Consider the following 72,089-nt stretch of genomic DNA (forward strand, 5'->3'; position numbering starts at 1 on the left):
AACTGCACAAAAAAACTTTGTAGCCGCTCTGCGATCCTTTCGTTCGCACTTCTGCTAAGCTAAAATACACTCCCAGTGGGAGGCGGCATAGCGTTTGCACGGCTGCTAAAAACTGCTAGCGAGCGAACAACTCTGAATGACTACCAATGCTGGCTGAGAGACGGTCCAGTCATACAACACAGGCTCCTATAACCAAGGATAAGCTTCTTAGTACATATACTGCAAGACAGGCCCAGCGCTACTGGAAATCGTATGTGTGTGATCTGTGTGTATTTACAGAATATATCCCGTTGCTCAATGCTGTTCTTAGAAGTGGTTAAGAGATGATAAAAACAGAGAAAAAGTAAATAGTTTGAAAGGAACAGATGTATGTATGTATGTACCGCCTACTGGAAAGTTTTAATTTAACTTTATGAAATCAGCGATCATTATACAGCTTCCAGTACAAATATATTAAATGTAATGTAAAACGAGGGGAAGCTTAAAGCCACTGTGGTCTGGTGAATGTTCCCGCAAAGTTCTACCGCTAAAAAAAAAAATCTGTGTTTACTTTTATGCTTTACTTAACCAATTCCTTTTATGACATCAATCAGTTAGGCGCAGGCAGCACAGTGCAGGCCTGGAAAGGCGGGTTTCATTTGTCCTCGTAATACTACATTTTGCCTGTGGCCACGTCTCCGCTCAATGATTAGCACTGTGACCTCATGTTCTCATTTCCTGAAATTATGCCACATCCTTCTGTGACCAAAACGGAACTGTGCACCCCCCACCCTGCCTATTGGCCCCTACTTACTGCTGGTATTTAAGACTTGGGCTTAATTTCCTACCCTGTTTCTCTCCTGGCCCCAGAAAAAGTGTGGGTGTCTACTTGAAAACTATGGTGGATTTTTTAATTATTAATGTGGGTTTTTTTTAAGTTACTTAACTATTATATGTATAGGGGGACCACTTTTGTAACTCTCCTGCACCCTTAGAAAGCAGCTATGTATTGTTGCCTATTGCAAGCTGGATTAAACAGTTGTGGCAAGATCACTGGAATAGTGGTGTGAGGCAGGTATATTTGCCCCAGGTTTCTTACCTATGTGCTTTAAAACCTCAGAAATATTGTGTCGGTTCTGCTGAGAGCTTTTGGCTTATAGCAAGAACCGGATAAGGGTTCCTGGGGTTGGATGTGAGAAGAGAGGGCGGGTTCTCCATCCATTTAGGCCCAGTTCAGGTCTTTGGGATGTTAGCCTCACAGAAGGCTAATTAGGGCTTTCAGCTATAGGTGTGTGTTAAAAAGGCTGTCAGCCTCAATATCTGTCTCTCACACTGCCTGGGGAAAAGGAGAGAGTATGGAGTCTCTGTGAGAGAAACCTGCTCTTGAAATCCAGTGAGCTGTGCCTGGCAAAAAACGTTTTGTATTATGTTTTTAGTGAGTTGGGATTATCCTGTGTATAGTTAGCGCTGGACGGCAAGGTATTATTTATATTGATGTTTCTTTCTCTTTTTTCTGCACAATAAAACTGGTTGAGGCCAGTTGCACCAAACCAACGACTTGTGTGATCTCTCAGCTCCCCTGATAACCTGTCCCGTTTTCTTGAACGAGTAGGATGGGTTGAGTTTATCAGCACGGACAGATTCCTCCAGGCAAAACTGTAAAACTAGTATTGTGATCAAATTATAAATCTAAGCTAAGAAGTCATTTACTTTTGATTTGTTTAATACATAGGGTGGACCAAAAGTCTCCATACATAGGAAAAGTCAACACTTTTTAATGTAATGTAACTTAATTCACATAATGCAGAGACACTTTAAGAATGCCTTGTCAAATAAGACTCTGCCATTCACGGCGAACTTGCGTTAATACATTTGGTTTTATGTGGAAAATTGCGTTCTTATAAGAAATTCGTATTTCATATATATTCCTGGTACGCCGTTGCTTTCAACAGGTGAAAAATGAAGTGGGTTCATATCTGGGGACCTTGTAGGCTGATCCAGGGACTTGGAGACTGCTGAACCCACCACTGCGGCACGCAGATACCACAAGGAGGAGGAGCCTAGTTTTGCCATCTTCGCTTAGCTGGGACGGCATGATCCTGTAATGCAATATGTTCCGATACATTCCCGGATGTGCCCACGCCGTGTGTGTGATGATCTTGCCATGTTTCCTGTTATAGTCCATCACAACTTTGTGGCAGCTTCCTGATCCCACCGTCACAATGACGTCTATACGCTCATCACTGACAAACAGAGGCGTAGCGTGGAGACATGACACCCGGTCATGCCACGGCGCCCCCGCCCACCACCACACATACATACTGTACATACATAGATTCACACACATTTAGGCACAGACATACATGAACCCACAAATACAGTATCCATAGATTATATATATATATATATATATATATATATATACACACACACACACACACACACACACACACACACACATGCAAACACACAAATATACACACACATACACACAGACATACATGAACACACAAATACAGTATACACAGATAGATAGATATACACACACACACAAATATACACACACATACACACACACATACATAAACACACAAATACAGTATACACAGATATATATTATATACACACACACACACACACACACACACACACACACACACAATATACACACACATACACACAGACATACATGAACACACAAATACAGTATACACAGATATATATATATATATATATATATATATACACACAAACACTCAAATATGCACACACACATACATACATAAACACACACATACAGTATACTCACACATACTGTATACAAAGATATATGTATACAAACACACACATACATGTATACACATTAGCACACAGGCATATACACACACATTTACACACAAACATATATATATATATATATATATACACATAAACACACAGTACACACAGACATATACATACAGTAATTCTCACCAATAGGGCAGCAGCAAAAGAGCTCCTCGTTCCAGCCTAGAGGGGCGGAGCTTCTCTGTGATTGACAGGCTGGACCTCCATGGGTAGAAGGAAAGGACTGAGGAAAGGGAAGGGGTGGCCACCACACTGCCTGCATGTTCCAGATCACCGACTGCAGATCCCTGACAGCCAGGAAAGTTCTTCTGACAAGCCTTCAAACCTCCCCTCTTCCCTAACAACACACCACACTGCACTGCACTGCACTGCACTGGACTCTCTGCCAGGGCCGTAACTACGTGTGTGCCAAGGGGGCTTGGCACACAGCGCAGTTGCCCTGGGGGCGCAACGGCCAGCGGCATGTAATGAGTCAAATTGACTCATTACATGCCGCCTCTGTGTGCGCCGCGCTGTGTAGAAGAGAGCAGCGGAGAGAAGGAGGAGGAGGGAGGGGGATTGGAGCCGCAGCAGCGCTATTTGATTGGTAATAAGCGCCGCTGCAGTATCCCCCTCTCCTTCTGTATTGGCTGCCCGGCGCTGCTATGGATGCTGGGATGCGGTTCCTCCATCCCAGCATCCAAAGCAGCGCCAGGCAGCCAATACAGAAGGAGAGGGGGATACTGCAGCAGCGCTTACTACCAATCAAATAGCGCTGCTGCGGCTCCAATCCCCCTCCCTCCTCCTTCTTCTCAACTGCCTGCACACGCCACACTGCACAGAGAGGGAGATGCCTGCCAGCACGAGGAGCCTGTCAGCGGGAGAAGGTAAGTATCTCTCTCTCTCTCTCTCTCTCTCTCTAAAATAGGGGGGTCCTGGCTGCCGCAATGTGTAAAATAGGGGGGTCCTGGCTGCCGCAATGTGTAAAATAGGGGGGGTCCTGGCTGCCGCAATGTGTAAAATAGGGGGGGTCCTGGCTGCCGCAATGTGTAAAATAGGGGGGGTCCTGGCTGCCGCAATGTGTAAAATAGGGGGACACCCTGGCTGCCGCAATGTGTAAAATAGGGGGACGCCCTGGCTGCCGCAATGTGTAAAATAGGGGGACGCCCTGGCTGCCGCAATGTGTAAAATAGGGGGACGCCCTGGCTGCCGCAATGTGTAAAATAGGGGGACGCCCTGGCTGCCGCAATGTGTAAAATAGGGGGACGCCCTGGCTGCCACAATGTGTAAAAAAGGGGGACGCCCTGGCTGCCGTAATGTGTAAAAAAGGGGGACGCCCTGGCTGCCGTAATGTGTAAAAAAGGGGGACGCCCTGGCTGCCGTAATGTGTAAAAAAGGGGGACGCCCTGGCTGACGTAATGTGTAAAAAGGGGCTCTACCTGGTGTAGTGGCGCTACTGTGCAGCGTAATTTGAATAATGTAGACTACTGTGCACCGTAGTATGAATTGCTATTATTTTGTGGCCACGCCCCTTCCCCGTGAAGCCACGCCCCTATAAATTTTTCACGCGCCTGCGGCGCGCACTGCCCCTGTCTTACATGGGGGGGGGGCGCCACTGTCGTTTCTTGCACACAGCGCTAAAATTGCTAGTTACGGCACTGCTCTCTGCACTGTGCAATCAGTGATCTGCAACATGCAGGCAGTGTGGTGGCCACCCCTTCCCTCTCTTCTAGTCATTTCCTCCTACCGCTGCCCTAGATCCCGGCTCTCAGCTGTGCAGTGAGCCGGGGCCTCTTCAGTCCCCAGCGGCGCCTGGAGCTCGAGCTCCACTTGTTCCAGCCTCCCTACGCCCCTGCTGACAGAGGCATTTTAAAGGAGGTTCTCTGTATTTTCATACCTCCCAACTGTCCAGATTTTCGCGGGACAGTCCCGTTTTTTGAGGACTGTCCCGCTGTCCCACCCGCATGCCGCAGTGTCCCGCGGTGGGGGTGGGGTGGGGGGCTCCTGCACTCGCTGCTCTGCTTAGCATCCGCACAGCGTCTATTCAGTGCAAAGGGAGGGAGGGCATGACCCCCTCAGTGACGAAACCGGGGGCGTGGCTAGCGATAGCGGGTCCTCCCGTGAAGCCACGCCCCCTTTTCGGGAGCGCGCGCGGCTTCGCTGCACGTGTGTCCCTCTTTGAGACCGGACAAAGTTGGGAGCTATGTATTTTGGGAATAGTATTTTGTAAATAAAATGAAATATTCCCTTCTGAGATTTTCGGACCCCCCTGTGTATTAGTCAGCTGCTTTCCTAAAACCATGCAGGGGAATCCATTTTTTGGGGTGGGGACACACAGTTTAATAACCCGTCATAGACAGAGAAGTTGGCATACAGGTAGATGAAAAACGGGATCCGGTCTCTAGGTCGACAGTAACTAGCTCGACACTATCTAGGTCCACCACTATTGGTCGACAGTCACTAGGTCGACGAGGTTTCTAGGTCGACATGTTCTAGGTCCACAGGTCAAAAGGTCGAAATGAGTTTTTCGCGATTTTTTTACTTTTTTTGGAACCTTTTCATACTTAACGATCCATGGGGGTGATTCCGAGTTGTTCGCTCGCTAGCTGCTTTTAGCAGCATTGCACACGCTAAGCCGCCGCCCTCTGGGAGTGTATCTTAGCTTAGCAGAATTGCGAATAGAAACTTCTTAGCAGTTTCTGAGTAGCTCGAGACTTACTCCTACACTGCGATCAGCTCAGGCCGTTTTGTTCCTGGTTTGACGTCACAAACACGCCCTGCGTTCGGCCAGCCACTCCCGCGTTTTTCCCTGACACGCCTGCGTTTTTCTGCACACTCCCAGAAAACGGCCAGTTTCCGCCCAGAAACACCCACTTCCTGTCAATCACATTACGATCAGCAGAACGATGAAAAAACCTTGTTATGCCGTGAGGAAAATACCTAACTTTTGTGCTAATTTACTTGTCGCAGGCGCACTGCGAACATTGTGCATGCGCAGTTTGCGACTAATCGCTCCGTAGTGAAAAAAAATAACGAGCGAACAACTCGGAATGAGGGCCAAAGTGCACTAATTGGGGTTCGCGGTCACTCTACGAAAAAAACAACACAAAAAAACATTAAAAACTCAAGTCGACCTTTTGACCTGTCAACCTAAAGACTCTGTCGACCTAGAGATCCGGTCGACCTAGACACTATCTACCTTCCATACCACACCCATGAAAAACTGAGAGCGCAGATGGTTAACACGCTGTATAATTAATACACCGTCTGCCAAGCAACAACTGTGATTCAAATAGTGCGTAACCGACAAGTCAGCGTGGTTTTATAGTACAACGTGTTGCTGTATATTTATAGCTTATATATTCCACATGCAATAAAAGTACAGTTGAGTAAATATCCAGAAGCTGGGAACTATTGGAAAACCACCGTATGACCTGATATTTGCTTAGTGTGACTAATTTCTATTATATATACATACGTGTACTCTCTATTCTACTGTGCCGCTGTTCTTCTGAACGTCTGGAAGATGATGTTTAGAACTAAGGCCCTCATTCCGAGTTGTTCGCACGCTAGCTGCTTTTAGCAGCATTGCACACACTAAGCCGCCGCCCTCTGGGAGTGTATCTTAGCAGAATTGCGAATAGAAATTTCTTAGCAGTTTCACTTTCTGAGTAGCTCAAGACTTACTCCTACACTGCGATCAGTTCAGTCAGTTTCGTTCCTGGTTTGACGTCACAAACACACCCTGCGTTCGCCCAGCCACTCCCCCGTTTCTCCAGACACTCCTGCGTTTTTCCGCACACTCCCAGAAAACGGCCAGTTTCCGCCTATGAAACACCCACTTCCTGTCAATCACACTACGATCAGCAGAACGATGAAAAACCTTGTTAGGCCGTGAGTAAAATACCAAACTTTTGTGCAAATTTACTTGGCGCAGGCTCACTGCGAACATTGCGCATGTGCAGTTTGCGACTAATCGCTCCGTAGCGAAAAAAAATAACGAGCGAACAACTCGGAATGAGGGCCTAAATGCGCCATACGTGCGTTATAAGGAAACAGCTTGTACTGCTATTGGTTACAGCACTGAGGTTGCATTTCCTATGGAGAATCTCAAATTCGAGGGGTGTACTGCAGAGTGCCAATAGAGGTAGGCACAGTAAGCACCAGGAGCTGGCTGGGCAAGGGGGCACGATGCCATCTGCCCCCAGGGCCAGTGCAATGTAAGTGTTCCAGGGCCACCTGACTGCAGATTCCCTGTGAAAAGCTGGGCCGCTTGCTTGAGTTTGCCCCCCAGGCTAAGTTGGCAGCCAGCCCCTGGTAAACAAGCACGCTCTACAGCTTCCTGCCAAAGACTGACTTCTGTCTGATATCTCCTGAAATATTCTGTGCTGCTGTGACCATTCCAATGACGGCTGGACTTGCAGGAGATTAAAAGTGCCCAGACTCCAACACCCACCGACATAACATGACAGACTTTGGAAGTTTTATATATTAAAACATATAACAGGAGTGGGTGAAAAAAATAAAAATATTAGGGCTTCAGTGCGCACGTCTCAAGCATTCCTAAGGGGCCACCTCTTCTGAGAGCATAGTAGGGATCCAATTGTTAATACAATACCAGTAGGGTAGTAATAAGACCCTCGCTAACGCAGGGCGTACACTGACACACAAAATACATTGTATCTGACAGCCTGACACCCAGCAGATATCGTGGCCGTACACAGATGTTACAAGGAACAGGGGAAATATTGGACGGTCGGGTGCGGCAGCGCATACACTGCCTGATGCAGACAACCAATTATTGGATCTTATCAGGAGGAATGAGCAAACTGTAGGAGTACCAAAAATTGGTCTACATCTGTGAGCTTCACATTTGGTACGCCCAGGCCTCTCTCCTGCGCTCCTTGAGGCTGAATCCTTCTGCATCTTCCTGCCAAAGGGGTGTATTCAGTAAGTGTCGGAAGCTGCCGTCTTGTCGGAAAGACGTCAGTTTCAGAAAGGTTTAGATCGGAAGGGGTTCCGACCTATTCAATGCCGGCTGTTTTATACCCGATTTGTCGTAAAAAACACATGGATTGTCAGATTAGCCGCAGATCCACGTGTTCCGCGGCCAAACGCGACAGGTTTTGGCCCCGGTTCCAAGAATGTCAATCCGACTTTTTTTAAAGTTGGATTGACATTGTTGGAACCATGGAGATGGGGACAGGTCATGGGGGCGAGCGGAGACAGGTAGGAGTGGATGGGACCATGTGAGCCGAGCAGCGTGGACGGGTGATCCGAGCAGCGTGGACGTGTAATCTGAGCAGCGTGGACGGGTAATCTGAGCAGCATGGACGGGTGAGTCGAGCAGCGTGGACGGGTGAGCCGAGCAGCGTGGACGGGTAATCTGAGCAGTGTGGACGGGTAATATGAGCAGCGTGGACGGGTAATCTGAGCAGTGTGGACGGGTAATCTGAGCAGTGTGGACGGGTAATCTGAGCAGCGTGGACGGGTGAGTCGAGCAGCGTGGACGGGTAATATGAGCAGCGTGGACGGGTAATCTGAGCAGTGTGGACGGGTAATCTGAGCAGCGTGGACGGGTGGGTCAAACAGCGTGGACGGGTGAGTCGAGCAGCGTGGACGGGTGAGCCGAGCAGCGTGGACGGGTAATGTGATCAGCGTGGACAGGTGAGGAGCGGCAAACAGCAGCAGCACGGACAGGGTATGAGCGGCTGTGACAGCTGTTGGGAATGGCCAAATCCAACAGTCGGATTTGGCCACTCATTGAATACCCCCCTATATGGTATAAGGTAGAAATGGAAAGAGTATGCAGGTACACAAATAAGGAGAAGTCTAGGGAGAATGTGCATTTTAATGGCATTAAAGTGACCTATCCAGGATTTACACTAAAATTCCAGGAGTTGAGATGGGATTCAATTCAGGAATGTAACAGTGGGAAGTTGGCCTGAAAGAGGTGATATTGGCCCTCATTCCAAGTTGTTCGCTCGCTATCTGCTTTTAGCAGCATTGCACACGCTAGGCCGCCGCCCTCTGGGAGTGTATCTTCGCTTAGCAGAATAGCGAACGAAAGATTAGCAGAACTGCTACTAAATAATTCCCTGCAGTTTCTGAGTAGCTCCAGACCTACTCCTAGACTGCGATCAGCTCAGTCCGTTTAGTTCCTGGTTTGACGTCACAAACACGCCCTGCGTTCGGCCAGCCACTCCCCCGTTTCTCCAGTCACTCCTGCGTTTTTACCTGGCACGCCTGCGTTTTTTATCACACTCCATGAAAACGTCCAGTTGCCGCCCAGAAACACCCCTTTCCTGTCAATCACACTACGATCACTCGATCGTTGAAAAAACGTTGCTCGAGCTTGTGTAAATCTACAAAGTTTTGTGTTAAATTACTTAGCGCATGCGCTCTGCGTACCAGGCGCATGCGCATTTTCCACCTAATTGCTGTGTTGCAAATAAACGGCAACGAGCGAACAACTCGGAATGACCACCATTATTATTAGTATTATTATTAGTATTATTATTATTATTATCATAACTATTTAGTAATTTGGTACTAATATAATTAGGAATATGTCACCTTTTTGAAGTACTTTTGTTTCAGTGAAAACTCAGTGGCGAGAGTAGCTACATTTGTATTGTACCATTGGGGAATCAGGCGGAGGAGGGTGGATACAGCAGCTGTAGGAGAGTGGCCACAGGGCTGATAGATCGGCCACTTTGCTTAGTAGCCTGATTCAGGTGCGGTTGGAGTTGCTGTCACTTCCCTGGAAGCAGCAGTGACAGCGCTGTACGGTGATGCAGCAGGAGGCGGCTATTACAAGTGGACGCCGCCTGCTGCAGTAGTGATCTGACACGTGTCCTAGGACGAAACGGTGAAGCACAAGCCGCCCATCGCAGAGACGATGTCCGACAACGGAGATCCCTGACCTCGTCCTTCCCCCTAAACGGCGGTGACACGCCACCCCTCCTTGCCCCCTGAACAGCAACAGACTGTCAATCACTGATAGTCTGATGTCGGAGTGCGTGCTGCGTCACAGGTCCTGCGCCATACTTACCTACTTTCTTTTTATCCTCTCCAGAAGCCTGGAGACGTGATGCAGCAGAACACTTCGGGGGCGGACTGCATGTCATTAGGTCCCACCCCCAAGACAGGGAAATGCTCACGATTCGCGGGTCCACAGGTAGGGGTTGGGGCTAAATGACCCCATTCCCCACTTTAGCTCCACCCCCTTCACGCTGTAAGTGGATTTTCTGTGATTTTAACCCTCATCCTGCCCGCTTCACTAGGTAGTGGGCAGGTGCGGGCAGGATGCAGAAGAGGCACATACCCCCTCACAACACTGAGGTCATGGGTACGATTCCCACCATGGCCCTAACTGTGTGGAGTTTGTATATTCTCCCCATACTTGTGTGGGTTTCCTCCGGGTACTCCGGTTTCCTCCCACAATCCAAAAATATACTGGTAGGTTAATTGGCTTCCAACAAAATTAACCCTAATGTGTCTGTGTGTACATGTGATAGGGAATATAGGGGCAGATGTATTAACCTGAAGACAGCATAAGGAAGTGATAAACCAGTGAAAAGTACAAGGTGATAAACGCACCAGCCAATCAGCTCTTAACTGTCAATTTACATATTGGAGCTGATTGGCTGGTGCATTTATCACCTTGCAATATCACTGGTTTATCACTTCCTTATGCCGTCTTCAGGTTAATACATCTGCCCCATAGATTGTAAGCTCCACTGAGACAGGGACTGAAGTGAATGGTCAAATACTCTGTAAAGCGCTGCAGAGGGGGCTATCCTAAAAATTGTGAGCCTCCCGCAGCTTCTGGGACGGCACCGATAATCGATACTTCAAATTATGAGGCCTATTTTATTTATTAACATTATTTTAAAAAAAAGATTTTTTGAAAAAGGGTGTTTTTGTTTTCACATCCTTTTCACATTATTTTAGTATCATCTGAATGTATTAAGGGGCTTTTGGAGCAGTTTTAATGAAAAACTGCTCCAAACCCTTTAATTGTCATTTTTTTAGTAACCGACATCGTATTCCCCATACTTATAATGGGAAATGTGATGTGGCCGAATTTACACACAAAAAAAATGGCAAAAAACACTGCAGTGTGCCCTGTGATATAAACTCCATCTTAGGCTGGCAAAATCACAGAGAAGCACTGCGAAATCCCCACTTCTGCCCAGCTTTCTCTGCCCCCTGGGCAACAGGGGGTGAGGTAGATTCGGCAGCGGTGTTGTCGCCAGTGGCAGTGCATGCGCAGCAGGACATCGGTGAATTTTTCCTGAAAAATACCCCGATGATGCAGCGGATTGTCATCGCAGGGACAGATCTTGCTCGCAAGCTCTGACCATGCATGCGATAACTGATACATCCATGGGATGCAGATTTGGGGAATTGTGGTAAGTGAAACATTGTTACTACTTACATTATGTTACAGTGGCTCCAATTCCAGGCCCAATGTTCGTCATGAGATCAACAACGGAACAGGGTTTTGCACAATGACCGTGGTTCATTTATTTATTGCCAGATAGGCCAGGGATATGCAGTATATACCTCTGTAGCTACTGCAGAAGGAATAGTCCAAGGACACCCTTCCAGCCTCCCCTGGGACTTGTAGTTCCACAGCATGCGTTCCTCCAATTTGGAGTGACTCCCACCAGACACCGCAGCTGGGCAGAGTGTATGTCAGTGGGAAATCACGCTAGCTGGGTTGTATATTTAGGAATCATTTCTAACAAGTGACTCAGAGCTGCAATCCCACAGTCCTGTGTATGATAAATATTCATGCAGATACTAAAGAATTTCAGCTGTTCAAAAATGTTTGTTGTGAGACGCAGATTTAGTACCGCGCGACACTGTAACCGCCCAAGTGGCAGATTTATGGGAATATTTGTGTAGAAAACAGTGGGAGGCGAAAAAGCAGAAAAGTTGCTAGAATTTATTGGATCATAGCTCCTAAGTGTCCAGTCCCAGCCATCCCCCCCCAGTGGTGCTGGCATCATGTGTATACATAGCTATATATAGATAGACATAACACCACCACTCCACTCTATTTTATAGTAGCGGGATAGGGGATAAGGAAACTGGTGCTCAATTTCCCTGAATATCTCATCTGTATCTGGTGAATGAACAATCTTACATTTTAGGCAATCACAGATTATTATTACAGAGTATTTGGGGTAGTAGCCAGGGGCCCGGTATTGTAAGGGAGCACACACCCGTCCTATGGACCAGGAGGTGACGCTATTCCTGTATATTCTAATGAGCATGCGCTATTTACAATGGAGTGAAAGTTTTGCTGTGTATAATAACTATTTATCCAGATTATATATTTATATGATCCATTTATGTGGTGTCCAGAGAAATCCGGCCAAGTGTGGGCTTTTGGTCTTTGGTTGTTCAAACGGAAACTTTAAGTGTAGCAGCGGTACTCAACTTTATTTTATCTGGAACCCCAAGTGTCAGTGTGTCATTGTTCCTGTACACCAAGTGTCAGTGTGTCATCGTTCCTGTACCCCAAGTGTCAGTGTGTCATTGTTCCTGTACCCCAAGTGTCAGTGTGTCATCGTTCCTGTACACCAAGTGGCAGTGTGTCATCGTTCCTGTACACCAAGTGTCAGTGTGTCATCGTTCCTGTACACCAAGTGTCAGTGTGTCATCGTTCCTGTACACCAAGTGTCAGTGTGTCATCGTTCCTGTACCCCAAGTGTCAGTGTGTCATTGTGTCTGTACACCAAGTGTCAGTGTGTCATCGTTCCTGTACCCCAAGTAACAGTGTGTCATCGTTCCTGTACACCAAGTGTCAGTGTGTCATCGTTCCTGTACCCCAAGTGTCAGTGTGTCATTGTGTCTGTACCCCAAGTGTCAGTGTGCCATTGTTCCTGTACCCCAAGTGTCAGTGTGTCTGTACTCCAAGTGTCAGTGTGCCATTGTTCCTGTACCCCAAGTGTCAGTGTGTCATTGTTCCTGTACCCCTAGTGTCAGTGTGTCATTGTTCCTGTACCCCAAGTGTCAGTGTGTCATTGTGTCTGTACCCCAAGTGTCAGTGTGCCATTGTTCCTGTACCCCAAGTGTCAGTGTGTCATTGTTCCTGTACACCAAGTGTCAGTGTGTCATCGTTCCTGTACCCCAAGTGTCAGTGTGTCATTGTGTCTGTACCCCAAGTGTCAGTGTGTCATTGTTCCTGTACCCCAAGTGTCAGTGTGTCATTGTTCCTGTACCCCAAGTGTCAGTGTGCCATTGTTCCTGTACCCCAAGTGTCAGTGTGTCATTGTTCCAGTACCCCAAGTGTCAGTGTGTCATTGTTCCTGTACCCCAAGTGTCAGTGAGCCATTGTTCCTGTACCCCAAGTGTCAGTGTGTCATTGTTCCTGTACCCCAAGTGTCAGTGTGCCATTGTTCCTGTACCCCAAGTGTCAGTGTGCCATTGTTCCTGTACCCCAAGTGTCAGTGTGTCATTGTTCCAGTACCCCAAGTGTCAGTGTGCCATTGTTCCTGTACCCCAAGTGTCAGTGTGCCATTGTTCCTGTACCCCAAGTGTCAGTGTGTCATTGTTCCTGTACCCCAAGTGTCAGTGTGTCATTGTTCCCATACCCCAAGTGTCAGTGTGTCATCGTTCCTGTACCCCAAGTGTCAGTGTGTCATTGTTCCTGTACCCCAAGTGTCAGTGTGTCATTGTTCCTGTACCCCAAGTGTCAGTGTGCCATTGTTCCTGTACCCCAAGTGTCAGTGTGCCATTGTTCCCATACCCCAAGTGTCAGTGTGTCATCGTTCCTGTACCCCAAGTGTCAGTGTGCCATTGTTCCTGGACCCCAAGTTTCAATGTGCCATTGTTCCTGTACCCCAAGTGTCAGTGTGTTATTGTTCCTGTACCCCTAGTGTCAGTGTGTCATTGTTCCTGTACCCCAAGTGTCAGTGTGTCATTGTTCCTGTACCCCTAGTGTCAGTGTGTCATTGTTCCTGTACCCCAAGTGTCAGTGTGTCATTGTGTCTGTACCCCAAGTGTCAGTGTGCCATTGTTCCTGTACCCCAAGTGTCAGCGTGTCATTTTTCCTGTACCCCAAGTGTCCGTATGCCATTGTTCCTGTACCCCAAGTGTCAGTGTGCCATTATACTGGGATCCCAAGTGTCAGTGTGTTATTGTCCTGGAACCCCAGGTGTCAGTGTGTCATTGTTCTGGGACCCCAAGTGTCAGTGTGTCATTGTGCCTGTACCCCAAGTGTCAGTGTGTCATTGTGCCTGTAACATGTGTTAGTGTGTCATTGTTCCTGTACCCCAAGTGTCAGTGTGTCATTGTTCCTGTACCCCAAGTGTCAGTGTGTCATTGTTCTGGGACCCCAGGTGTCAGTGTGCCATTGTCCTGGGACCCCAAGTGTCAGTGTGCCATTGTCCTGGAACCCCAGGTGTCAGTGTGTCATTGTTCTGGAACATCAGGTGTCAGTTTGTCATTGTGCCTGTACCCCAAGTGTCAGTGTGCCATTGTCCTGGGACCCCAAGTGTCAGTGTGTCATTGTTCTGGGACCCCTAGTGTCAGTGTGTCATTGTTCCTGTACCCCAAGTGTCAGGGTGCCATTGTCCTGGGGCCCCAAGTGTCAGTTTGTCATTGTTCCTGTACCCCAAATGTCAGTGTGCCATTGTTCCTGTACCCCAAATGTCAGTGTGTTATTGTTCCTGTACCCCAAGTGTCAGTGTGCCATTGTTCCTGTACCCCAAGTGTCAGTGTGCCATTGTTCCTGTACCCCAAATGTCAGTGTGTTATTGTTCCTGTACCCCAAGTGTCAGTGTGTCATTGTTCCTGTACCCCAAAGTGTCAGTGTGCCATTGTTCCTGTACCCAAGTGTCAGTGTGTTATTGTTCTGGAACCTCAAGTGTCAGTGTGTCATTGTGCCTGTACCCCAAGTGTCAGTGTGCCATTGTTCTGGGACCTCAAGTGTTAGTGTGTCATTGTTCCAGTACCCCAAGTGTCAGTGTGCCATTGTCTTGGTACCTTAAGTGTCAGTGTGCCATTGTTCTGGGACCCCAAGTGGGGGGCCAGTTCTAGACCTTGTGGTACCCAGTGCGAACATTTCCTTTGGCGCCTGCCCCCCTCCATTTAAAACAAGGATATTGTGCACAAGAGGCGGGCATAAAAATATATAGGGGTGTGGCTTAATGGGGATGGGGTGTGGCTACAGAACAGTATCAATTCACATTACATTGCACAGTAGTGTCCGTCAGTCATATTGCACCACACAGTAGTATCCCTTATACACATTATGCCATGTTAGAGCCCCTTGCACGCATTACACCACAGTAGAGCAGAGCCCCATATACACATTATGCCAAGTAAAGCCCCTTTTACATGTTACACCAGGAAGAGCCTCTGATACGTTACGCCACATAGAGCCGCTTACACAAGATATGCCAGGTATAGCCTCTTACACACACTACACCAGGTAGAGCCTCTTACACACGCTGTGCCAGGTAGAGTCTTTTACACACGTTGCACCAGGTATAGCCTCTTACACACATTATGCCAGGCAGAGCCTCTTACACACATTACGCCAGGTATAGCCTCTTACACCAGTTACGCCACATAGAGCCCCTTACACACGTTGCACCAGGTAGAGTCTTTTACACACGTTGCACCAGGTCTAGCCTCTTACACACGTTATGCCAGGCAGAGCCTCTTACACACATTACGACAGGTATAGCCTCTTACACACGTTACGTCACATAGAGCCCCTTACATACGTTGCATCAGGTAGAGCCCCTTATATATACTGCACCATGCAGAGCCCCTTATGCACATTGCACCATGTAGAGCTCCTTATAGGTCAGACTAGATGGGCCAAGTGGTTCTTAACTGCCGTCAAATTCTATGTTTTACACGTTATGCCAGGTAGAGCCTCTTATACACATAGCGCCAGGTAGAGCCCCTCTATAGAGAGAGAGTGAATGTGTATCTGTGTGTCTGGGTGGTATTCATGTGACCGGCGGCCAGGAGACCGACAGTCACATGACCTCCTCCAGCATCCCGACCCCTCACTATCCCGATGGTCGGCATGCCGACCAACAGGGACTATTACCACTCGTGGGTGTCCACGACACCCATAGAGTGGGAATAGAACCCGTGGCGACCGTAGATCGCCACCGAGCCCGCAGGGATCCCCGCTGGGATCCCGGCGTCGGTATGCTGCCAGGATCCCGGCGTCGGTAAGCTGACCGCCGGTCAGCCATACTACACCCGTGTGTCCCGTCACTCACCAGGTCCACCGCGACATCAGGTCCTCCGGTCCATCTCTCCGGGCAGTATATTTCTCACTTGTGAGTAGCAGGAAGTGACCAGCGGGAGGTGGCCAGCGCGGTGCGAACAGCGTGCGGACGCTGCCGAGGTGACTGCGGACACACCATCAGGCAGCAGCACCCCGGGCGGCCGCCCTGCTAGACAAACCTAAAACCGCCACTGTGTGTCATTGTCCTGGGATCACAAAAGAGGTTGTTCTAAATATCAAATCTATCTGACAAAAATAGATACAGGTTCCACATTGTTTTTACATGTATAGAATATTAGAAAGTACTGGGATGTAATCCAGCATATACAATATTTGTTCATACATAAAGAATAACAGAAATGGAGAACTTAATGAAGAGACCATAATACTGTGCAGCTGTCTATGAATGCAAACAAGAAATAGAATAAACATTGAACAATACAAATGATTTGCTCTGAGCAATTAGCTGACAGATTATCAAGCATAACAAGTGTAATCCTGAAATAATAAAATTGGGCATTTATAATAATATTTTCTTAATAGATTAAAGTATTAATTTAACAAACAAATCTCAGAAGTTAAAAGCCAATTCCACCTTGACTGCTTTTCTTATGTACATGTTCTCCGGTGAGATGCACTCGAAGAGGCGGGAAAAGGAGAGGTGGGCGTGGCTTGATGTCACTCAGGGGTCTATTTATGAAGCAGTGAAGATAGTGGAGAAGTGAGCCAGTGGAGAAGTTGCTGATGGCAACCAATCAGCTGCTCTGTATACTTTTATAGTATGCAAATGATAATTGTTACATCAATGCTGATTGGTTGCCATGGGCAACTTCTCCACTGGCTCACTTCTCCACTTTTATCACTGCTTAGTACATATCCCCCTTAGTCACTGGCTCAATATTGAACACAATCGGAAGCATCGCCAGTGACTCCACCTGATTGACAGACAGAGGCGATCGCAATTTTTGCGGTTGGATCACGTATTGCGATCCAACCTGAATTAGGCCCTCTATCATCAAATTACAAATTTCTCCCCTCTGTTTCAGTGTCCTGTTCCTATAGATTGTAAGCTCTTAGGGTCCTCGTCTCCTGTTGCATTACTGCTTAACATTTCCCTTGTAGTCATTTTTAGGGGCATATTCATCATCACTTAAATTCTACAAAAGTAGGTGAAAATGAACATTTTCACCTACTTTTGTAAAAATTAAGTTTTGTGGCCATTGATCATGGAGGTAACGCAGGAGATATCACAGATATCTCCTTCCCTTCCTCTTCCGAGCTGTCCCGGCGTGCCCATACTCTAATATCAGGACCTCATTCATCAAGCTATGAAAATACAATATTTTTGGAGCTATAGGGGTCTATTCATGAAGCAGTGAAACGTGTGGAGAAGTGAGCCAGTGGAGAAGTTGTCCATGGCAACCAATCAGCATTGAAGTAACATTTATAATTTGCATACTATACAGTTGTACGGAGCAGCTGATTGGTTGCCATGGGCAACTTCTCCACAGGCTAACTTCTCTCTTATCACTGCGTCATGAATAGACCCCTAACTGCGGGAACATTCGCCATCTGTAGATGGCAAATGCTCCCTCACCCCCTCTGCTTAACTATGGAAAGCTTGCGATCAGGGATCCTCCTGGATCTCCCCGCCACTGTCCTTCTTCTTCTGCCAGACGCCGGGGAACTTGTGCGCCTGCGTGAACCCGCAGGCTCACTGGTGCTAGCACTGACAATTTTTTCCAGAGATTCGTGGAGACAGATGATTTTCGCATTAACCATCTCGCGCCGGAATAAGGATGAATTGCTCCAGCGCTTGCGGTGAGTCAGAATGTTAATTACCGGATGCCATCCAGAGCCTGAGAATAAGCGTGACGAAAAGGCCCGATAATGTGACGCTTGCTTTGATATAGAATATATCAGCACAACGCAAACAGATGAATAATATTATATGAGGCTGCATTTTGTTTTCCTTCCCGTTGAGCCCATCGTTGAGTCAACGGCTGATTTTTTTATTTTTACTACTAAATGTATTGCTGTGAAACGGAGGCCGAAGCTTCTGAAAAACACATCATGTAACATTATCTGAAATTATAAAGCCTGGAATAGCAGAGTCCAGTCAGAGTATTAACACTATCAAAGCTGCCCTCTCTGGTCTCCGCTGGATGCACCACTGAAGGCTTCCCAGCCATGGAAAGGAAAACACACTTTGGCTGGAAGACAGAGAGGGTTCCTGTCAGCGCTATGTGCTAATGCAACACTGCGGCCTCTCCCCTGTGAGATTAAACACCTTCTGGAGTTACCTTTCTTGCTTTCTGGTAAAGGTGCAGCTACAACTTCCACATGGAAACCAACAGCAGACACATACACTTCCAGGCACGTAAATCTTCCAGCAATTACCAGGCCAGGTTCCACCCCTCCTGAGATAAAATGTTCACTTGCATCACTGAATAAATATGCATCCCTACCCCCAATAAATCTCTTCCAACATGCCTAAATAATGACAAATGGATTTACATTACTGTTTCTTTCTGGTAACAAAGGTGCTTCAGACAGTTAAAGGTACAAGTAAGTACCGCAGGAGATTAAGGGATTATCCTTGTTGCTTGAACTCCTTTTAAAGATTTCAGGACATTAAAGCATCATTTAATGCTCAAGGAAGGGGGAGGGGGGACGATCCCCACCCTAAAACTAAACATGCCAAGCTGGAGAACGTTTCCAAGTTCCAAAACTCGGTTCCCTCTTGTTCTCACAGAATATGCTGCTTGCAAGTGAGGAAGTTGGGACATCAGAGGTGATCTGACTGTGCTCCGTTGCAGCTATATCTGTTTACACGGACGTTCTCGGTCTACAGATGTTTAGCTTTTTGGCCCACCTGCAGCTGTAAACGTCAAAATTCACTGTGGGGTCTGAGGGAGGATGTTTGCTGTCAGGAAACGGAGAAGAAGAAGATGTGGGTAACAAGAATGATCCAGGGGACAGATTGGGGCAAGAACAGGTCCCTGAGGTGGAGTTCCGCAGGAAGATCTAGTTACCGTGACACAAAGCGGGTGCTACAAGGCCTTCGTACAAACAGGCCAGTCTGCTCCAGTGAATTCATGATGAAGCCTCAGAACATCAGATGACTGCCCCCCAGTGGAGGTCATTTACAGAACATCAAACTGTCCACTGTGCAGTGCGACACCAGCTTTGGACTCAATGGGCATCTCCGTTTGCATGTGTGGGTTTACCGGGGAATACGGGGTAGGTGCCATAGCCAGATTAAGGGGGGGGGGGGGGGGGGATGCAGGGCATAGTGTACCCCGGGCCCCTTTTGTCAGGGGCCCCTTGGCCAAAGCACACTGATATCACTAGCTTTCCCTCTTAATGCGAGAGCCAGAATGCGAGCAGGACAGTATGCAGTGCAGACAGAGACACAGGAATATCATGATTCATGAGCTACCGACAGAGATTTCTGACCAGAGGTGAGATATGAGGGTGGAGAAAGCTGTAAGTGACACAGGGATCCCAGCTTCTCCTCCTCCCCGCCTGGGTGTCTGAGTCCTGTGTAAACTGTTATGCAACTAAACCACTTGGGTCTAGAGAGAGACACACACAGAGAGTCCTCCTGAGTCCTGTCCCAGTGTGTAAGTAGTACAGAGGCTGCTGCTATTCTTGCATGTGATAAATTATTTTATTTTTCTATGTGTATTTTAAGGTTGTTTAAGTTGCCTTTGTTCCACTACAAGAACATTTTATAAAATAGTTGTCTTGTTTCAATTAGGTGGAGATACTGTATAAACAGTACCCAGGCATTATTAAACTATTAGTTTAAAACTAATATACACCATTGGTTTAAATGTAATATAAACAATCTATACCTCCCACCATGACCCATTCCAGGAGGGACAACATGCTCTCTACCTGGACTTCCTTCTTAATTCATGATTGCAATCACCTGTGTTGAAACACCTTTCTTATCAATTAAATAGTTCAACACAGGTGACGCCATCATATATTCAGAGGGAAGTCCAGGTAGAGAGCATGTTGTCCCTCCTGAAATGAGACATGTTGGGAGGTATGCACAATCTAATATACACTCCCCACCTTCCATCGGGGCCCCCCTGTCTTAAGTGCCCCGGGTACCCACAAGGCTTAATCCGGCCCTGGTAGGCGCAGGATAAGATACACAGGCTAAGGGTAGGTGTTGGGACAAGTAAGGACAATTCCTTGCAAAAGATGGAGTAGATGTGGAGAAACCACATTTGTAAGCAAGGTTAAAGTAAGCTGCAATTTAGTGGAAACACAGTCTATTTATTTAACCAGGCATTAGGAGCCATTTACACTTCTGCCCAGTATCATCATTCTCACCCTCTTTATATCGCTCAGGAATTGGTTTTGGCAATTAGACCTCCCAGTTATTGTATGATGAAAGGTACTGTTATAACGGAATCTTTGTCCCCTGCGGTGATGGTGTCAGCGAAGGTTTCGGCCTTGGCATACCTCCCAACTGTCCCTATTTCAGCGGGACAGTCCCGCTATTCGGACATTGTCCTGCTGTCCCTCCCGTGGGCTGCAGTGTCCCGTGGGTGGGGGCAGGCAGGTTGGGGAGCTTGTGATCCCCGCTGTTTGCACAGCATAACAGGGGGTGATCTCTGCATAAATCCCGTGTGCATGCTCACAGCATCTAAACAATGGCTCAGGGAGCGCTGGACACCCCCCCAAAATGATGAAAATGTTGGGCGTAATGCAAGGCCACGCCCGCTCACCCATGACCACGCCCCATCACAACAATGGATTTGCCCCCTTTTGGCACGTCCCGCATCACACAAATCAAAAGTTGGGAGGTATGGCCTTAGTAATACGGCTTTGGGTGCAGTAATAGGAACAGATACTTTCCCATAAACTGCATAAAAATCTATCAATCACATGTTCAATACAGGGTACAATCAGAATACAATCAGGCAGAGGCGGTCGCGGGGCGGGCGGCAACGCTCCGTTTTGTGGGTGCAAAGGGAGCGTTGCGGGGGTGTGCCAGCCCAAGCAGTGGGCTGGTACGTGCGAACGGGGGCGTGTCGGGGGTGCGGCCGCAGCGGCTGCGTGACGTCCCACGCAGCCGCTGCGACAACAAAAATGGCGCCGGGACTCCTGCGGCCGCAGCTAAGCTGCGCCGGCAGGAGTCATCCTTAATTTCTGCTAACAAGCAGAAATTGCGTGCTGTTCGCAATTTCTGCTTGAAGCAGGGGGGGAGGCGCCGGTCAGCATGCTGGGTGGCCTTGCCCAGCGCTGAGCGGACCCCAGCATGCGTGCTAATGGTTAGCGAATTCTGCTGATTAGCAGCATCCGCTAACCTTACTGAATTGGCCCCAGTGTACTTTATACTCCTTTCACACCACACAAATAATCTGGTATCGACTTGGTATGTCGCTGGGCCGACGCGAGTCCTATGCGGTGTGAAAGGAGTCGGTCCCCAATTCCCGGTATTTCAACCGTGTGAACGGGTTTCCCGGGTCGATGCAACCCGGGACCCGTTCACAGTATAGGCAGAGGTGGCGCGGAGATGATCTCATCTCCCAGCGATGCCTCCGCACACGATGCCGCCTCTGTCTCCGCTCCCTGATGGCAACCCCACCCGTGTTTTTCGGTCTGGTTTTGTATTAACTTCATGCTTTGGTTTTGCCAAAAGCACCATCACGGGTTTTACTTTTGGATCTGTATTTTTTTTTTAAATGATAGAAACTGCGAAAATCTCACAATTTGGGCCTTTTTTTGTTCCTCCAGCATTATTAACCGCAATAACATTTATTTCCAGTTATTTCCACCAACTCACAGCTCACAATACCAAGCTGAGCGACAGCAGAGGGCGGCACAAACACCTGGCAGGTCAACTTCAGTCATGGCACATCTAGGAAACAGAGTGGCACTCAGTGGCAGACAGGATGGCAGTTTAATCAACTATACACAACCCCATAGAAAGCAACCAAGAATGTATTCAGTAATTGAGCGTTAGGGGCCTTAATCAATATGGATCGATTCAGCGATGCGATCGCATTTTGCCATTTTTCCGCCCAGTGCGCACATGCGGGGCCCACTCTGCACGGAACGGCCAATGCGATCGCATTGCAGTGATGCGAACGCCTCTGCCTGCCTCTGCCTGATTGACAGGGCAGAGGCGTTCGAGGAGCTGTTCTGGGTGGCGAGGCATCATTGCGGGCGCGGGGTGACTTAATTTAATTCTTTATTTCTGAAAATGTTAATCAAGGGGGGCATTGGGGACGGTCATGATCAAACATTCTTCTTTCATCGGCTTTTCTCTTCTGAAAAAGGCGATGAGAAAGAAAGAAAGAAAGAAAGAAAAGAAAGAGAAAAGAAAGAAAGAAAGAAAGAAAGAAAGAAAGAAAAAGAAAAAGAAGGAAAGAAAGAAAAAGAAAGAAAGAAAGAAAGAAAGAAAGAGAAAAAAGAAGGAAATAAAAAGAAAGAAAGAAAGAAAGAGAGAAAGAAAGAAAGAAAGAAAGAAAAAGAAGGAAAAAGAAAGAAAGAAAGAAAGAAAGAAAGAAAGAAAGAAAGAAAGAAAGAAAGAAAGAAAGAAAGAAAGAAAGAAAGGATTTTCTTAGAATTAAATGGAAGATGAGAACCACTTGACCCATCAAATGAACACTGGGGTTAATCTTTTTTTTTGTTAGCAATCAACCTACCAGTATGTTTTTGGACTGTGGGATGAAACTGGAACACGGCCACGCAAGCACAGGGAGAATATACAAACTCCACACAGATCTGGCCATGGTGGGAATTGAACCCATGGCCTTAGAGTGGTGAGGCAGTAATGGTAACCATTACACCATCTTTACTGTCCTAGTTCCTGTAAAAGAAAGAAAGAAGGACTGATGAGTTAATTTAATTGTTTGACTAATAAAATATATGAGGGAGGAGTGGGGGGTGGGGAGTCGGACTTACTTTAATCGTGTCCTTGCTGCCAAATTCCGTCTCGATTACATCTTAGCAGAAAATCGACTCCTTGCCTGTATCTGGGCGTTAACCACTTGACTGGCGTAGTCGCATGTGATGCGACCGGAACGATGTGTACCGTACATTACCTGGCTTGGTCATATCACATGCAACGCGATGTCCCCAATGTTTGCTGCCTTCCAGCTTTCCGGAGACCCCGGCCCCCACTGCCCCCATTGTGCCCCAGACCACCAGTGATGCAGCAGTCTCTGACCGCCGACATCACTGCCGGAATCGCACCCTAGAATGACGAGCAGACGGCATTTTGGAGCGCATACTCCGGGAAGCGCAGTGCAGGGAGGGGAACGTTCGTTCCTCTCCCTGCACAATTTAGCTGATCAGGGATCAGTGGCAGCAATCTCTGATCACCAGTCCCCCCTGCACACGCTACGCTACTAGAGATGAGCGGGTTCGCTTCCTCGAGATCCGAACCCCCCTGAACTTCACCCATTTTACACGGTCCCTAGGCAGACTCAAATCTTCCCGCCTTGCTCGGTTAACCAGAAGGCGCCCGAACGTCATCATCCCGCTGTCGTATTCTCGCGAGATTCGTATTCTATATAAGGAGCCGCGCGTCGCTGACATTTTCACTCGTGCTTTGGAGATGATAGCGAGAGGATGTGACTGCGTTCTCTCAGTTTCTGTGTTCACTGTTCAGTATGCTGCAAATATCTGTGCTCAGTGTGCTGCAAATATCTGTGCTCAGTGTGCTGCAAATATCTACGTTCTCTGCCTGAAAACGCTCCATATCTGTGCTGCATTGTAGGAGGACAGTGCAGAATTTTACTGACCACCAGTATATATATATATAGCAGTACGGTACAGTAGTCCATTGCTCTACCTCTGTGTCGTCAAGTATACTATCCATATCTGTGCTGCATTGTAGTTGTGCGCAGTATATAGTAGGAGGACAGTGCATAATTTTGCTGACCACCAGTATATATATAGCAGTACGGTACAGTAGTCCATTGCTCTACCTCTGTGTTGTCAAGTATACTATCCATATCTGTGCTGCATTGTAGTTGTGCGCAGTATATAGTAGGAGGACAGTGCAGAATTTTGCTGACCACCAGTATATATATATAGCAGTACGGTACAGTAGTCCATTGCTCTACCTCTGTGTCATCAAGTATACTATCCATATCTGTGCTGCATTGTAGTTGTGCGCAGTATATAGTAGGAGGACAGTGCAGAATTTTGCTGACCACCAGTATATATATAGCAGTACGGTACAGTAGTCCATTGCTCTACCTCTGTGTCGTCAAGTATACTATCCATATATGTGCTGCATTGTAGTTGTGCGCAGTATATAGTAAGAGGACAGTGCAGAATTTTGCTGACCACCAGTATATATATAGCAGTACGGTACAGTAGTCCATTGCTCTACCTCTGTGTCGTCAAGTATACTATCCATATCTGTGCTGCATTGTAGTTGTGTGCAGTATATAGTAGGAGGACAGTGCAGAATTTTGCTGACCACCAGTATATATATAGCAGTACGGTACAGTAGTCCATTGCTCTACCTCTGTGTCGTCAAGTATACTATCCATATCTGTGCTGCATTGTAGTTGTGCGCAGTATATAGTAGGAGGACAGTGCAGAATTTTGCTGACCACCAGTATATATATAGCAGTACGGTACAGTAGTCCATTGCTCTACCTCTGTGTCATCAAGTATACTATCCATATCTGTGCTGCATTGTAGTTGTGTGCAGTATATAGTAGGAGGACAGTGCAGAATTTTGCTGACCACCAGTATATATATAGCAGTACGGTACAGTAGCCCATTGCTCTACCTCTGTGTCGTCAAGTATACTATCCATATCTGTGCTGCATTGTAGTTGTGCGCAGTATATAGTAGGAGGACAGTGCAGAATTTTGCTGACCACCAGTATATATATAGCAGTACGGTACAGTAGTCCATTGCTCTACCTCTGTGTCGTCAAGTATACTATCCATATCTGTGCTGCATTGTAGTTGTGCGCAGTATATAGTAGGAGGACAGTGCAGAATTTTGCTGACCACCAGTATATATATAGCAGTACGGTACAGTAGTCCATTGCTCTACCTCTGTGTCGTCAAGTATACTATCCATATCTGTGCTGCATTGTAGTTGTGCGCAGTATATAGTAGGAGGACAGTGCAGAATTTTGCTGACCACCAGTATATATATAGCAGTACGGTACAGTAGTCCATTGCTCTACCTCTGTGTCGTCCAGTATACTATCCATATCTGTGCTGCATTGTAGTTGTGCGCAGTATATAGTAGGAGGACAGTGCAGAATTTTGCTGACCACCAGTATATATATATAGCAGTACGGTACAGTAGTTCATTGCTCTACCTCTGTGTCGTCAAGTATACTATCCATGTCTGTGCTGTATTGTAGTTGTGCGCAGTATATAGGAGGAGGACAGTGCAGAATTTTGCTGACCACCAGTATATATATACATATATATATATAGCAGTACGGTACAGTAGGCCATTGCTACTGATATATTACTGGCATATAATTCCACACATTAAAAGATGGAGAACAAAAATGTGGAGGGAGGCCGGCCACTTGGGTCGCTTAGCTTAGCCATCCAGCGACCTTGGTGCACCTCTTTTTTTCTTTGCACCATGTGCTGTTTGGGGACTATTTTTTTTAAGTGCCATCCTGTCTGACACTGCAGTGCCACTCCTAGATGGGCCCCGTGTTTGTGCCGGCCACTTGGGTCGCTTAGCTTAGCCATCCAGCGACCTTGGTGCACCTCTTTTTTTCTTTGCATCATGTGCTGTTTGGGGACTATTTTTTTAAGTGCCATCCTGTCTGACACTGCAGTGCCACTCCTAGATGGGCCAGGTGTTTGTGCCGGCCACTTGGGTCACTTAGCTTAGTCATCCAGCGACCTTGGTGCACCTCTTTTTTTCTTTGCATCATGTGCTGTTTGGGGACTATTTTTTTAAGTGCCATCCTGTCTGACACTGCAGTGCCACTCCTAGATGGGCCAGGTGTTTGTGCCGGCCACTTGGGTCGCTTAGCTTAGCCATCCAGCGACCTTGGTGCACCTCTTTTTTTCTTTGCATCATGTGCTGTTTGGGGACAATTTTTTTAAGTGCCATCCTGTCTGACACTGCAGTGCCACTCCTAGATGGGCCAGGTGTTTGTGCCAGCCACTTGGGTCGCTTAGTTTAGCCATCCAGCGACCTTGGTGCACCTCTTTTTTTCTTTGCATCATGTGCTGTTTGGGGACTATTTTTTTAAGTGCCATCCTGTCTGACACTGCAGTGCCACTCCTAGATGGGCCAGGTGTTTGTGCCGGCCACTTGGGTCGCTTAGCTTAGTCATCCAGCGACCTCGGTGCAAATTTTAGGACTTTAGGACTAAAAATAACATTGTGAGGTGTGAGGTGTTCAGAATATACTGGAAATGAGTGGAAATTATGGTTATTGAGGTTAATAATACTATGGGATGAGAATGACCCCCAAATTCTATAATTTAAGCTGTTTTTGAGGGTTTTTAAAAAAAAAAAACACCCGAATCCAAAACATACCCGAATCCGACAAAAAAATTTCAGGGAGGTTTTGCCAAAACGTGTCCGAATCCCAAACACGGCCGCGGAACCAAATCCAAAACCAAAACACAAAACCCGAAAAATGTCCGGTGCACATCTCTATTAACGCTACGCTCTGCACGGGAAAAGGGGGTGGGGGAGAGTATAAGCCCATGGGCCGTGGGGGGTAACCCCTAGGGGGGGCAAATATAACCAGCAGGGGTGGTGGAGATTAATAAAAGTATTTTAATTATGCTAGAGTGGGATTAAAATAATAAAACTATACCCTGGTCATAGTGTATTGGGGGGAGGGTCTTTTAACCTGGGGAGGGGGGAGGGGCGGGTGAGTGAACATGTATGTTTTTTTTGCTACTAAGGGGCTGCGAGGGCTACTATTATTAGGATATGAGACCAGTGTGGGTTCTATTGGAGTGGGATTTTATTTTATAATGGGTGCCTATGGATGCGGGGTTGGGGGGGGGGATGCAAGACACCCCATACCTATACAGGTTGAGTATCCCTTATCCAAAATGCTTGGGACCAGAGGTATTTTGGATATGGGATTTTTCCGTATTTTGGAATAATTGCATACCATGATGAGATATCATGGTGATGGGACCTAAGTCTAAGCACAGAATGCATTTATGTTTCATATACACCTTATACACACAGCTTGATGGTAATTTTAGCCAATATCTTTTATAACTTTGTGCATTAAACAAAGTGTGTGTACATTCACAGAATTCATTTATGTTTCATATACACCTTATACACACAGCCTGCAGGTCATTTAATACAACATTTTTAATAACTTTGTGTATTAAACAAAGCTTGTGTACATTGAGCCATCAGAAAACAAAGGTTTCACTATCTCAATCTCACTCAAAAAAGTCCGTATTTCGGAATATTCCGTATTTCGGAATATTTGGATATGGGATACTCAACCTGTATATATCATACTAGCCTACATTAGATTTCTGGAGGAGACGTTGCAGGAAAACATCGGAAAACGCTGTGATTCGCAGGTCCGCGGGAAGGGGGCAGGGCTAAAATGACGCAATTTGCATAATTTTAACCCCTTCCCCACCCGACGGACCCACGAATATGGAAGATTATCTCTCCATCCTGCCTGCATCACTAGGGTGCAAGCAGGATGCGGGAGACCTGCCTACTCTTCCGGGGGTGCGGGGGGCTACCCCCAAAAACAGGACAGGGCTTCTCCCGGAGAGGAGACGCTGCAGGAGACTTCGGGGGGCGGGGCCGGACTGTGACATCACCAAGCCCCACCCCCACATCGGAAAATGCTGCGATTTGCGGGTCCGCGGGGAGGGGGTGGGGCTAAAATGATGCAATTTGCATTATTTTAACCCCTTCCCCACCCGTCGTCCTCATCACCATCTTTACTTGTACTGCTCCCCATATGTACAGATGGTGCAGAAATGGTGGAAGGAAGTGACTGAGGCTGCTCTACAAGGGCAGTGTGAGAATTTCCAGACTCACATATAGCTAACGTGGAAACCCCTAGACTCTCCTAAGGGATTTCTGAATCTGAACACACAGTTTAAGCCATAACTTTAGTTTTTTTGGTCACTGATTTGTTGCTTTTTAAGGTGATACCTGTACCCCTTTTTAATATTGTAAAAGATTTAGATTTCACATGCCCTTTCATAAGCTTTCTGTCCCCCTAGACCTCCTTTAGTAGATGCTGTACTATCATGACTGGCAGCACCTGTAGCGCTAGCATTTCATTGCTGCTCCTGCTCTTGTCTCGACTGATTGTCATGATCCATATTGATGAACACTCACACAAGCTGTACAAACTACAGTTTAATAGTATTATTTATTTGAATTTTTTCCCCCAAAAAAATCACCACTAACTGCAGTGTCACAGTATTTATATGTCATTTGAACGAAGTGGGGTATGGCACCTACACCACACACCAATTGTACAAAAAAACAAACAAACAATTATAGTATTTATTCAAAAAAAGGTTTTTGCATATGACAATTCACACTGCAGACTGACAGCGCTTCAATTTATTTGAACGCAGTGAGGGGTACAGCACACACAAGTTGTACAAAAAAATACAATTTTTTTAAACTTTTTACATTTGTTTAACTTTTTGGAATGGACACTGGACAGTGGATGAACACCGGTCAGATACGTCAGCAGCACTGGAGTGTGTGAACACGGGACAGCTATATCAGCAACACTGGAGTGTATGGACACTGGACAGATACATCAGCAGCACTGGAATGGATGTACCCAGCAAAGCAGCCACTGGACACAGCCACTTGAGTGGATGGACACAGCACAGCAGCCACTGGACACAGGGAGTGGATGGACACAGCACAGCAACCACTGGACACAGCACAGCCACTTGAGTGGATAGACACAGGGAGTAGATGGACACAGCACAGTAGCCACTGGACACAGGGAGTGGATGACACAGCACAGCAGCCACTGGACACAGGGAGTGGATGACACAGCACAGCAGCCACTGGACACGACGCTTGAGTGGATGGACACAGCACAGCAGCCACTGGACAAGACACAGCAGCCACTGGACACAGCACAGCAGCCACTGGACACGACGCCTGAGTGGATGGACACAGCACAGCAGCCACTGGACACGACGCTTGAGTGGATGGACACAGCACAGCAGCCACTGGACACGACGCTTGAGTGGATGGACACAGCACAGCAGCCACTGGACACAACGCTTGAGTGGATGGACACAGCACAGCAGCCACTGGACACGACGCTTGAGTGGATGGACACAGCACAGCAGCCACTGGACACGACGCCTGAGTGGATGGACACAGCACAGCAGCCACTGGACACGACACAGCAGCCAGTGGACACAGCACAGCAGCCAGTGGACACAGCACAGCAGCCACTGGACACTACGCTTGAGTGAATGGACACAGCACAGCAGCCACTGGACACAACGCTTGAGTGGATGGACACAGCACAGCAGCCACTGGACATGACACAGCAGCCACTGGACACAGCACAGCAGCCACTGGACATGACACAGCAGCCACTGGACACAGCACAGCAGCCACTGGACACGACGCTTGAGTGGATGGACACAGCACAGCAGCCACTGAACATGACACAGCAGCCACTGGACACAGCACAGCAGCCACTGGACACAACGCCTGAGTGGATGGACACAGCACAGCAGCCACTGGACACGACGCCTGAGTGGATGGACACAGCACAGCAGCCACTGGACATGACACAGCAGCCACTGGACACAGCACAGCAGCCACTGGACACAGCACAGCAGCCACTGGACACAGCACAGCAGCCACTGGACACAGCACAGCAGCCACTGGACACAGCACAGCAGCCACTGGACACGACACAGCAGCCACTGGACACAGCCCAGCAGCCAGCAGAGCAACATGGACAGTGACAAATGGCGCAGAGTCATCCCCACAAGACCCTTATATACAATCTAAAGCCTGTGAGAATCACACCCCGGGAAGATGTCGTTTTGCCTCGTTTAGGAATCTGAACTAGGGGGGGGGGACCAAAACCGCCGCTCGGATTCCATCTTGTCGGGAAAGCTCGGGTGATCTCTGAGATCCGAGCCCACGCATCTCTACAGTAAGAAGATCCTATTTCTTAAATCTGTTTTTAATGAAAGGGTCTCTTGTATGTAATTGTTCTCTATTTATTGTAATGGAAGCTGCTAACACGGAGTGAAGATGTCAGGTTTACTCTATTTCCATCCAGCAGAAACAACCAACAGGAGAGCTGTAACTACTCCGTGCGGTTTTGGAGCGAGATGGCCGTAGAGAGGGCCTGCAGACTCATCCAGATGTGTAATTATCGGTTGGCCTAGAGAGATGTTTTTGGAGGTTTTGGTGCCTATAAATAGAACGGAGTAGAAGCAGTTGGCTCCACATCACCCTATTCATTACTGCATGCACAGTCATTTTTGGGTACAAGATCCTAAACAATAACTCAAGGAGCAGTTCAAACACTCCAGAAGTACAGCGCGTGGGATTCCACCTCCAGGGCTCCTGCTAACTAAGCAGTGCTCTCACACAGGTCACGCTAAGGGATCTTCCGTACAGGGGTGTATCTAGCGTTCCGAGCACCCCTGGCAAAGTATAGGACTGGCGGCCCCCATATTTGAAATATGGAAGGCGTGTGTGCCAACGAGGGGGTGTGGCCACACAATAGGACTCCAAATTCAAATGACACCGCACAGTAGTGTCCCTTATGCACATTACACTGTATAGTAGTGTCCCTTATTCACATTACACCGCACAGTAGTGTCCCTTACTCACATTACACCGCACAGTAGTGTCCCTTACTCACATTACACTGTATAGTAGTGTCCCTTATTCACATTACACCGCACAGTAGTGTCCCTTACTCACATTACACTGTATAGTAGTGTCCCGTATTCACATTACACCGCACAGTAGTATCCCTTACTCACATTACACCACACAGTAGTGTCCGTTATTCACATTACACTGTATAGTAGTGTCCCTTACTCACATTACACCGCACAGTAGTGTCCCTTACTCACATTACACCGCACAGTAGTGTCCCTTGCTCACATTACACCACACAGTAGTGTCCCTTATTCACATTACACCACACAGTAGTGTCCCTTACTCACATTACACTGTATAGTAGTGTCCCTTATTCACATTACACCGCACAGTAGTGTCCCTTACTCACATTACACCGCACAGTAGTGTCCCTTACTCACATTACACCACACAGTAGTGTCCCTTACTCACATTACACTGTATAGTAGTGTCCCTTACTCACATTACACCGCACAGTAGTATCCCTTACTCACATTACACCGCACAGTAGTGTCCCTTACTCACATTACACTGTGTAGTAGTATCCCTTACTCACATTACACCGCACAGTAGTGTCCCTTACTCACATTACACTGTGTAGTAGTGTCCCTTACTCACATTACACCGCACAGTAGTATCCTTTACTCACATTACACCACACAGTAGTGTCCATTACTCACATTACACTGTGTAGTAGTGTCCCTTACTCACATTACACCGCACAGTAGTGTCCCTTACTCACATTACACCGCACAGTAGTGTCCCTTACTCACATTACACTGTGTAGTAGTGTCCCTTACTCACATTACACCGCACAGTAGTGTCCCTTACTCACATTACACATAGTGTCCCTTACTCACATTACACCGCACAGTAGTGTCCCTTACTCACATTACACGTACTGTCCCTTACTCACATTACACCGCACAGTAGTGTCCCTTACTCACATTACACTGCACAGTAATGTCCGTTATTCACATTACACCGAACAGTAGTGTCCCTTACTCACATTACACCGCACAGTAGTGTCACTTACTCACATTACACCGCACAGTAGTGTCCCTTACTCACATTACACCGCACAGTAATGTCCCTTACTCACATTACACCACACAGTAGTGTCCCTTACTCGCATTACACCGCACAGTAGTGTCCCTTACTCACATTACACCGCACAGTAGTGTCCCTTACTCACATTACACCGCACAGTAGTGTCCCTTACTCACATTACACCGCACAGTAGTGTCCCTTACTCACATTACACCGCACCGTAGTGTCCCTTACTCACATTACACCACACAGTAGTGTCCCTTACTCGCATTACACCGCACAGTAGTGTCCCTTACTCACATTACACCGCACAGTAGTGTCCCTTACTCACATTACACCACACAGTAGTGTCCCTTACTCGCATTACACCGCACAGTAGTGTCCCTTACTCACATTACACCGCACAGTAGTGTCCCTTACTCACATTACACCGCACAGTAGTGTCCCTTATTCACATTACACTGCACAGTAGTGTCCCTTACTCATATTACACCGCACAGTAGTGTCCCTTACTCACATTACACTGCACAGTAGTGTCCTTTACTCACATTTCACCGCACAGTAGTGTCCCTTACTCACATTACACTGCACAGTAGTGTCCCTTACTCACATTACACCGCACAGTAGTGTCCCTTACTCACATTACACTGCACAGTAGTGTCCCTAACTCACATTACACTGCACAGTAGTGTCCCTTACTCACATTTCACCACACACTAGAGCCCCTTACTCACATTACACCGCACAGTAGTGTCCCTTACTCACATTACACTGCACAGTAGTGTCCCTTACTTACATTACACCGTACAGTAGTGTCCCTTACTCACATTACACAGCACAGTAGTGTCCCTTACTCACATTTCACCGCACAGTAGTGTCCCTTACTCACATTACACTGCACAGTAGTGTCCCTTACTCATATTACACCGCACAGTAGTGTCCCTTACTCACATTACACCGCACAGTAGTGTCCCTTACTCACATTACACCGCACAGTAGTGTCCCTTACTCACATTTCACCGCACAGTAGTGTCCCTTACTCACATTACACCGCACAGTAGTGTCCCTTACTCACATTACACCGCACAGTAGTGTCCCTTACTCACATTACACTGCACAGTAGTGTCCCTTACTTACATTACACCGTACAGTAGTGTCCATTACTCACATTACACCGCACAGTAGTGTCCCTTACTCACATTTCACCGCACAGTAGTGTCCCTTACTCACATTACACTGCACAGTAGTGTCCCTTACTCATATTACACCGCACAGTAGTGTCCCTTACTCACATTACACCGCACAGTAGTGTCCCTTACTCACATTACACTGCACAGTAGTGTCCCTTACTCACATTACACCGCACAGTAGTGTCCCTTACTCACATTACACCGCACAGTAGTGTCCCTTACTCACATTACACTGCACAGTAGTGTCCCTTACTCACATTACACTGCACAGTAGTGTCCCTTACTCACATTACACCGCACAGTAGTGTCCCTTACTCACATTACACTGCACAGTAGTGTCCCTTACTCACATTACACTGCACAGTAGTGTCCCTTACTCACATTACACTGCACAGTAGTGTCCCTTACTTACATTACACCGTACAGTAGTGTCCCTTACTCACATTACACCACACAGTAGTGTCCCTTACTCACATTACACTGCACAGTAGTGTCCCTTACTCACATTACACCGTACATTAGTGTCCCTTACTCACCTTACACCGCATAGTAGTGTCCCTTACTCACATTACACCGCACAGTAGTGTCCCTTACTCACATTACACCGCACAGTAGTGTCCCTTACTCATATTACACCGCACAGTAGTGTCCCTTACTCACATTACACCGCACAGTAGTGTCCCTTACTCACATTACACTGCACAGTAGTGTCCCTTACTCACATTACCCTGCACAGTAGTGTCCCTTACTCACATTACACCGCACAGTAGTGTCCCTTACTCACATTACACTGCACAGTAGTGTCCCTTACTCACATTACACCGCACAGTAGTGTCCCTTACTCACATTACACCGCACAGTAGTGTCCCTTACTCACATTACACCGCACAGTAGTGTCCCTTACTCACATTACACTGCACAGTAGTGTCCCTTACTCACATAACACTGCACAGTAGTGTCCCTTACTCACATTACACCGTACAGAAGTGTCCCTTACTCACATTACACCGCACAGTAGTGTCCCTTACTCACATTACACTGCACAGTAGTGTCCCTTACTCACATTACACTGCACAGTAGTGTCCCTTACTCACATTACACCGTACAGTAGTGTCCCTTACTCACATTACACCGCACAGTAGTGTCCCTTACTCACATTTCACTGCACAGTAGTGTCCCTTACTCACATTACACCGCACAGTAGTGTCCCTTACTCACATTACACTGCACAGTAGTGTCCCTTACTCACATTACACTGCACAGTAGTGTCCCTTACTCACATTACACCGTACAGTAGTGTCCCTTACTCACATTACACCGCACAGTAGTGTCCCTTACTCACATTTCACCGCACAGTAGTGTCCCTTACTCACATTACACTGCACAGTAGTGTCCCTTACTCACATTACACCGCACAGTAGTGTCCCTTACTCACATTACACCGCACAGTAGTGTCCCTTACTCACATTATACCACACAGTAGTGTCCCTTACTCACATTACACCGCACAGTAGAGCCCCTTATTAACATTATGCTACACAGTAGTGCCCCTTACACTATGATTAACAGTGCTTGGTACTATAGAGTCTGCATCTATAAGTCTCAGCATGATACTGTCACACTCGCGGCGCTGCGGCTGCCGCGCTTACCGCTCCGGGTGCGCTGGGTCTCCCGGCGGTCGCCGCCCCCGGTGGGCTCCGGGTTGTTGCGTCTTGCTGGCGCTGGCTGCGGCGGGTTCCCGGGGAGAAATCTAAATTGCAGTGTAAAAATAAAGCAGCCAGTATTTACCCTGCACAGAAACAATATAACCCACCCAAATCTAACTCTCTCTGCACATGTTACATCTGCCCCACCTGCAGTGCACATGGTTTTGCCCAATTGCTAACTTTTTTGGTTTGCTAACAAACCTGAATAATCCCCTTCATTAATCACTATGGGCCTAATTCAGACCTGATTGCAAAAGCAAAATCTTTCTCTAATGGTCAAAACCATGTGCACTGCAGGTGGCGCCGATGTAACATGTGCAGAGAGAGTTAGATTTGGGAGGGTTATGTTGTTTCTGTGCAGGGTAAATACTGGCTGCTTTATTATTACACTGCAATTTAGATAAAGTTTGAACACACCCCACCCAAATCTAACTCTCTCTGCACATGTTACATCTACCCCACTTGCAGTGCAGCATGGTTTTGCACATTAGAGAAACAGTTTGCTGTTGCGATCAGGTCTGAATTAGGCCTTATGTACAGAATAGAATGGTTGTAACTGCAGCATACTTACCTACTCTCCCGGAAGCTGTGGGAGGCTCCCGTTTTTTGGGGTAGCCCCCCGCACCCCCGGAAGAGTAGGCATGTCTCCCGCATCCTGCTCGCACCCTAGTAATGCGAGCAGGATGGAGAGATAACCTTCCGCAATCGCGGGTCCATCGGGTGGAGAAGGGGTTAAAATGACGCAAATCGCGTCATTTTAGCCCCGCCCCCTTCCCGTGGACCCGCGAATCGCGGCATTTCTCGATGCGGGGGTGGGGCTTAGTGATGTCACAGTCCGGCCCCACCCCCCAAAGACACTGCAGCGTCTCCTCTCCGGGCTTCTCCCGGAGAGGAGAAATAAAATGTAGGTAAGTATGAACTGCAGCGATGTGTTATATTTTAAATTCATTTACAAACTGTTTGATCTTGCTGAGCGCATTAAGCAGAGATGCCTAAACTTGGATCTTAAGGCACCCTAATAATCCAAGTTTTAAGGGTATCCATGCTTGAGCACAGATTATTACTAGAGATGAGCGCCGGAAATTTTTCGGGTTTTGTGTTTTGGTTTTGGGTTCGGTTCCGCGGCCGTGTTTTGGGTTCGACCGCGTTTTGGCAAAACCTCACCGAATTTTTTTTGTCGGATTCGTGTGTGTTTTGGATTCGGGTGTTTTTTTCCAAAAAACCTAAAAAACAGCTTAAATCATAGAATTTGGCGGTCATTTTGATCCCAAAGTATTATTAACCTCAAAAACCATAATTTCCACTCATTTTCAGTCTATTCTGAATACCTCACACCTCACAATATTATTTTTAGTCCTAAAATTTGCACCGAGGTCGCTGTGTGAGTAAGATAAGCGACCCTAGTGGCCGACACAAACACCGGGCCCATCTAGGAGTGGCACTGCAGTGTCACGCAGGATGGCCCTTCCAAAAAACCCTCCCCAAACAGCACATGACGCAAAGAAAAAAAGAGGCGCTATGAGGTAGCTGTGTGAGTAAGATTAGCGACCCTAGTGGCCGACACAAACACCGGGCCCATCTAGGAGTGGCACTGCAGTGTCACGCAGGATGTCCCTTCCAAAAAACCCTCCCCAAACAGCACATGACGCAAAGAAAAAAAGAGGCGCAATGAGGTAGCTGTGTGAGTAAGATAAGCGACCCTAGTGGCCGACACAAACACCGGGCCCATCTAGGAGTGTCACTGCAGTGTCACGCAGGATGTCCCTTCCAAAAAACCCTCCCCAAACAGCACATGACGCAAAGAAAAAAAGAGGCGCAATGAGGTAGCTGTGTGAGTAAGATAAGCGACCCTAGTGGCCGACACAAACACCGGGCCCATCTAGGAGTGGCACTGCAGTGTCACGCAGGATGTCCCTTCCAAAAAACCCTCCCCAAACAGCACATGACGCAAAGAAAAAGAAAAGAAAAAAGAGGTGCAAGATGGAATTGTCCTTGGGCCCTCCCACCCACCCTTATGTTGTATAAACAGGACATGCACACTTTAACCAACCCATCATTTCAGTGACAGGGTCTGCCACACGACTGTGACTGATATGACGGGTTGGTTTGGACCCCCACCAAAAAAGAAGCAATTAATCTCTCCTTGCACAAACTGGCTCTACAGAGGCAAGATGTCCACCTCATCATCATCCTCCGATATATCACCGTGTACATCCCCCTCCTCACAGATTATCAATTCGTCCCCACTGGAATCCACCATCTCAGCTCCCTGTGTACTTTGTGGAGGCAATTGCTGCTGGTCAATGTCTCCACGGAGGAATTGATTATAATTCATTTTAATGAACATCATCTTCTCCACATTTTCTGGATGTAACCTCGTACGCCGATTGCTGACAAGGTGAGCGGCGGCACTAAACACTCTTTCGGAGTACACACTTGTGGGAGGGCAACTTAGGTAGAATAAAGCCAGTTTGAGCAAGGGCCTCCAAATTGCCTCTTTTTCCTGCCAGTATAAGTACGGACTGTGTGACGTGCCTACTTGGATGCGGTCACTCATATAATCCTCCACCATTCTTTCAATGGGGAGAGAATCATATGCAGTGACAGTAGACGACATGTCCGTAATCGTTGTCAGGTCCTTCAGTCCGGACCAGATGTCAGCATCAGCAGTCGCTCCAGACTGCCCTGCATCACCGCCAGCGGGTGGGCTCGGAATTCTGAGCCTTTTCCTCGCACCCCCAGTTGCGGGAGAATGTGAAGGAGGAGATGTTGTTGACAGGTCGCGTTCCGCTTGACTTGACAATTTACTCACCAGCAGGTGTTTGAACCCCAGCAGACTTGTGTCTGCCGGAAAGAGAGATCCAAGGTAGGCTTTAAATCTAGGATCGAGCACGGTGGCCAAAATGTAGTGCTCTGATTTCAACAGATTGACCACCCGTGAATCCTTGCTAAGCGAATTAAGGGCTCCATCCACAAGTCCCACATGCCTAGCGGAATCGCTCCGTGTTAGCTCCTCCTTCAATGTCTCCAGCTTCTTCTGCAAAAGCCTGATGAGGGGAATGACCTGACTCAGGCTGGCAGTGTCTGAACTGACTTCACGTGTGGCAAGTTCAAAGGGCATCAGAACCTTGCACAACGTTGAAATCATTCTCCACTGCGCTTGAGACAGGTGCATCCCACCTCCTATATCGTGCTCAATTGTATAGGCTTGAATGGCCTTTTGCTGCTCCTCCAACCTCTGAAGCATATACAGGGTTGAATTCCACCTCGTTACCACTTCTTGCTTCAGATGATGGCAGGGCAGGTTCAGTAGTTTTTGGTGGTGCTCCAGTTTTCTGTACGTGGTGCCTGTACGCCGAAAGTGTCCCGCAATTCTTCTGGCCACCGACAGCATCTCTTGCACGCCCCTGTCGTTTTTTAAAAAATTCTGCACCACCAAATTCAAGGTATGTGCAAAACATGGGACGTGCTGGAATTGGCCCAGATTTAATGCACACACAATATTGCTGGCGTTGTCCGATGCCACAAATCCACAGGAGAGTCCAATTGGGGTAAGCCATTCCGCGATGATCTTCCTCAGTTGCCGTAAGAGGTTTTCAGCTGTGTGCGTATTCTGGAAACCGGTGATACAAAGCGTAGCCTGCCTAGGAAAGAGTTGGCGTTTGCGAGATGCTGCTACTGGTGCCGCCGCTGCTGTTCTTGCGGCGGGAGTCCATACATCTACCCAGTGGGCTGTCACAGTCATATAGTCCTGACCCTGCCCTGCTCCACTTGTCCACATGTCCGTGGTTAAGTGGACATTGGGTACATCTGCATTTTTTAGGACACTGGTGACTCTTTTTCTGAGGTCTGTGTACATTTTCGGTATCGCCTGCCTAGAGAAATGGAACCTAGATGGTATTTGGTACCGGGGACACAGTACCTCCAACAAGTCTCTAGTTGGCTCTGCAGTAATGATGGATACCGGAACCACGTTTCTCACCACCCAGGATGTCAAGGCCTCAGTTATCCGCTTTGCAGTAGGATGACTGCTGTGATATTTCATCTTCCTCGCAAAGGACTGTTGGACAGTCAATTGCTTGGTGGAAGTAGTAAAAGTGGTCTTACGACTTCCCCTCTGGGATGACCATCGACTCCCAGCAGCAACAACAGCAGCGCCAGCAGCAGTAGGCGTTACACGCAAGGATGCATCGGAGGAATCCCAGGCAGGAGAGGAATCGTCAGAATTGCCAGTGACATGGCCTGCAGGACTATTGGCATTCCTGGGGAAGGAGGAAATTGACACTGAGGGAGTTGGTGGGGTGGTTTGCGTGAGCTTGGTTACAAGAGGAAGGGATTTACTGGTCAGTGGACTGCTTCCGCTGTCGGCCCAAGTTTTTGAACTTGTCACTGACTTATTATGAATGCGCTGCAGGTGACGTATAAGGGAGGATGTTCCGAGGTGGTTAACGTCCTTACCCCTACTTATTACAGCTTGACAAAGGGAACACACGGCTTGACACCTGTTGTCCGCATTTCTGGTGAAATACTTCCACACCGAAGAGCTGATTTTTTTGGTATTTTCACCAGGCATGTCAACGGCCATATTCCTACCACGGACAACAGGTGTCTCCCCGGGTGCCTGACTTAAACAAACCACCTCACCATCAGAATCCTCCTGGTCAATTTCCTCCCCAGCGCCAGCAACACCCATATCCTCCTCATCCTGGTGTACTTCAACACTGACATCTTCAATCTGACTATCAGGAACTGGACTGCGGGTGCTCCTTCCATCACTTGCAGGGGGCGTGCAAATGGTGGAAGGCGCATGCTCTTCACGTCCAGTGTTGGGAAGGTCAGGCATCGCAACCGACACAATTGGAGTCGGACTCTCCTTGTGGATTTGGGATTTCGAAGAACGCACAGTTCTTTGCGGTGCTACTGCTTTTGCCAGCTTTAGTCTTTTCATTTTTCTAGCGAGAGGCTGAGTGCTTCCATCCTCATGTGAAGCTGAACCACTAGCCATGAACATAGGCCAGGGCCTCAGCCGTTCCTTGCCACTCCGTGTGGTAAATGGCATATTGGCAAGTTTACGCTTCTCCTCCGACAATTTTATTTTAGGTTTTGGAGTCCTTTTTTTACTGATATTTGGTGTTTTGGATTTGACATGCTCTGTACTATGACATTGGGCATCGGCCTTGGCAGACGACGTTGCTGGCATTTCATCGTCTCGGCCATGACTAGTGGCAGCAGCTTCAGCACGAGGTGGAAGTGGATCTTGATCTTTCCCTAATTTTGGAACCTCAACATTTTTGTTCTCCATATTTTAATAGGCACAACTAAAAGGCACCTCAGGTAAACAATGGAGATGGATGGATTGGATACTAGTATACAATTATGGACGGGCTGCCGAGTGCCGACACAGAGGTAGCCACAGCCGTGAACTACCGCACTGTACTGTGTCTGCTGCTAATATATAGACTGGTTGATAAAGAGATAGTATACTCGTAACTAGTATGTATGTATAAAGAAAGAAAAAAAAACCACGGTTAGGTGGTATATACAATTATGGACGGGCTGCCGAGTGCCGACACAGAGGTAGCCACAGCCGTGAACTACCGCACTGTACTGTGTCTGCTGCTAATATAGACTGGTTGATAAAGAGATAGTATACTCGTAACTAGTATGTATGTATAAAGAAAGAAAAAAAAACCACGGTTAGGTGGTATATACAATTATGGACGGGCTGCCGAGTGCCGACACAGAGGTAGCCACAGCCGTGAACTACCGCACTGTACTGTGTCTGCTGCTAATATATAGACTGGTTGATAAAGAGATAGTATACTCGTAACTAGTATGTATGTATAAAGAAAGAAAAAAAAACCACGGTTAGGTGGTATATACAATTATGGACGGGCTGCCGAGTGCCGACACAGAGGTAGCCACAGCCGTGAACTACCGCACTGTACTGTGTCTGCTGCTAATATAGACTGGTTGATAAAGAGATAGTATACTCGTAACTAGTATGTATGTATAAAGAAAGAAAAAAAAACCACGGTTAGGTGGTATATACAATTATGGACGGGCTGCCGAGTGCCGACACAGAGGTAGCCACAGCCGTGAACTACCGCACTGTACTGTGTCTGCTGCTAATATATAGACTGGTTGATAAAGAGATAGTATACTCGTAACTAGTATGTATGTATAAAGAAAGAAAAAAAAACCACGGTTAGGTGGTATATACAATTATGGACGGGCTGCCGAGTGCCGACACAGAGGTAGCCACAGCCGTGAACTACCGCACTGTACTGTGTCTGCTGCTAATATATAGACTGGTTGATAAAGAGATAGTATACTCGTAACTAGTATGTATGTATAAAGAAAGAAAAAAAAACCACGGTTAGGTGGTATATACAATTATGGACGGGCTGCCGAGTGCCGACACAGAGGTAGCCACAGCCGTGAACTACCGCACTGTACTGTGTCTGCTGCTAATATAGACTGGTTGATAAAGAGATAGTATACTCGTAACTAGTATGTATGTATAAAGAAAGAAAAAAAAACCACGGTTAGGTGGTATATACAATTATGGACGGGCTGCCGAGTGCCGACACAGAGGTAGCCACAGCCGTGAACTACCGCACTGTACTGTGTCTGCTGCTAATATAGACTGGTTGATAAAGAGATAGTATACTCGTAACTAGTATGACTATAAAGAAAGAAAAAAAAACCACGGTTAGGTGGTATATACAATTATGGACGGGCTGCCGAGTGCCGACACAGAGGTAGCCACAGCCGTGAACTACCGCACTGTACTGTGTCTGCTGCTAATATAGACTGGTTGATAAAGAGATAGTATACTCGTAACTAGTATGACTATAAAGAAAGAAATAAAACCACGGTTAGGTGGTATATACAATTATGGACGGGCTGCCGAGTGCCGACACAGAGGTAGCCACAGCCGTGAACTACCGCACTGTACTGTGTCTGCTGCTAATATAGACTGGTTGATAAAGAGATAGTATACTACTAATATTATATATACTGGTGGTCAGGTCACTGGTCACTAGTCACACTGGCAGTGGCACTCCTGCAGCAAAAGTGTGCACTGTTTAATTTTAATATAATATTATGTACTCCTGGCTCCTGCTATAACCTATAACTGGCACTGCAGTGCTCCCCAGTCTCCCCCACAATTATAAGCTGTGTGAGCTGAGCACAGTCAGATATATATATACATTGATGCAGCACACTGGGCTGAGCAGTGCACACAGATATGGTATGTGACTGAGTCACTGTGTGTATCGTTTTTTTCAGGCAGAGAACGGATATATTAAATAAAACAAACAACTGCACTGTCTGGTGGTCACTGTGGTCGTCAGTCACTAAACTCTGCACTCTCTTCTACAGTATCACAGCCTCAGGTCAATCTCTCTCTCTCTCTCTCAACCCTAATCTAAATGGAGAGGACGCCAGCCACGTCCTCTCCCTATCAATCTCAATGCACGTGTGAAAATGGCGGCGACGCGCGGCTCCTTATATAGAATCCGAGTCTCGCGAGAATCCGACAGCGTCATGATGACGTTCGGGCGCGCTCGGGTTAACCGAGCAAGGCGGGAGGATCCGAGTCTGCTCGGACCCGTGAAAAAAACATGAAGTTCGTGCGGGTTCGGATTCAGAGAAACCGAACCCGCTCATCTCTAATTATTACATCAAATTGACTAAGGTACTGATTCGGTCACCTGTGCTCAAGTCTGGATTTCCTTAAAACCTGGACTGTTAGGGTGACTTGAGATGGAATAAAGTTTGGCAAACAGCTCAATAAAGAATCATTGCACCCAGTAATTTGTATGAAAAGGGTAACTCAAGCTCGCCAAGTGTCATTTTTGTAAGGAATGAGAGGTGCACTGGGTGTGGGTTTGGGAGCAGCTGGGGGGAAAAGGGTTACCGAAACCCCATAAATAGAATAGAAAATATACACATCGACTATGATAGGTGTTGGTGCATGTCCGGTTTTGGGAAGAGAAAAATAAGGTTCAGGATACAATTTGGGCTTAAATAAAATTATTGTAAAAAAATACACTGAAGGGAAAATAATGTAACACCCGCTCTATACAGTGCCTGTTTTCTCATTACTGCATACCGGGGGCGGAGCCATAATGACATTATTGCGATGCCACGCCCCTAGACAGCCCACCGTCCCCCCCCCCCCCCCCCCCCCGGTCACGCCCCCTGGAGGAGGGGACAACAAAGTAGGTAAGTATGGACCAAAGTACCCGGAGGAAACCCGTGCAAGTACGGGGAGAACATGCAAACTACACACATTTAGGGATACATGGAAATATGAAAAGGGGGATTCTATCCCAACAACACATTTCTAAGTAAATACACTAAATTTCTGCGCATTGCTGCCAACGTTTTAATTTAGAACACTGTGTGCAGCCAACTGGGGAAATGCAATGACAAAGGATTGTAACACATGGTTACGTGACACTGCGCAGCACTTCAGATACTGTCCCCAAACTCTCTGCGACCTCCGCCTCTCACCTGGCACCCGGCTTCAATTTTGCTAAAATTCTGAAAAATGTACAAATGATTATAGAGGCTGTGGGGTCTATGTACTAAAGCCTTGGATGGTGATAAAGTGGATGGAAATAAAGCACCAGCCAATCAGCTCCTAACTGCCATGTCACAGGCTGTGTTTGAAAATGACAGTTAGGAGCTGATTGGCTGGGACTTTGAGGGACATTTACTAAGCAGTGATAAGAGTGGAGAAGTGAGCCAGTGGAGAAGTTGCCCATGGCAACCAATCAGCACTGAAGTAACATCTATAATTTGCATACTAGAAGATTATACAGAGCTGCTGATTGGTTGATGGGGCACCTTCTCCACTGGCTCACTTCTCCGCTCTTATCACTGCTTAGTAAATGTCCCCCTTTATCTCCATCCAAGGCTTAGTAAATAGACCCCCTACTAATCTACAGGTTTTTAGAAGTAGAGATGTTGCCTATAGCAACCAATCAGATTCTACTTAGCATTTATCTAGCAGCTTCTAGAAGATAATAGCTAGAATTTGATTGGTTGCCATGGGCAACATCTGCACTTCTAAAAACCCATACTTTAGTAAATATACCCTTAGAAGTCCTTCACAATTCCTGTATAAGGCAGCGGTTATGTGACATTCTTGGTTAATTTCTTCTACACCTAACGCTGGACTTCATACACCATTCTCAGCCTTAGGTGCATGCTTACCTACTTTTTGGGGGTCATTCCGAGTTGATCGCTCGCTGCCGATTTTCGCAATGCAGCGATCAGGTAAAAAAACGGCATTTCTGCGCATGTGTTTGCCCCGCAATGTGCACACGCGACGTACGGGTACAAAGCCCTTTGTGGTTGTGCTCAGGTTCTAGCGAAGTTTTTCTTTGCACTGATGGCTGCAAGAAGATTGACAGGAAGGGGGCGTTTCTGGGTGTCAACTGACCGTTTTCAGGGAGTGTTTGCAAAAACGCAGGCGTGTCTGAAAAAATGCAGGCATGGCTGGGCGTTCGCTGAGCGGGTGTATGACGTCAACTCCGGACACGAATAGGCTGAAGTGATCGCAAGCGCTGAGTAGGTTCAGAGCTACTCTGAAACTGCACAAACTGTTTTTGCAGAGCTCGGCTGCACAGGCGTTCGCACTTCTGCTAAGCTAAAATACACTTCCCAGTGGGCGGCGGCATAGCGTTTGCACGGCTGCTAAAACTAGCTAGCGAGCGATCAACTCGGAATGACCCCCTTTGGCAGCATTCTCCGGGAGAGAGCTGCCAGGTTGGTTCAGTGAAGGGGCAGGGCAGAACAATGACGAGAAGAGGGGGCGTGGTGGAGGTAGAACGGGGCGTGGCGGAGGCAGGACGAAGGTGGGGTTACATCAGCACAACATTTAAGCCACGCCCCCCGTTCTGTAATGCTGCTATAACCGTCATTTTACAGCAGGGGGCGTGACTATGATGACGCGATTCAACAAGAATCGCGTCATCGACTCTCCGGACCGCTCACTTTACTCTCAAAGTGGGCGGCTGGACAGGGGGGGAATAGAAAAATCGGGAGACTTGTCTGCTCTTCTGGGGGGCCGGGAGGGTCACTCGATTTTCGGGAGCCTCCCGGCCATTCCGGGAGAGTAGGCAAGTGTGAACTTAGGTGTCTCTTGTGAAAACAGACCTTAGTAATACATTAGTTATGAGGGAAAAGTACAAAGCATTAATCAATTTTATCTTGGTGTGTTCCTTCCAGAGAACACTGTCTGCTGTCACTGGGCTTCCTAATGAGTTTTAAGTACATGCAGTGGAGGAATTTTAACCTATGATAAGATATCTATCAAAACAGATGGCATCGTGCCTGAAGCAACATTCAAGAATTTACCTTGAAATAGCAACTTTTTAGCCAGGGGCTCAACAAAAAAGAAAATGTTCCCCCGAGGCCATGGAGGCAAGACTTGCGACACATGTGCGGTGTCATCAGAGAGTCGCAGATAAAATCACAATGGGGGTATATGTGCATGACGCCGGTAACAGCTGCTTTGATGAGCTGCGAGCACAATATTAAACCAATCGGCTCGTTTCTCTGAGATTGTGAAGAGCTTGTTAGGCAGGCTCCAGATATTAACAAGTAAGTTGTGGGCCAGACGAGTGCCGCGTGTACACAGTGGAGGGGAGCCATTTTGTGGGCTCCCCTCCACTGTGCATTCAACCTTACAAAGTGGCATAATAAGTCCACAAAATGGCTGCCCTGACTGTGGGCGGGACGTACCAAAGAATTGCGGTAAATCCCGACACTTATCGCGTTGATACTAATTGCATATTCACAAACGTGATTAGTATCGCAGAGGACAGCTCTCCCGATAAGTACGTATGAAAAAAACAAAAAATGCGGTAAAAACCCAGAAAACAGGGTTTTTTTTTACCACATTTTCACTTTAGTACATCCTTCCCTGTGTGCAGGTGACAAGCAGATCTGGGACGAACTTCACTGCTTGGAAAATACAGTATTTGGTAAGATGGTGGTGCCGTTCCACCTTCCAAGTTGGAGCCAGTGCGGTGATAGGGGAAAGAAGCGCCTCTTCCACGTGCACAGGCTAGGGGGAGCTGGAGAGCCTGGGATAGGCCTTGGGGACAGGCTTGCTAAGGAAATAAGAGGTACATTTACTAAGTAGTAATAAGAGCAGAGAAGTGAGCCAGTGAAGATATTTCCCCATCAACCAATCAGCAGCTCTGTATCATTATAGTATGCAAATTATAGATGTTACTTCAGTGCTGATTGGTTGCCATGGGCAACTTCTCCACTGGCTCACTTCTCCGCTCTTATCACTGCTTAGTAAATGTACCCCTAAAGCATTTAAACCACAAGCAGATATGACGGACATCCTCTTATCTCTGTGGCTCATGGTGATGACACAAATGCAGCCTAAATGACGACGTGCTCCCATTTTTGATCTGATGTGAGATGACTGTCAGACAGACAATGAGTGTGCGTTATTCCGCCAGCCGTGCCTTTCAGGTACTTACAGGCAATGGCTTTGAGTCACTTCCACCAGGATAGGTGACACATTACTGCCGCAATGCGGGACATTTTCTTGAACTTACATGCACCTACTTCTGCACACTCCAACGTTGTACCCTTTACAATCGGTGGATCCGGGAGGGTGGAACCATAACATACGCATCTTTTTCCACTCCCTCCCCATAAGCAGCCAGTTTAGGACCCCAGCCCACCACACATCAGAAGCCTCTGCTTTCTCCCTGCCCCGATGTGCCGCATACACACGCTCTGCTACTAGAGCCACCCTTGCACTGGCGTATTTATAATGGGTGCAATGCACACTGGCCCCCAGGTTCCATGGGGCCCACACCGCAGACCGTGAACCAGTATCCATTTTTTTAAATACTTACCTTCCAGGGTCCCCACGTCGGCAGCAGCAGGACTGCAGAAATCACCAGGAAAATGGCGCAGCAGACATTTTCCCGGGGTTTCACGTCATTTTCCCAGAGACCTACGCATGTGCACTAGACTCTGGGACAGCGCTAGGGTCCCCAAGTGCCCAAAGTCTACTAGAGAGGAGGAGGCCCAGCAGGCAGGAGGGAGTTCACAGTCACCCAAACTAACTGGCTGCGTATGGTGAGGGGGCGATTGTCCTGATTCCCCCCAGATTCATCAATGCAAACGAGGCAGCGGCCATTTTGTGGAACAAACCAATATTCAACCTATAATATTACTTTTAATAATATGATTATTTTATTTATATAGCGCTTTTCTCCTTAAGGACTCATGGTCACTAACAAAACACAGAAGAAGTTTAGATTTGCAGAAAATACTGAAAGCCATGAAATATAAAACAGCTGGGGCAGCCATTTTGGGTCATAAATTCCAGGAAATATTTATCTTGCCCTCGAAAGTAGCTGGGATGTCAGCCATCTTGGTTGTGCTGCATATAAAGTGACTAGGACCTAATTACTTTACTGTCACACTTTGTGCCTCATACCTCAGTGATATCACATACTCCTAAGATACATTATCATGAATATCAGGTTCATTAGACATGGATGTTGTGACTGCAAATAGTATCAATTTCAAAATCAGACGTTCATGTTACCCAGTTGGACTCCATAACAGCATCTGGGGAAAAAAAATCAGGTTCCTTATGTGAGCGGGCACTGTACATACTCCGATGTCACCTATGACTGGACCTGTCCAGGCCTGTAACGCAACTTACATCCACCTATACCTATGCACATATATGGTGATGGTATGCTGCAATGACATCACTATAATATGGGTGACTCAAATTCAGGGGAGGGAGACACACTTTAACAAAAAACAAAAAAAAGGCTTTGTTGTTGAACCAGTAATTGGTGCGGCTTTAGCCTTGTAATTATGACTGGGAACCATGTAAATAACCGGCCTCTCTGTTTGTACCGGGGGCCCAGAGGCAAAGTGTGACAAGACATTACTCACAGACGAAGTCCAGGTTAGTAGTGGCACCAATAGAAGTGCTTCACGCGGCACGGTGGAGGCTGGTGCAAATCCTGCACTTTGTAGAGACATGTTGGCTACACGCACCACCGGGACTGAAGGGGTTAAATAGTTGAGGTAAATTACACACAAGTCTCTTGTAAGGCCTCAGGGGACACCTTTCCTACTGTCATGGTGTTACTGTATCATTCTACATCGCTGAACTCGTGCAAAGAGGCTGAAAGGTACAAATAGCAATATACACACACATACTGTATACATATATATATATATATATATATATACAGCAAATCCTAGCATGCAGCGGCACTCAGGGACAGACTCATGAATATTCCAAACAAGCAGTGTTTATTCCATAATGGTGTGAAAAAAGAACATCCAACGTTTCGGGGTGCTAACACCCCTTTGTCAAGGTGAACTTCTTACTTGTTCACCTTGACAAAGGGGTGTTAGCACCCCGAAACGTTGGATGTTCTTTTTTCACACCATTATGGAATAAACACCGCTTGTTTGGAATATTCATGAGTCTGTCCCTGAGTGCCGCTGCATGCTAGGATTTGCTGTATGTACCACAGTTTCCAGAAGGCACGGGGGCTCCATTTACAGGGAAGGGTGAGTGCCAATCCGATGATGTGTATATATATATATATATATATATATATATTATTTATTTATTTATTTATTAACAGTTTCTTATATAGCGCAGCAAATTCCGCTGCGCTCTACAATTGGAAACAATGATAAAACAAACCTGGGTAATAACAAACAGTTAGAGGTAGGAGGGCCCTGCTCGCAAGCTTACAATCTATTGGGAAATGAGCATAGATACACAAGGACAGGTGCTATCTATTGTGTGTGTGTGTGTGTGTGTGTGTGTGTGTGTGTGTGTGTGTGTGTGTGTGTATATATATATATATACACAATCCATAGCAGCCGGCACTCCAACTCAAAAACTCAGCAGGTCTCCGTGCATCAGTGTGAAAACAGCATACACTCCTCAAGAAATCACGGCATTGGAGACTAGTTGCACAAAGAGGTAAGACTGTATATATATACAGTATATATAAACATATACCCACACACACAGATACATGTAGATTACATTTTGGTCTTCACTGCGTTTATTGCATGTTCAACCCCCTTCCACAAATAACACCCTATCACTTGAAAGGGACGCATTCCTATAATTATAATTGAGGTCTAATTAGGTTTAACCCATTGACAGCAAGCGGTAAGTAGAAATTCTCTAAGTACGCTCAAGGCTGCTGAAAACCAGGAAAACGAGTCTGAAGATCCCACATCCCGGAATGAGCAGGAGTTTTAGAGAACGGTTATTTCAGCACTTACACAGTGTACACCAGGGCGCAATACCATCACAGGAGTGCTAATATACTGCAGAATGTATTCAAAAAATCAGTTTCTCACACGGCTATGAAAAGTGCCCCCCTAATAAAATTCTGTGGGGCATTATCAGAAAATTATATTTAAATAGGTAGTGGAGAAAATAAGCGCTAATGAGTGTAGTAACAATTATAACGGAAATACTCAGGTAGGTAAAAATTATGGCCTTGGACACTTATCTGGTAAGTGAGAACTTCCAGCTGATGTTCATCATTTTAAGATTAACATGTAAAAAGAAAAAAACAGCAAACATAGTGTGTATCGTTCATGGATTAAAATGATGTCATTTGCAATATAGGGCAAGAATTTAGGGAACTTGCTTATTCCCAATAAAATGTAATCTGTAGCTTCACAACATAAAATACAGATTTAATGAACAATAACATAAAAACGGCTAGACAACACACGTACAAGATTTAAAATTAAAAAAGCTTATCTGTCCATCATAGGAATAGGGAGGTCAGCAACAAACTATCCCAGGGACACAAGATAGCCAAAGATTATGCGTACAGGATAAAAAAGTTCAAACGCTTATCTGTCCATCAAGGGGAGTTCAGCAGCAAACAGTCCCAACGCGTTTCGTCCGTCAAGGTGTGGACTTCTTCTGTAAGAAGGCAGAGCTTAGAGCAGGCCTGGCCAACCTGTGGCTCTCCAGCTATTGTGAAACTACACATCCCATCATGCACTGCCACAGTTTTAGCATTTCCTAATAGCAAAAGTGTAGAAGGGCATGCTGGGACTTGTAGTTTCACAACATCTGGAGGCCTGGCTTATAGGCCCTACACACTGGCCGACATCAGTTAAAGATATGAACGATCTCGTTCATAAATGAACGAGATACCGTTCATATCTTTGAGTGTGGAAGCTCCAGTGATGAACGATGTGCGGCCCCGCGCTCGTTCATCGCTGGTCCCCCGTCGGCTGTGCATGCAGGCCAATATGGACGATCTCGTCCATATTTGCCTGCACTTCAATGCAGCCGGGTGACGGGGGGAGTGAAGAAACTTCACTCCCCCATCACTGCCCCTCCACCGCAGGGTCGCCCCTCAACCGTATCCGCCGTCGGGCAGCTCGGCGGCGGATCGGCCAATGTGTAGGGCCCTTTAGAGTAAGACATTGGACACTCAATAACTGTATGCCATATATTAATTGTCCAGTGGTTCCCAAACTGTGGGCCATAGTAGCTGATTAGTTGGTACTTTATCTCTCTCCACTTATCAATCTCCAAGCTTAGATAAATCCCCCCCCCTGTGTTCCCTATCAAGGTTATTAATATTGTTCTATTACTATTATTATTATTATTATTATTATTATTATTATTTTTGTCACAAGCCAATTTACCTACCAACGGGGGAGCATATACAAACTCCACACATATGTGGCCCTGGTTGGAATCGAACTCAAGACCCCAGGGCTTGTAAGGAAACAATGCTAGCCACTGTGCCACCATTGATTCTGGTAAGATTCAAGTGAGCGGTAACAGCAGAGCTTAGAGCATTGCGGGAAGGTTAGCGGCAAAGCCGCCAGAGAGGGTATATAAATCTTGGTATTTTGGGGGTTTACAGGGAAAATTTTAGGTTATCTGATATTTATAAAAAAAAAAAAAAATTGGAGTTATTTATTTTTTTCTTAGCCATATAGCCCCCGGCAGTGTTAATAAAGAAGGAACCCAAATAATTTAGAATGTGAGACAACTGCTAAGTGTTGGAGTAAATATGAGGCCTAATTCAGCTCTGATCGCTCCTCAGTGAATTTGCGGATAGTCGCTGCCCATACAGAGTGAAAATCCGCCCCGTGCAAGTCTGCGTACGCCGTGTGAAAAGCTTTGCAAACGCCGGTCAGCTGCAAATCCGTTCACAACTCCCTCACCATCTAATGATTTTTCCAGTCTGTGCGCAGCCCAGGACTTACTCCTACAGTGCCATACAAACAGGCTGATCGGGCCGCAGCTGACATCACACACCCGCCCTGAAAACACTTGGGAACGCCTGCGTTTTTCCTGACACTCCCAGAAAACGGCCAGTTACCACCCACAAACGTCCTCTTCCTGTCAATCAGCCTGTGATCGCCTAGCGATCAAAAAAGACCTAGGATTTTTCCGCAGTTTGGCCTCACGCCTCCGCATTACGATCCATACGCATGCGAAGTCGCTCGATAATCGGGCGCCTTGCAATATCGCACAACAGCGTTCAGGTCTGAATTAGGCCATATATACAGTAGCACCGTTCTTCCTTTGTATATACAGTCCCCAGCAGTATACACAGTAATTCCCACCTAAACTATAGCTCCACTGGTCCCACCTCCACCGGAGTTTACGTACCTGCAAGAAATGTCATTTGGGGCTCATCCCTGCAGCTCGTACACACGGCATATCCAAACTTGTCAGCAATTCCTCTGTTAAAATAAAATGAGATCTTTATGTCATCACTGTGTACAATGCTTAACAATGCATGAATGCAAAGGTAAACACAGAAACTAATTATGATCCTAGGGGGATGTTAATAAGGCCACCTTTTCACCTATTCATACAAAAACACAAATGTTGCGGCTTTGCCGCTCCGCCTACGTTTCCTCTGTACAGTTAAGTGGTAACCTGCCTACAAATCACAGGAAATTGCTGCAGAATTATTTGTATCTCCAGAAATACAACAAATAATACAATTCTATTTAACATTCTGAGAATTCTTTAGTGTCCTTACAATTTTTTTCTTTTCTGAAAGCAATACCACAAAACAAAAATATACTCCGGAAAACCAGCGGTGCAGCTGCACATAGACTGTTTGAATCCAGTCTGGCTGCGAGACAACACCACTGGTTCCTAACTAAAAACAGATTTTAAGCTTGAATAGTCCTAAACTAATTGAAATCTCAGTAAAAGTACACACCTGTGTTTGCACATCTCTCCTTTGTAAGCCTTGCTTTATGCCAACCAGTATTTGTATCAAAAGGTTTTCATTTTGCCCGTAGTTAAAGTGCACCTGTCACAGATATCCTTGAGAATGCAGATTATTTCCATTCAATAGGAGTCAGAGACATAGCCTACCCATTCACTAGCAGTCAGTGGCATCACTGGGAATCAGTGACATAACTGAGAATGCAGCCTATACAGTCACTAGGAACCAGTGACATCACTGACAGTGCAACCTATTCAGTCACTAGGAACCAGTGACATCACTGAGAGTGCAACCTATCCAGTCACTAGGAACCAGTGACATCACTGACAGTGAAGCCTATCCATTCACTAGGAACTAGTGACATCACTGAGAGTGCAGCCTATCCAGTCACTAGGAACCAGTGACATCACTGAGAATGCAGCCTATACAGTCACTAGGAACCAGTGACATCACTGAGAGTGCAACCTATCCAGTCACTAGGAACCAGTGACATCACTGAGAGTGCAGCCTATCCAGTCACTAGGAGACAGTGACATCACTGACAGTGCAGCCTACCCATTCACTAGCAACCATTGACATCACTGAGCATGAAGCCTATCCAGTGACCATGAACCAGTGACATCACTGAGCATGCAGCCTATCCAGTCACTAGGAAGCAGTGACATCACTGAGCATGCAGCCTATCCAGTCACTAGGAACCAGTGACATCACTGAGAGTGCAGCCTATCCATTCACTAGGAACCAGTGACATCACTGAGCATGAAGCCTATCCATTCACTAGGAACCAGTGACATCACTGAGCATGCAGCCTATCCAGTCACTAGGAACCAGTGACATCACTGAGCATGCAGCCTATCCAGTCACTGGGAACCAGTGACATCACTGAGCATGCAGCCTATCTAGTCACTAGGAACCAGTGACATCATTGAGCATGCAGCCTATTTATTCACTAAGAACCAGTGACATCTCTGAGCATGTGTTAGGGAACTCCAGCACAATGTCAGTGAGAGGGTCTTCTGTCAGTAAAAACCCCTACTGTTCCCTTGTGCACAACACGCACACCGGTACTTAGGGGGCTGCCTGCGCTTAAACTTCTAGCAGTAGGGGCTCACACAGTAGGCTGGAGACCACAAAGTAATAAAGCTGGAGTTTAGCTGCAGGATAACTGGCAAGGCAAGCATTAACCGCAGACAGACTTGACTAGGTAATGTAGACAGATTTGACTAAGCATATGTGACTGAAGACTGCAGGACTGGATGATACCTGGATACACGGCTAGGCAGGAGGAGTTATCTGTAAGAACAATCTGGAGGTGAGTGTGTAGCAGGATCACAGCTATGCAATAGTTAACTGTAGAACAATCAGGCCCAGAGTGTGTACTGAACTCAGGCTGAGAGCTGACAGAATGGAAAACAACTGCAGGGATTTGCTGTATAAATTGTGACTAGGCCGCAGCCTGAAATAACAATACAACAGAGTGGTAAAACTATGACTTGAGAACAAATTAGGATGTATTGGAAATAAGTAGCTGTAGACTTGCTGTTTAAGGCACGACTGTTAGGGTCTCCTGCCCTGTGCTGCCATGTCGTCATGGCAACCGGGAGACAAGTGCTAGCAGAGTAACCTGAGCGCAGCTGATACTCCGGTTCGGGTCTTTTGCTGTGCAGTGGTTACAGGCTCTGTGCACGGTAGGGGATCCGGTGCTGGTTTTTGTGCTCACAGTCTGTGAGGTCTGAGTGGGGCGTGGACAGCACCTGCTTTATAAGGCCTCTTCTTAGGGTAAGCAGATGCTGCTGAATCTTTGTTGGTTAGTCAGTTCCTGAAAGATAGCCAGTACTGTGTAGCTTTGTATTTGTTTGTTGCTTACTGCAAAGAGGCCTGGGGATTTGGTATTACACTCTGCCAATCCAGACCTAGCAGTAAGACTGGAGTCAGTCGTTTAGCTTGCTGGGGTTCTGTTACTACTCTGTGAACTTAGCAAGTTTGCGGCTGTATTCTAAGACTTGCCTGTCTAATCCTGTCTCACTGTGCTAGGTGTCAGGGGTCAGTTTAGTGGCAGTAAGCTGAACCTGTGCACTGCAAGTGAGAATTAGGATTGTGGAGACTCTCCTTGTGTCTATCATTCCATCTCTGACCAAGGAGTTTACTGCCACACCCGTTGGTAACCCTTTAGGGTTTTGCTGTTGCCCTTAGCAACAGCATTTCGGGTTCTCTACGTATTAAAACACAACATCTTGCTTTTCTCATCTGAGCATTACTAATACAAGGGAGACACCCAGTTCCTTAGCCTCTGGGCTTCTCTGTTCACTTTGTGTGTATTTTGTTACCCTATCACCTTCTGTGTACGTTATGTCATATTCCCCAGTCTGTCTGTGAGTCCATTTGTTTTGCATAACAGTTCAAACACCAGTACATTCCTGCAGGCACTGGTGTGCATAACATATTCAGCAACCTAATACTCCTGTTGAAATTTTGTGGGAATATGGAGCATACCCCTCAAAATACGTTGCAACAGGTGGTCGATCAGGTGCAGGTCCTGACTCGACAATTTAATGATTTGTCCATTAAAATGCACACCTCCCAGGCTGCTGGCGGAGCTCCCGCAGCAGCAGCACCTGCAGGGGTTAAGGAGCCGAAAGTAAATCTCCCTGATCGTTTTTCTGGAGATCGCTCGCAGTTCTTTTGTTTCAAAGAGAGCTGCAAGCTATACTTCCGGCTTAGGCCTCAGTCTTCTGGGTCGGAGATTCAGCGGGTGGGCATAGTGATTTCCTTGCTACAAGGAGACCCACAGGTCTGGGCATATGGGTTGCAGCCTGACTGTCCGTCGCTTAAAAGTGTTGATGCTTTTTTTTACGGCACTGGGCATGTTGTATGATGACCCTGACAAGACGGCCTCAGCCGAGGCTCAGATTTCGATCCTTAAGCAAGGGCGAAGGCCAGTTGAGGTTTACTGTACGGAGTTTCGGAGGTTGGCCCATGATACCCAGTGGAATGACCCAGCCCTGAGACACCAGTACCGAAGAGGTCTTTCTAACCAGATAAAGGACCAACTGGTACAATATCCCTTGCCTGATAGCTTGGATCAGCTCATGCAGTTATCCATCCGGGTGGATAGACGGCTGAGAGAGCGTAGGCTTGAAAGGGAGACTGAGATTTCCTTCCTTCCCAAGGGAACCTCAGACTCTGAGGAATTTTCCGAGGAGCCTATGCAGATTGGGGCTACCCGCCTCTCCTCGCGTGAGAAGACGCGGAGGAGACAGCAGGGGTTGTGTTTGTACTGTGGGAATAAAGGTCATGTGGTAGTATCATGCCCAGAAAAGCCGGAAAACTTCAGGGCCTGAGGGTGATGGGAAATATCCTGTCAGGCCAGAAGTCAGAATTTCCCAAGAAGACTTTTATCATTCCGGTGACCTTGAAGATCCTCGGTCAAACTGTCAAGACTGAGGCCTTTGTGGACAGTGGGGCCGACGGGGTTTTTATGGACCGCCAATTCGCCCTGAAACACTCTGTTCCCTTAGTACCCTTGGCATCGGAAATTGAGATTTGTGGGTTAAACGGGGAACCATTATCCCATTGTAAAATTACCTCTTGCACTAGCCAGATTTCTTTGTTTATTGGAGCCACACACTCTGAAAAATTGTCCTTTTATGTGACTGTCTGTACTTTTGCCCCATTGGTGTTGGGGTTACCCTGGTTAAGGGCAAACAATCCTCAATTTGACTGGGTCTCTGGGGAGATTCTTAGTTGGGGTACTGATTGTTTCAGGAGTTGCTTGAGCCTTCCAGTCAGGCTCTCGCAGCTAAGTTTGCCAGGATTGCCAGGGTGTTATGCAGATTTTGCGGACGTGTTCTCCAAAAAAGTTGCAGAGGTACTACCTCCCCATCGCCCCTATGACTGTGCCATTGATTTGTTGCCAAATGCTAAGCTTCCCAAGAGCAGGTTGTACTCCCTGTCACGTCCTGAGACTCAGGCTATGGCAGAGTACATTCAGGAGAACTTGGCTAAGGGATTTATCAGACCTTCACAGTCTCCAGTTGGGTCGGGGTTCTTCTTCGTGGGTAAAAAGGACGGTTCGTTGCGACCCTGCATCGACTTCAGGGAATTGAACCGTATCACGATTAAAAACTCATACCCACTGCCTCTCATTTCGGTCTTGTTTGACCAGCTTCGTACTGCCACCATTTTTTCTAAGATTGACCTACGCGGTGCGTACAATCTAATCCGAATAAGAGAGGGGGATGAATGGAAGACTGCATTTAATACCCACTCAGGGCATTATGAATATTTGGTGATGCCTTTTGGGCTCTGTAATGCCCCGGCAGTCTTCCAGGATTTCATGAATGATGTGCTCAGGGAATATTTGGATAGATTCTTAGTTGTATACTTAGATGACATCCTAATCTTCTCCCATTCCCTGGAGGAACATCGGAAGCATGTACGCTTAGTCCTCCAGAAACTCAGAGACCACCGGCTTGGGGCGAAGCTGGAGAAGTGCGAATTTGAAGTTCAGCAAATCGCATTTCTAGGATATATTATCTCCCCAGAAGGTTTCCAAATGGAGGGTTCCAAGGTACAGGCAGTCCTGGATTGGGTGCAGCCCACTAGTTTGAAGGCGCTTCAGCGTTTCCTGGGCTTTGCAAATTTTTATAGACGATTTATCGCTGGATTTTCGTCTATATTGGCGCCCTTGGTGGCACTCACTAAGAAAGGGGCGGATGTTGCTCACTGGTCTTGTGAGGCTAAAGCGGCTTTTGCCCGTCTCAAAAGGGCATTTGTTTCGGCCAAGGTGTGGGGACACCCAGATCCAGAGCGTCCTTTTGTGGTGGAGGTGGATGCCTCTGAGATGGGTATTGGGGCAGTGCTTTCTCAGATGGGAGTGTCTGATAATCGCCTTCATCCCTGTGCTTACTTTTCCCGTAAATTTTTGCCTGCCGAGATGAATTATGACGTGGGTAACCGGGAATTGTTGGCTATTAAGGATGCACTCGAGGAGTGAAGACACTGGCTTGAGGGGGCTAAGTTTGTGGTCTCAATTCTCACTGACCATAAGAATCTGGCATATTTAGAGTCAGCGAAGCGTCTCAATGCCAGGCAGGCACGATGGGCTTTGTTTTTTGCTCGCTTTAATTTTTTGATAACATATCGCCCTGGGTCAAAAAACATCAAGGCTGATGCGCTCTCGCAGAGTTTTGCTCCAATCCAGGAGACCACCGAGGAGCCGTTGCCCATTGTTTCCCCATCATGTATTAAAGTGGGCATTACCCAGGACCTCTTATCATTAGTCCTTAGAGCACAGGAGCAGGCTCCTCCAGACCTTCCGGTAGGTCTTTTGTTTGTGCCTCCTAGGTTAAGACAGCGAGTGTTCCTGGAATTCCATGCCAAGAAGTCGGCAGGTCACCCGGGTATTGCCAGAACTCGGGAGTTGCTATCTAGGGCGGTGTGGTGGCCCTCGGTGGCTAAGGATGTGGATCAGTGGGTTCGGGCATGTGACATCTGTGCCCGAAATAAGACTCCTAGAGGGGTTCCTGTTGGCCCATTACATCCACTCTCTATCCCATCTAAGCCACGGACCCACATTTCAATGGATTTTGTGGTGGACTTGCCCAAATCCTCGGGGATGACAGCCATCTGGGTTGTCGTTGACAGGTTTTCGAAGATGGCGCACTTCGTTCCACTGGTTGGGCTGCCATCGGCCAGACGCCTGTCTGAATTATTTATGCTGCATGTTGTGCGTCTCCACGGGTTGCCACTTGATGTGGTCTCTGACCGCGGATCCCAGTTTGTGGCCAAATTCTGGAGGGCATTTTGTTCCGATCTCCAGATTTCTGTCAGCTTGTCGTCAGGCTACCATCCGCAGTCTAATGGGCAGACTGAAAGGGTGAACCAGTCCTTGGAGCAGTTCCTCAGGTGTTATGTCTCCAAGTGTCAGACTGACTGGGTTGCTCATCTGTCCATGGCGGAGTTTGCCTATAACAACGCGGCTCACTCTGCTACAGGGATCTCTCCCTTCCTTTGTGTGTATGGGCATTATCCTAAGGCCAATTCTTTTGACCCCCTGGACTCCACGCCTGGTGGTTCCGCTGTGGTTTCGGTCCTTAGAGGTATTTGGCGGAAAGTGAAGAAAGCCCTTGTGTCTGTGTCATTAGTGACCAAAAGGGTTTTTGATAAGCGGAAAAGACCCTGCAGCTTTAAATTAGGAGACTTCGTCTGGTTGTCTACCAAGAATTTGAAGTTGAGACAGCCATCTCATAAGTTAGGCCCCCGGTTCAGCGGCCCTTATAAGATCACCAGGGTTATCAATCCGGTGGCATTTCAGTTAGATCTGCCCCGTTCTTTGGGTATCAATAAAACATTTCATTGTTCCCTTTTAAAACGGGCGATTAGTAATCCTTCTTCCAGTGGAAGACCTTCCCCTCTTCTGATACGTGGCCAGAGGGAGTTTGTTGTTGAAAGGATTCTTGACTCCAAGGTGGTTCGGGGTCGGCTGTCATTTTTGGTGCACTGGAAGGGGTATGGCCCGGAGGAGCGGTCGTGGGTGCGCAGTTGTGATCTTCATGCCCCCAGACTGATACGCTCTTTCTTCTCGCAGTTCCCCGATAAACCCGGTGGTAGGGGTTCTTTGACCCCTCGTCAGAGGGGGGGTACTGTTAGGGTCTCCTGCCCTGTGCTGCCACGTCGTCATGGCAACCGGGAGACAAGTGCTAGCAGAGTAACCTGAGCGCAGCTGATACTATGGTTCGGGTCTTTTGCTGTGCAGTGGTTACAGGCTCTGTGCACGGTAGGGGATCCGGTGCTGGTTTTTGTGCTCACAGTCTGTGAGGTCTGAGTGGGGCGTGGACAGCACCTGCTTTATAAGGCCTCTTCTTAGGGTAAGCAGATGCTGCTGAATCTTTGTTGGTTAGTCAGTTCCTGAAAGTTAGCCAGTGTTAGGCGCCGGGGTCCGCTCGGCCGTGCGGCCCGGCGCCTAGCAACCAGGGACGCCGTGCGCGTTCAGCCGCCGGCTCCCTGGCAACGCTAAGACGCCGGGCGCACGGAGCCGCTCTGACCTTAGCAACGGGGACGCCACGTTCAGCCGCGTTCCCCGTTGCTGGGTCTATTCTCATTACCCTGATTATGTGCTGGCCGTGCAGCATGCAAGCTGCACGGCATTTCTATTTGATTGTCCTGTCTGGATCCTGATTGGAGGGTGCCTGAATAAAGGCACCCTCAGGACTTCTTACAGACGCCGGTGATAGCTTCCTGTTTGCCTGTGTCTGCTGCAGAGAGTTCCCAGTCCCGGTCTTTTCGGTTGTTCCTGTCCTCAGAGATCCTGTACTCGGAAGTTACCATCTGTTCCTGGAGTCTGACCGAGCACCTTTAACATCTGATGGTGTTCGTGAGTCGCGGCGCAGCCGTGTGTTGCGGCTTGTCCGCTTCTGTTTATTATTTTGTTTAATTGTGTTCTGGAGCTTTGCGGAGGATTCCGCTTCCACAGATCCACTCTGGTGTCCGGCGGTGCCGGATAGGAGTGTCGGATCAGTGGATCCTTGGTTGTCCTTTTTCCTGGCGGCTAGTCCGCACATACCTTTTGATTTAGTTAGTTAGCTTGTAACCCCTGGCCTGGTTGCTTAGTCAGAGGGCCCCTTGTTATCACCCTGTCTCGGACTTCCCCTTGTCTCCCATTAAGACCTGCGGGGGCATCGGGGTTGGGCAGACATAATCCGCCCTTCGAACGCGGCTGCCATGGGCTCAAGCAACCATAGTCTCGCAGGGGATTTCTGATAACACGGGCGAGACAACGGAGTTAGGGCGCCAGGGGTTACTAGGCTATCCAGCTCCCACAACCAGCTTATTTTCCTGTACTCAGATCCCTGCCATAAGATCTCCTCCGGTCTGGAGTACAGGAATCATAACATTATCACCGGCCTACAAAAGAAAAGATTTAACTTACAGTTAATTTTTTCACTTTTTAGTTGGGAGATTTTTGTCGGCCTTATGAATCCCACCGGTGTTGGGCCAAACCCTGGCCAGCTTCTTGTTAGTCAGATTCAGGAACTTACTCAGATGGTTCAGGATCTGTCCCTCCGGGTGAGGTCACAGGAAGATCTGTTACGGACTTCCCCGAGGGTCATCCCTGAACCAAAAATGCATCTGCCTGACCGTTTTTCTGGGGATAGAAAACAGTTTTTTAATTTTAAAGAATCTTGCAAACTGTATTTTCGTTTAAGACCAGTTACCTCAGGTACAGAGGCTCAGCGGGTTGGGATTATTATTTCTCTACTTCAGGGGGATCCTCAGACCTGGGCTTTTGGTTTAAAGACAGACGATCCGGCCTTATCGTCTGTAGACGCCTTTTTAAAATCTTTAGGGCTATTGTATGACGACCCTGATAGAGAGGCGTCCGCAGAAAGTCAGTTGCGTGCTCTTAGACAGGGTAGGAATCCCGCAGAGAATTATTGTACGGAGTTTCGCCGTTGGTCGAACGACTGTGGCTGGAATGACCCAGCCCTGCGCAGTCAGTTTCGCCTCGGCTTATCGGAATCTATAAAAGACAGTCTCCTCCAGTATCCCGCTCCTGAGACCCTCGATAACCTCATGGAGCTATCTATTAAAATAGATCGTCGGCTCAGAGAGCGGAGGGCTGAAAAAGGGGCATCTGTCGGGTCCTCTCCCTGGGTTCCTTCCATTCCTGTAGACATAGAGGAGCCTATGCAGATTGGTCTCTCCAAATTGTCTCCGGAAGAAAGAACCAGGAGGCAAAATTATGGTCTGTGTTTATACTGCGGAGGTAAGGGACATTTTGCCCGTAGTTGTCCAAACAAGTTGGGAAACTTCCTGACCAAGTGAATTGTGAGGGGGTTCACTTTGGTCTGCAGCTCATCTCCTCAAATAATTCACTGTTGGTTCCTGCTAAAGTTTCCTATGGCAGCCTCTGTTCCTCGGTCTCTGCTTTTGTGGACAGTGGAGCTGCAGGAAACTTTATGGATTTAACATGGGCCAAGGCCTTAGGTATTCCTCAGCTAACCTTAGGTAGGTGTATCACCATGCATGGTTTAGATGGGAGTCCTTTATCCAATGGGGTTATTTCTCTATGTACACCTCCTGTTTTGCTCTCGGTGGGAGCTCTGCATTCTGAAAAAATTGAGTTTTTCCTTACCCATTGTCCAGCAGTTCCTGTGGTTCTGGGTCATCCTTGGCTGGCCTTTCATAATCCCGTCATTGATTGGCAGTCTGGGGAGATCCTACAATGGGGTACCATCTGTGATAAAGAATGTATTACGCTTCCTATCCGAGTAGCTGCCGCCAGTTCCGCACATATTCCTGGGGAATACCAGGATTTTGTTGATGTGTTTTCCAAGGGCAATGCGGATATTTTGCCTCCCCATAGGCCTTATGATTGTGCCATTGAGTTAATTCCTGGTGCCACGTTGCCTAAAGGAAGGTTATATGCATTGTCTGGTCCTGAAACTGTGGCCATGAATGAGTATGTGAAAGAAAGCCTTGGGAAAGGGTTTATCAGGCCATCTAAATCCCCTTTAAGTGCAGGTTTCTTCTTCGTAGAGAAGAAGGATGGTTCACTCAGACCCTGCATTGACTTTAGAGCTTTGAATAAAATCTCAGTAAAGAATACTTACCCTCTGCCGCTGATCTCTGTCCTCTTTGATCAGCTACGTTCGGCTGTTATTTTTTCTAAGATTGATCTTAGAGGAGCATATAACCTCATCAGAATCAGGTCAGGGGATGAGTGGAAAACGGCATTTAGTACTCAGTCGGGCCACTATGAGTATCTGGTCATGCCATTCGGCCTATCTAACGCTCCGGCAGTTTTCCAGGATCTCATTAATGATGTGCTCCGTGAGTTTCTGGGAAGATTCGTCGTGGTCTATTTAGACGATATTTTGATATATTCTGACTCCGTGGAACAACATGTTACCCAGGTGCGTCAGGTGCTAAAGAGATTACGTGAAAATCACTTATATGCCAAGCTGGAGAAGTGTGAATTTCATGTCACGGAAGTATCCTTTTTAGGGTACATTATTTCCCCTCGGGGATTCCGAATGGAACCAAAAAAGCTCCAAGCCATCCTTAGTTGGGCGCAACCCACCAATTTAAAAGCAATTCAGCGCTTTTTAGGGTTTGCAAACTACTATAGAAGATTTATTCACTCTTTCTCTGACCTAGTTGCTCCCATTGTGGCACTTACTAAGAAGGGAGCAGATCCTACCAATTGGTCATGTGAAGCGGAGTTATCTTTTCAGGCCTTAAAACAAGCCTTTGTCTCAGCCCCTGTCCTTAGACATCCCAACCCAGAATTACCTTTCATTATTGAGGTGGATGCCTCGGAGGTTGGAGTAGGGGCTATCCTTTCTCAGAAGGATCCAGATTCCCTTGAGTTACATCCTTGTGCCTTTATGTCCAGGAAATTCTCATCTGCAGAATCCAACTACGATGTTGGTAACCGGGAATTGCTGGCTATTAAATGGGCTTTCGAGGAGTGGAGACATTGGCTTGAAGGAGCTACCCACACCATTTCAGTTTTGACTGATCACAAAAATCTTCAATACATTGAATCGGCTAAACGACTGAATGCCCGACAGGCTCGTTGGGCTTTATTTTTTACTCGTTTCAAATTCATTATCACCTTCAGACCAGGTTCCAAGAATACCAAGGCAAATGCCCTGTCACGCAGTTTCCTTCCGGTTCAAGACAACAGTCCTGTTACTCCCATACTTCCGCCTTCAGTCATTCAGGCAGGTCTCACACAGGATGTATTTTCCCAATTAAAGCTGCTTCAACATCAAGCTCCGGGAAATACTCCTGCTAGTCGTCTTTTTGTTCCTGAGTTTTTGAGAGCAACTGTTTTGGCGGAATTTCATGATAGCAAAGTTGCAGGGCATCCGGGAATCGCTAAGACTTTGGAATTAGTATCCCGCTCAGTATGGTGGCCTGGTCTTTCCAAAGACATTAAAGAGTTTGTTTTTTCGTGTCAGGTCTGTGCACAGCATAAAGTTCCCCGTTCTTTGCCTATTGGTCAACTTATGCCCTTGAAAGTTCCTCTTAGGCCATGGTCGCATATCTCCATGGATTTTGTGGTGGATCTCCCTCTGTCAGCCGGATGCCGAGTCATATGGGTGGTAGTGGACCGTTTTAGCAAGATGGCCCATTTTATTGCTCTTCCCCGATTGCCATCTGCCCAGGGATTGGCAGTCTTGTTCCTCCGTCATGTTTTCAGACTCCATGGGTTACCCACTGATATTGTTTCTGACAGGGGTCCACAATTCATTGCGCAATTTTGGAAGTCTTTTTGTGCTTCATTAAAGATGAAATTATCATTAACCTCCGGCTATCATCCACAATCCAATGGACAGACTGAGCGAGTTAACCAATCTCTAAAACAATATTTGCGTTTGTACTCGGCCAAACTCCAAAATGACTGGTCTGAGTTTCTTCCATTGGCGGAGTTTGCTTATAATAATGCCTGTCATTCCTCCACCAATGTGTCTCCATTTTTTGCAGTTTTTGGTTTCCACCCCAGAGCTAATTCATTTTTTCAACATTCCTCTGTCTCCTCTCTGGCCCTGACCTCTCATCTTAAACTTATTTGGAAAAAAGTGCACCTGGCTCTCAGAAAAGCAGCTTTCCGGGAAAAAAAAATTTCTGACAGGCTCCGGCGGCCGTGCACTTTTAAAGTAGGAGACAGGGTGTGGTTGTCGACTCGCAACATCAAACTTCGACAAACCTCAGCCAGATTGGGTCCTAGATATATTGGACCATTTCTCATTATCAAAAAAGTCAATCCAGTTGCTTTCCGGTTACGTTTACCAAAAACTTTACGGATCGGAAATACCTTCCATTGCTCATTGCTTAAACCATATGTTTCGTCCAGCAGATTTCCTCGTAAAAAATCTCAGGGGAGATCACCAGTTAATGTACAGGGTCAGCAAGAGTTCTTGGTTGAGAAGGTTCTCGATTCCAAGTTGTCCCGGGATCGGCTTTATTTTTTGGTGCATTGGAGAGGTTATGGGCCAGAGGAAAGGTCGTGGGTCCTGGATGAAGACCTTCATGCCCCAAAGCTCAAAAGGGCATTTTTTCGTGAATTTCCTCGGAAACCTGGCTTTAGGGGTTCCTTGACCCCTCCTCAAGGGGGGGGGGGGTACTGTTAGGCGCCGGGGTCCGCTCGGCCGTGCGGCCCGGCGCCTAGCAACCAGGGACGCCGTGCGCGTTCAGCCGCCGGCTCCCTGGCAACGCTAAGACGCCGGGCGCACGGAGCCGCTCTGACCTTAGCAACGGGAACGCCACGTTCAGCCGCGTTCCCCGTTGCTGGGTCTATTCTCATTACCCTGATTATGTGCTGGCCGTGCAGCATGCAAGCTGCACGGCATTTCTATTTGATTGTCCTGTCTGGATCCTGATTGGAGGGTGCCTGAATAAAGGCACCCTCAGGACTTCTTACAGACGCCGGTGATAGCTTCCTGTTTGCCTGTGTCTGCTGCAGAGAGTTCCCAGTCCCGGTCTTTTCGGTTGTTCCTGTCCTCAGAGATCCTGTACTCGGAAGTTACCATCTGTTCCTGGAGTCTGACCGAGCACCTTTAACATCTGATGGTGTTCGTGAGTCGCGGCGCAGCCGTGTGTTGCGGCTTGTCCGCTTCTGTTTATTATTTTGTTTAATTGTGTTCTGGAGCTTTGCGGAGGATTCCGCTTCCACAGATCCACTCTGGTGTCCGGCGGTGCCGGATAGGAGTGTCGGATCAGTGGATCCTTGGTTGTCCTTTTTCCTGGCGGCTAGTCCGCACATACCTTTTGATTTAGTTAGTTAGCTTGTAACCCCTGGCCTGGTTGCTTATTCAGAGGGCCCCTTGTTATCACCCTGTCTCGGACTTCCCCTTGTCTCCCATTAAGACCTGCGGGGGCATCGGGGTTGGGCAGACATAATCCGCCCTTCGAACGCGGCTGCCATGGGCTCAAGCAACCATAGTCTCGCAGGGGATTTCTGATAACACGGGCGAGACAACGGAGTTAGGGCGCCAGGGGTTACTAGGCTATCCAGCTCCCACAACCAGCTTATTTTCCTGTACTCAGATCCCTGCCATAAGATCTCCTCCGGTCTGGAGTACAGGAATCATAACAGCCAGTACTGTGTAGCTTTGTATTTGTTTGTTGCTTACTGCAAATAGGCCTGGGGATTTGGTATTACACTCTGCCAATCCAGACCTAGCAGTAAGACTGGAGTCAGTCGTTTAGCTTGCTGGGGTTCTGTTACTACTCTGTGAACTTAGCAAGTTTGCGGCTGTATTCTAAGACTTGCCTGTCTAATCCTGTCTCACTGTGCTAGGTGTCAGGGGTCAGTTTAGTGGCAGTAAGCTGAACCTGTGCACTGCAAGTGAGAATTAGGATTGTGGAGACTCTCCTTGTGTCTATCATTCCATCTCTGACCAAGGAGTTTACTGCCACACCCGTTGGTAACCCTTTAGGGTTTAGCTGTTGCCCTTAGCAACAGCATTTCGGGTTCTCTACGTATTAAAACACAACATCTTGCTTTTCTCATCTGAGCATTACTAATACAAGGGAGACACCCAGTTCCTTAGCCTCTGGGCTTCTCTGTTCACTTTGTGTGTATTTTGTTACCCTATCACCTTCTGTGTACGTTATGTCATATTCCCCAGTCTGTCTGTGAGTCCATTTGTTTTGCATAACAGTTCAAACACCAGTACATTCCTGCAGGCACTGGTGTGCATAACAACGACAGAAGTGGATGAACTTTGCTGCAATGGGTAACCACTGACACACAGGCTGGATCGACACAGAACCAGAGCTGGGAGGATATATTCACAGAGGCTTGGCAGGAGCCTGGACACGGATCAGGACCAGACACGAGAGTCACTGGAGGGCCATGGTAAGACAAGGACAATGAGCAGGAATAGACACTTGATGGCAGGTACAGGGCTGGATTCAACAGGGCACGGGTGCAGGACTGGCAGGGACAGCACACAGAGGACTGAGGCAGGATGTAGGTACACAATGGCAGGACACAGGAACATACTAGGAGACCGGAAACTGTACAGGGTACAGCGACCATGTGATGAGCTCACTAAGTGCAGGAACTAGAGAATATCACCGGCCACAGCAACAGGCCAGAATCCCTAATGAAAGGGAGCCAGACCAATCACAAGAGACATCAGGCTGGAGTCAGGTAACAAGGCATTTCGAACAGGTGTGCTGCTGCACATGGCAGTCAGCATCCTAGTTGCTAGGAGACAGCCGGAATACAAACAGGAATGAGCCGCAGCAGTGACTCATAACAGCATGCAGCCTAGCCATTCACTAGGAACCAGTGACTCACTGAGTATGCAGACTATCCATTCACTAGGAACCATTGACATCACTGAGAATGCAGCCTATCCATTCACTGGGAACCAGTGACTTCACTGAGCAGTGACTTCACTGAGCATGCAGCCTATCCAGTCACTAGGGTAGGAACCAATTACATTGATGAGAATGCAGCCTATTACATCACAAGGTTCCTAGAAAGATGCATTTTTATTTTAAGTCATTTGTCATATATATATATATATATATATATTACATGGTAAACAAAAATTTTATGGTTTCATCAAAACTAGGTTTTGGCTGCAGCATAATGGCAGTATCATAATATTTTCAACCCTACAGAAATACAAGTATGTGTGGTGAGGCATACTGAATGTATATATATATATTTTTCACGTAATACAGTGGGTTCTTAGCGAGCCAATAGTCTGTATTCCCATAACTGTTACAACGAACGTTCATGGTTACAGCAGGCGTCGGTTCTCTTTCCAAGGAGTGCGGAGCTCACGAAGATCTTCTGGGTAGTGACCCTTGTACACACCAGGTTAAGACTTGTAGAACTCTCCAGCAGGTCTTCTAGCCTATAATAGCCGCTTTTCCCTTAAGGCGCTATATGCCTACCGGTACTAGGATGCCACCAGGACTTATGCCACTGGAGGCAGTACAAGCTTAACCTGGAATGACCGAAATCAATGCCGGTAACAGAGAGAACACATAGTATCACTAAAAGAGTAGAGCAGAGATGAGCGAGGCAACGGGAAGGCAAACAATGGAGACCAGGATGGAACTGAGAAGCGAGAAAAGGAATAACAGACGAGTCTAAGGGGAAAAAGAAATCATGAAGACTTAAACATAAAGTACCCCAAATCAGGGGGAGTAACCTCCGGTTCAGGAAGAGCAATAAACTTCTACTGAACGCTAGTGCACAAGTGTATAATAAAGGTATAGGGAAAGAAGTGTTAGAAATACATTGCAAAATCAGCACAAACAATGGTGCTAAACCTGGTCTGGATACAGAAACATGGTCAGGGAGTGGACACAGACAGAACAGAGGAAGGTTTCCACAGGCTAGGACAGAACCAAGAGACAAGGGCTCCCACTGCAACCAGTGACTATAACCAGCAAGGAGTGAGAGGCAGAGAACACATATATATAGGAGATAGGAGCCAATGAAAGCAAAGCACAGCCAACCTCCTCTTTATTAAAAAACAACTACCTGCAGCTGCCTAGTAACCCCGACTGCCAGAAGAACCTGGCGACCCAGTTACCATGAAGCCGGTGAGCGGGGAGCGGAAGTTCGGAAAGCGCCTCAGTCACCTAGTGACGACCGGACGCTGTAAGCTGCAAGCTGCGGCTTGTAACAATAACTCAGTGGTTCTCAAACTGTGTGCCGTAGCACACTGGGGTGCCTCGGACCACTTGCAGGGGTGCCTTGGCTTCAGTAGCGGATCTTGCCACGGGCAAGCAGGACTTTTGCCCCGGGGCACCGCCTTCCGGAGGGTGCCGGCGCAATCCGGAGGGTGCCGCACCATGGCAAGATACGCTACTGCTGTGCCCCCCGCTGCCCGCTGTGTCGCCCGTTGGTCCCGCTGGTTCCCCGCTGTGAAGGGAACTAGACGCTACGCTTCTAGTTTCCCTTCTTGGAGAGGACCTTTGCTGTGCGGTGCGCGATGACGTCATCGTGCTCCGCACAGCATTGTGGGACTGACAGACACTAGGGGTCATAATTGACCTCTAGTCTGTCTATGCCAGATCCGAGGAGAGGAGCGGCGCTGGCAGAGGTCTGCAGCGGTCGGGAGCGGGAATAGTATTATTTTTTTTTCAGTGGCGCTACTATACTGTAGAGGGGGCGTAACTGACCACGCCCCCTGTATGAAGCCACGCCCCTATCTCCCGCCCGGGGCACCAAAAGGGCAAGAACCGGCCCTGCTTGGCTTGGTGGTCCAAGACCAACTCATATTATTTACGGTCAATGTAATAGGAAAACCAGTGCTTGTGGCTTCCAGTCATAAAATATGCGGACAAATAGAAGTGAATCCTGTCCCTCACCACATAACTGACCCTAAGGTTGTCATTTAAATACAATCTAATTAAATTTTATATTTTATGTGAATTTCTCAATCAGAAACTTTTGGGCTAGGGGTGACGCAAAAAAAATTCTGATACTCTAGGTCGCCGTGATTCAAAAAAGATTGGGAACCACTGCCATAACTACAGTATTGGTTCCGTCATCAAAATAGCACCCTCTACTGGTGGCAAGTAATGAATACACTTTCTCCACATACTCCGGGATTATAAAACGTACAAATAACAGTGGCTGAAGGTGAACAGTTCATATCTATGCTATCTTCACCGCAATGACGGAATTCATGTTAGCACATTCACAACAACGACGCATAGCCAAGAATATCAGGCAGGGGATAAATGTTATTGGAAAAACCAGGAAACAAGATTCCAGTTTTCAATCACAGAGGATCGTCATCATGCCTTTATCTGCAATACACCAGCATTCTAAGTCATTTTGCTTTGTTTTCAGTGAACGCTCTGCGTTAACTTGTGAGATACCAGAACTGAAACGAGTGACAAGGAAACCAGGGGGTAAATTTACTAAGATGGGAGATCTATTTCAGATTGGATGTTGCCCATAGCAACCAATCCAATCCTACTTCTCATTTATCTAGCACCTTCTAGAAGATAATACCTGGAATCTGATTGGTTGCTATGGGCAACATCCCATCTGAAATAGAACTCCCATCTTAGTAAATTTACCCCCAGGTCGGATCTGGGAGGAAAGAAGAACTAGAGGTCAATCAATGCTAAACAGTACAAATAAAGCGCAAATGAAATACTCAGCCGGCGAGTCGTTACAGATTTCCTTGTTCCATTACCTGACCAGTGATATTACCTAGCACATTTGTACATGACACCAGCCCGTTTCGACCTACCCCCTTCATGTAGCAATTAAGCAAGGAGGCCACTAACCAATGACATTGGGACCACGAAACCGTTGCTTAAGATTTTGTTTACTTTTTTTTTTTTATTGTCTTCTTCTAATAGGACAGTTATAGACACAAGTCAGTGACTTGGAGTGCAGGATGGGCGTGACAGCCAATAAGAACAAATAAAGCAAGCGTCTTTTCAGTGGATAGTTTTAGTGAGCAGAATGTGCTTGAAGACTAAGGGCCTCAATTCATGTTTGTATGGAAGGAAGTGGCTGTGCAATTCGGGTGTAGTATGTTATGCCGGCGGCCGGGGTCCCGGCGGCCAGCATACTGGCGCCGGAATCCCGATCGCCGACATTCCGACAGCTGGGCGAGCGGAAATGAGCCCCTTGCGGGCTTGCTGCGCTCGCCACGCTATCTATTCTCACTCCAGGGGAGTCGTGGACACCCAGGAGGGAGAAAAGCTGTCGGTATGCCGGTGGTCGGGATTCTGGCGCCGGTATGCTGGTCGCCGTGAGCCCGGCCGTGGGCAAACTGAAAACCACCCGTGCAATTCTGTTTACTTAGAATCCTAATGCAGCAGCAGCAGGCGTGTGTAGGAGATTAGACGCCTCCTGTTAGCACTAGCGAGGAAACGAGTTCGAAGACGCAGCCTCGGATCACCATTGCGACATGCCCCCATTTTGAAGAACGGTGGCGCCCCCCTTACGCCGCAGTGTGTCAATCATGATTCAGCTGACAGGGTGCTGTGAGCCACATCGCAATACCTCTTCTGCACATGTGCAGACCGTGTCTTAACGCCTGTGCGGACCACCAAACATCGTATTTGGACACAAATCATTGAATGAGGCACAAACTGAGGTCACAGGTCATCCTCCATGATTATGCAAAAAAAAAAAAAAAAAGGAATTGTTGATGTTGACTTTGTTTTCCTTAATAACGGCCACTGACAATCAGATGGCATATACAGTATGCGTACAGAGAACATCGGAACCACCAAAATCTATTTATTGACTGAGATATCGTTTTCCGACCTTATTTACTACAAGCACCACGGGCAGAGACAATGGGGGTCATTCCAAGTTGATCGCTCGCTAGCAGTTTTTAGCAGCCGTGCAAACGCTATGCCGCCGGCCTCTGGGAGTGTATCTTAGCTTAGCAGAAGTGCAAACGAAAGGATCGCAGAGCGGCTACAAAAAAAAATTGTGCAGTTTCTGAGTAGCTTCAGACCTACTCAGCGCTTGCGATCACTTCAGACTGTTCAGTTCCTGATTTGACGTCACAAACCCGCCCTGCGTTCGGCCAGCCATGCATGCATTTTTCCTGGCACGCCTGCGTTTTTCAGAACACTCCCTGAAAACGGTCAGTTACCACCCAGAAACGCCCTCTTCATGTCAATCACTCTGCGGCCAGCAGTGCGACTGAAAAGCTTCGCTAGACCTTGTGTAAAAATACATCGGCCGTTGTGAAAGTATGTCGCGAGTGCGCACTGCGCCGCATATGCATGCGCAAAAGTGCCTTTTTTTTCCTTAATCGCAGCACAGCGAACATTTTCAGCTAGCGATCAACTCGGAATGACCCCCAATATCCGTAGGAAGATCCTGCAATGTTTTTCCGTAGAAAGATCCCGTGATGTTTGGTAAAATAGAACGTGTCACCTGGAGGACAGGTGAGCTGAAACCTATGCGGCGCGGCTGAGTGCGGAATACTTTTACAGGATGCTTCTGTATTACAGGCTCCGAGTGGGCATAATAATGACCTCTCAAGTGCTGCACAAATACCACACCTGTTTCCCTGGTACGATACACCACAGAGTTTGGAAGCTGCGGTCAGGGCTGCTCTCTCCAACATGTAACCACCAGTCTACCATCCAAAACCAAGGAAAACAGAAAAAGTGGAAATTGTGTCTCTATAGCAAATTAGTTATAACACATTAGCTGCGTGCGGGTCAAGCTACTTTAACCCTTCTTCTACCACGAACTGGAAAGCTAAAACACCATCTACTGGGATTAATGTACAGATGCGTCCTCGTACACCTGGCGTCTACACGCCGCCTGGCACGGCTGAGTTGCTCAGACATGAGTAGCGTACCGGATTATTCTTTAAATGTATAATTTTATGCATATCGCAGGTACAGCGAAACACCACTCACAGTGTTCTAGAGACTCCGGGTTCCGACAGGTACATAGGGGGTCATTCCGAGTTAATCGCACGTAGCAACTTTTTGCTGCCCGTGCGATCAACTTGACCCCGCCTATGGGGGAGTGTATTTTAGCATAGCAGGGCTAAACAAAAGTTCATAAAAAAGTTTCCTGCAAAACAAGACCAGGGTCAGACCTACTTACCCTGTGCGACGGATCCAGCGACGAAGGTCCCCCCGGGATTGACGTCAGACATCCGCCCTCCAAATGCCTGGATGCGCCTGCGTTCGGATCTCCACGCCCGGAAAATGGTGAGTAGACGCCCCGGAACGCCTCCCCGCTGTCAATCTTCTTGCGATCGCGCTAGCGATCACTTTCCTCTTTGTTCTAGCCGCTGCCCGGTGAGCAACGATGCGTGTGCACATTGCACCCGCTGCGCATGCGCAGTTCTGACCCTTTCGCACCACATCGAAGAACCGCTGCGTGCGAACGGGTTGGAATGACCCCCAAAGTTGCAGATGAAACACAACGGACTCAGTCG

Source organism: Pseudophryne corroboree, chromosome 12, assembly GCF_028390025.1.
Source record: "Pseudophryne corroboree isolate aPseCor3 chromosome 12, aPseCor3.hap2, whole genome shotgun sequence".
Taxonomy (NCBI): Eukaryota; Metazoa; Chordata; class Amphibia; order Anura; family Myobatrachidae; genus Pseudophryne; species Pseudophryne corroboree.